The sequence below is a fragment of the Adiantum capillus-veneris genome, chromosome 4 (assembly GCF_014529385.1).
Source record: "Adiantum capillus-veneris isolate H3 chromosome 4, ASM1452938v2, whole genome shotgun sequence".
Lineage (NCBI taxonomy): Eukaryota > Viridiplantae > Streptophyta > Polypodiopsida > Polypodiales > Pteridaceae > Adiantum > Adiantum capillus-veneris.
In genome coordinates this window covers 18805413-18877501 of record NC_140934.1, presented here as the reverse complement: position 1 = coordinate 18877501, position 72089 = coordinate 18805413, and the positions used below count along the sequence as shown (strand labels likewise).

The 72089-nt window shown below is 43.9% G+C and overlaps 1 protein-coding gene across 1 annotated transcript; it reads left to right on the top strand.

The window, feature by feature from the left end:
• Positions 1–14451: 14451 nt before the first annotated feature.
• LOC147458813 (uncharacterized) lies at positions 14452–58918 on the top strand. Its single transcript, XM_086509698.1, has 4 exons — positions 14452–14792; positions 14990–15087; positions 15177–15384; positions 58595–58918. The coding sequence occupies exons 1-4, from the start codon at positions 14588–14590 to the stop codon at positions 58678–58680; spliced, it is 597 nt and encodes a 198-aa protein (XP_086365824.1). The 5' UTR covers positions 14452–14587; the 3' UTR covers positions 58681–58918.
• Positions 58919–72089: the final 13171 nt, after the last annotated feature.

Below are 72089 nucleotides of genomic sequence, written 5' to 3'. Positions count from 1 at the left end.
CTAGGAAACGGCTATTTTTGGAAGTGTTTAACCAAAATAAAAAAATCTAGGGCATGTTATATATCACTAAATAGCTCTTCAAAAGGAGGATCTAAATGTATAATGGGTGCAAAATTTAGGATCAATATTCAAAAATACTACCAGTATCCACTTTTGAAAAAATAGCTATTGAAAAATAGCTTCTGACCTATTAAAGTGTACCACATTCATGCTTTCACCGTGACTTGTACTCCGTAGTTGTTGCAACTTTTGTGGAGTTTTGGAGACAGTCAGGACAATTTGAAGAGCTTAGAATGATTTTATGTTGGCTTGAACGCACTCCCGTGGGGAGATGATCACAATTTGACCTCTGATATTGTTGTTTGATGTAGTGAATAGTCATGTATCATCTAGGCCTAAAGGAGGATCACACATTCTTGATTTGGTGTTGCAGGATGGCTCTTTATGCTAGACATTGCAAAAAAATTGGTCACATTCTAGACCCGCTTCACATGATCGGGCCCTACCCTTTAGTGTTTTGAACCATGTGAGGCATGAATGCATGTATCTAAGTTGTCTGGAGTTCAAATGTTTTTATAAATATAATATACCTAGATGAATCCAGGATATGTCCAGACTCACCTTCAATATTAGATTGATAACATGAAACTTTTATGTCCTTGAACATTGTTATGTCCTCTTAACCAAGAAATTTCCTAGAATTATCAGAAGGGATTCCAATGAGGTCTTAGAGTGTTTGATATCCACAAAGATAGCCTATGAGTTGAAAAAAACGTGAAATTTTTTTGGGCTATGGATTCTAATTGTATAATTGTCTTTCATAATCACTTTCCAACCTACACTGTGCCAGAGAATGTGTGTTGTTTTTGCACATTTTTCATAAAATTGTCCATAGACCACCCTAGAATGCATCTTAGTGAGTTCTAGGGTGCTACATAAGTAGCCTTCATCACTACAAAGTTTTCCAAATTGTTTTGATCATGGATACTTATATATTTGAAGTTATGACCTATTTATGAAAATCATGTCTCGCAAATTTACGGAGCAATTTTACACTTTGATCAATTTTATGGGAATGTATATGCAATAGGAAGGCAGTTTGATTGTGCATATAGACTCATCTCTTTGTATTGCATCTTTCTTGAGTTTTGGGACACCTAATACCCCCAATAGCTAACAACACAAAGTCGAGAGAAAAACTCCATTTTACACAAATCGAACTCGTTTTGAGTTAGAAATGTATTATGTATAGTATTGCTCAATTCCTTTAATGAACATGGTCAATTTGTAGCTTAGGTCCAAACATAAGCATACAATGTCAATTTGGCTATAAGAACATACTTTTCAAAGAAATTTAAATGGCCACAATGTGGAAGCCAGCTTTTTTTGTTTGTGCAGTGTTTGGGCTTTGTAGTTATGTCTAGAATTTGTGAATTATCAAGGTGTATTGTTATAAAGCATATATACGAGTAAAAATTGGTGTACTCATACAAACACCAATGACAGGTATGCAGAATACAAAAAATGAAACTTTTTTGTACTTAATTCTATGTATAATATAAAAAAAATGTGGGGCTATAGCTAAAGAGCGCGTGCGAGAGCGCGCGTGTGTGTGTGTGTGTGCAGCAATGGAGAAGAGAGGAGACACAGGTTTGGGTGGACTCCAAACACAATAGTGTTAGGGTTATGAGTCCTTATTCTTTTATGTAGAATGAATGGTCAGTGTTAGTTCCCGGTAGTCTTCGGCCGCCCAACACTTAGGCGCGGCACATTGGGCTTTACCACCCCAACAACCTCCCACTTAAAGGACAATGTGCCTTTAAGCTGGGGTGACAATGTGTATATATATACAATACAGTTAGACAATGTCCATGATCATCTACCCAATGCCCATGAGTGCCGGACAATGTGCAAACCGCTATGAAGGTAAGCCCTTTATTAGAAGATTCGCAGTGTTTTGAGTGGTGTGAATCTTGGCAAGCTGCAATCGCTTGTCCTCAAGCACCTCATGAATGAAGTGATACTTCACATCCACATGCTTTGTCTTTGCATGAAAACACTGGATTCTTTGCCAATTGTATAGCACTTTGGCTATCACAATGTAACACAGGCATCTCAACATTGATTCCCAAGTCTCCCACTAGCCGACCAAGCCATATAGCTTCCTTGCAAGCTTCTAAAGCTACAACATATTCAGCCTCTGTAGTAGACAAGGTAACACTATCTTGCAAACGAGATCGCCATGAAACTGCACCTCCAGTGAACTCAAAAACATAGCCTGAAGTGGACCTTCTCTTGTCCAAGTCTCCTGCATAATCTGCATCCATGTAACCAATTACACATGCTTCCTTTCTTCCAAAGCAAATGCACATGTCTTTTGTACCATTCAAATATCACATAACCCCTTTCACTGCCTCCCAATGTTTCTTGCCTGGATTTGACATATATCTGCTAACAACTCCCACTGCAAAAGCAATATCAGAACGTATAGCAATCACAGCATACATCAAACTCCCAATTGCAGATGAATAAGGCACTTGTGTCATTTCAGCCTTTTCCTCTTCAGACTTAGGGCAATCATTTTTAAAAAGTTTCACATATGGAGGCAATGGAGTACTCAATGCCTTCCCCTTCTCCATATTGAAACGCTTGAGCACTTTAGCAATGAACTCAGATTGAGACAAATAGACCAATTTCTTGCATCTATCTCGCTTAATGCGCATTCCAAGGATATGGCTTGCTTTACCCATGTCTTTCATTTCAAAGTTTGCATGTAACTCTGACTTCAAGGCTGAAATCTCATCCCTACATTTCCTGGCAATTAACATATCATCCACATAAAGGACCAAAATCAGCAAACTACCATCGTTAGCTCGCTTAATGTAAAGGCAATGGTCCATATTGCTATGTTTGTAGCCTTGAGAGAGCATGAACGAGTAGAATTTACGACACCACTCCCTTGATGACTGTTTTAGACCATAAAGAGTCTTTTCTAAATGATACACCAAGTCTTCATTGCCCTTCTCAACAAAATCTTCTGGCTACTACATATAAACTTCTTTTTGAAGATCACCATGCAAGAACGCCGTCTTGACATCCATCTGGTCAAGTTCCATGTCGTCTTTAGCAACCAACGCAAGTACACACCGTAGAGTAGTCATCTTGACAACCAGCGAAAAGATCTCATCAAAGTCAATACCCTGTTGTTGTTGCTTAAATCCTTTAGCAACAAGTCGTGCCTTGTACTTGGGTTTATTATCATGAGGTGTAATTTTTTGCTTGTACACCCATTTGCATGGTAATGCCTTTTTACCTTTAGGCAACCGAACCAACTTCCAAGTTTGATTCTTATGTAGCGAGTCCATTTCTGATTGCATAGCTTTCTCCCACTTTGCCTTGTCATCCATTGACATGGCTTCCTTATAGCAGGAAGGCTCTCCGCAATCTGTCAACATAATGTAGTCCAATGAGGGAGTAAATCTATCATCATCCATCTTCAAATCAACTAACTTTTTTAGCCAATAAACCTGTGATGCTGCACTTTGCTTCTCATACAGGTCACATAACTTCTTCCACAGCTCATAACTAGTCTTTTCCATGTTCACATTGAAGTACACATTCTTTGACAAAGTCAACATGATGGTGGACCTGGCAAGCTCATTCAACTCCTATCAATCATACTCATCCATATCCTCAGGCTTTATCCCTTTCATCTTTATCGGCCGGATCTGCTTCTTCTCTACTAAGACATTGTAAATTTGTTCCTTCCAAAATGGGAAGTTAGTGCCATCTAACTTCTCAATGTTGAACAAAGAGTTCTCTGATTATGAAGCCATCACTCGACAAGGAACAAAAGTGATAGATCCGCTCCACTAAAGAAGATGATAGAAAACTTGAAAATTTTCAGCAGTCTCCCCTGCAAAACTGACTTCTGAACCCAAAACAAATGTGTACAATGACTGAAATGCTGATCAAAGTGGCTAAACCGACAAGATAAAATCTCAAAGAACTGTCATTGTCAATGTCTCCAACTCTATAAGAGTGTCTCTGACCAGCTGACCACTGTCAAAGGCATAACATAAAGATGACAGCAATGCCAACAATGGCGGGTCAGCAGATGCACACCAATACTGCACTAACCGCATAAACATACATCATATGTTGATGCCGAAACTATGGAGATGTCGGGGGCTCGCTCCAAAACGTGTATCACCGAAAGGATCTCCACATTTGAGAATCCCCCAGCTCAATAAAACCTTACCACGACCCTCAACAATAGGCTTTGCATATTTCCATCACAATACATAAACCGCATAAGATCTTACATCAACCACAGAAACCCTTTTTTGTAACCGCTACGGCAGTTTGTCTGATATAACAGACCCTTAAGACCTTACATCAAATATGCATGTGACAGACATTGCAGAAAGAGTCTGCAACGAAAACCTGTATGCAAAAGAACCGACGAGAGTAGACCACCCAACTGTTTGAACTGAATATCTCTCAAATAGTGCAAAATTTGTAGAAACTTCCTTCTGCAAAGTTGTAGACCACGCAAAAAAGGTTGGGGCTAGAGAGAATGGATTGGAAATAAGCTGTTTTTACATATCAAAATAGATTTGTAAAAATCTGCAACTTCTACTTCACAACCTACAAGCAGTCTAAGTGACGTATCTCAAAATTGGTGAAGATTTTGAGAAAACTTTCTTCTGCAAAGTTGAAGAGGACGAAAAACCGGTCAACCTCCATGGGAATCGGCTCAGATCTACAAAAACATGCTGTAGTTTTTGCTGCTTCTCCACTTGCCTCCCCGTTGAGCTCTAATAGTTCTCCCAATCCCTGAGCTATGATACCATTTGAAGAGCGCGCGCGCGTGTGTGTGTAGTAATGGAGAAGAGAGGAGACACAGGTTTGGGTGGACTTCAAATACAATAGTGTTAGGGTTATGAGTCCTTATTCTTTTATGTAGAATGAATGGTCAGTGTTAGTTCCCGGTAGTCTTCGGCCGCCCAACACTTAGGCGCGGCACATTGGGCTTTACCACCCCAACAATAGCAACCTTATGCTTACATTAGGAACCCATTTGAAGTTAACGCAAAAAATAGATTAATTGCATAAAAATTTCTCTATGTGGTGTAGCATGGGGTTAATCGTAAAAATATTTTTTTTTTTAGTCAAATGCAGCACTACATTGGATTTTAAAGCTTGTCACGACTTAAGAATCAAGAAATATGCATGATACATATATTTCCCATGTAAAATGGGTTCTTAACATCAAGCTCATGTAAGGACACTTGAGACTTCACACATATACAAGGAGTATCAATTTTTTTTCCAAAACGGTGAAAGGACGTCCTATTACGTTACCAACTAGTGTTAAAAGAAAGGTGAAGGGTAAAAGACTCATGGTGGTCATCCACAAGACTACATAACCATCACTCCATTTTAGACATTGAAGACTAGTTTGTATTTAATAAGATTAAATGTATCTTCTTTAGCAAAATATATCTTGTACGTGTCCCATATGGAAAAAAAAAAAAAACAAGTTTTGAGAGCACTAGATGGTGATGAGTTGATGAGTACTTAGTTGCTATATTTGAAGATTCTTTTAATATGGAGTTAATTTGCATCCTTCGAAAGTTATACTTATTAATGAGTCTAAATCTATAAGTATACTTTTTGATGCATATTTTTGTATGCTCTCTTTCTTCTATGACATGAATTTTTATTTGTCATAAATGATTGGGCCCCCAAACCAAAAAAAAAAACACACACACACACACAAAATGAAGCAAAAAAGAACTTCCAAAAGTTCATTCCTTGTTCCATAGATTTATCTTTACTAATCGTTGGCACCACTATAAGTTTGTGATCCTTGATGAAACCTTGAGTTTCATTTTACCACATGCTTTGAAAGATATATTGTATGAGCTTGGCTATCTTTTGGGTTGGTGATTTTGTTTGAACTATAGAATATCGTATAATATTGACATTCTTAGTAGTTTATTTATTCTCAAAAACCAAATTTGACATGCCGACATTGCTTTTTCATCCCCATCTTGTGGTCGCAAAGTGGGTGCCATTGTTAGTTATCGTCCTTGGTTTTGTGATGACTAGTTATATTTTTTTACGAATAATGTATTTTGTCATGCTCTCTACTACTCTCACACAAAGGAGTTGTTTATAATCTTTTGTTTATATTTTAAACGCTTTGCTTTGTGCTACTTCAATCCATTCGTTAAAATCTTTTGAACTAACCACCACATGCAAAATTCATGAATTCCGATGTATGTATTATGCTAAACTACCTTCAATTTGCTTAGAGCATCCACTGGCATTATAGCGATGGCTTGTATGTTTGTAGCCATAACATTGTCATAGACTTAGTGCAACATTAGAGGGGAGGTAACAAGCTCGAATCTACAATTATACTTGGATACATATTTTTGTATGCTCTCTTTCTTTGTATGACATGAATTTTTCTTTGTCATAAATAATTGCTTATCTCCCCCCCCCCCTCTTTTACCCCACCACCAAAAAACAAAAAAAATAAAAACACAAACCAACTCACACACACAACATTTAAAAATAAATAAAAAAGTTCAAAAGTTCATTCCTTGGTCTACGTATTGGTCTTTATTGGTCATTAGCACCACCATAAGTGTGTGGTCCTTGTTGAAACCTTAAGCTTCACTTTAGCACATGCTTTGAAAGATATATTGTATGAGCTTTGCTGGTATTTAGGCTGGTACTTTTGTTTGAATTGTAAAATATCATATTATATTAACGTTATTAGTAGTGTTATTTATTATCAACAAAGTCCAATTTGATATGTCTACATTACTTTTCCATCACTATCTAGTGGTTGCAAAGTGGGTCTATTATTATATGTCTTCTTGGTTTTGTGATGATGTGGCATTTTTATTTACGAATGATATACTTTGCCATGCTCTCTACTTCTCACACGAAGGAGTTCTTTATAATACTTTGTTCATATTTTAAATGCTTTGCAGTGTGACAATTTAAATGATTTTTTAAAACTAATCACCCTATACGCTCATTTTGAAATGTTTACATGCAAAATGGGTGCAAAATTCATGAATTCTCATGTATGTATTATGGTAAATTGCCTTCATTTTTCTTAGAGCATGCATTGGCATTACAGCAATGGCTTATACTTTGCCATGCTCTCTACTTCTCACATGAAGGAGTTCTTTATAATCCTTTGTTCATATTTTAAACACTTTGCAGTGTGACAATTTAGACGGTTTTTTGAACTAATCACCCTATACGCTCATTTGAAATGCTTACATGTAAAATGGGTGCAAAATTCATGAATTCTCATGTATGTGTTATGGTAAATTGCCTTCAATTTTCTTAGAACATGCATTGGCATTATAACATGGCTTGTATGTTTATAGCCATAACATTGCCGTAGACATAGTGGCAACCTTGAAGAGAGAGAGAGAGAGAGAGAGAGAGAGAGAGTGCAGATTAGTGAATGCGCGGTGCGGATGCGTGCATGCACGGTCCGGATGCGGTGCAGGGTGTGTGCGTGCGAGAAGAGGAGAGGGAGAGAGTAGACATTGTGTGGATGGAGTAGGGCTCAGAATGAGCTACTCCTTATTGTTGTATATATGTACACACAATAAGGTGAGCTGTGGGGGCGGACGGGCGCGCAAGGCACATACGCCCTTACCCCAACAATCTCCCACTTACAGGCGAATGTACTAATAAGTGGGTCCTAATAGCTAAACTACTAGTATGTACAAAAGAATAAGTGAGAGACTCTCTCAACAGGTGAGTGCCATGTAGTGAAAAATGTGTATGCGGTGCGGTGTGTGCAGGAAGGGGAAGAAGGAGAAGGAGTGCAAGGTGTGTGGGTGGAGTCAACCTCAAAATGAGGAGCTCTTTATTCTTGGTATATATACAAAAATAAGGTCATGGTCAGTCGGCGGGCATCCATAACCTAAGTAGCTAGGCAAGGCACAGAGGCCTATACCCCAACATCTCCCATTTAAAGACGAATGTGCCAATAAGTGGGTGCTACTAGCTAAACTACTAGTATGTACAAGAAAATGGTTGGTAAACTCTCTCAACCTACACCCACTAGCTTGCTTATTCAATCTACATGCAGTCATATAAGCTCTAATGATAGGCAAGCATGTGTATCCACGAAAGAGCCTGCATGTAAATCCCGCAAAAACTCTTTATGGTCTACAGAACTCCACTATGCATCATGTTAGTGTCAGTCGTCGTATGATTGACAATCCCTATTGCAAATGCTCCCACTATAGCTGTAAGGTCGGACCTCAACACCAGTAGGTCGTACATGAAACACCCGAACATTGATGAAATCTGCGCAAGCTTGGTTGTTCGAGCCTCCCCTGTGCTATCTGCATGTACTGCATCATCAGGACTACTCATCACGTATAGATGTGTCAACGCGAGCACTGGGATGGCTACGTCTCTCTCACCCATAGGCGAAGCTGTGCGTCCTAGCACCAACTCATCAGTCTCTAACATGAGCATATCAAAGAAGGCATGTTTCATCTCTCGCTCAAAGCATGCCAGCAACAAAAATGAGCCCACGCCTTCTCAAACCTCTGATACATGCATAGGATATACCAAGCCACTACGGGCTCCTCTGGCAATCACTAATGAATCGCAATGCATTTGGAAAGACTACTCTTTAAGTAGTATCTAACACCCAAAATTTTCTAATTGTCTCACTGAGATCAAACTATGTCTCAGTTGAGGAACATAGCGCACATGTCATAGTGTATATGATGCACCAATGGGAAATGACAAGCAAACATCTCCTGCACCTATAATGTCAAATGCCAAACCATCGACTAAGTGCACACAACCGAAGCTCCCACTAGAGAAGGTGCTAAACCAATCACGACGTGGTGTGACATGATGGAAAACTACATCCTCATCTAGCAACCAACGTGGAGAAGTGTCACCGCTCAAAGACATGTAATCAGGAGGAATGCTAAAAGCAAACGTGACATCACCGTAACTAGCATATGAAGCCAACGCTCTATCATGTGTCAAAACCTCATTTGCATCACGCAAGATCTCCGCTGTTGTCTCATATGTCTGAAACAATGGTGCCTAATGTGCTCTGTGTGACCACAATGCCAACATTGCATCTACCGGCAACTATGAGACTACCATCTCTCACGATTCATCATTGTAGACTCTAAACTGTCACACATATATGCAACATAAATGAATGTCGAGAAACTATGGCGAGAAATCCTGGGAGAAAATTGGCTGAGTCTCCCATGTAAACTTAGCAAAAAGCTCAAGTACAATCTCTGCCATGAACCATGCCAACCGTCAAAGCCAAAACATTGTGGAGAGTACGCCAAAGCCGGGTCGCTCGGGATGAGGGCTAGAGGAGATCCAATGTCACTCTCGCTCATCTGTCTCTTGCCAAGTCGAAGCCAAGATTTAAAGGATGTCGGGGGAAACTGTCGAAGCCAAACCGCTCCGTGTGGGCGCGTGGGAGGGTAGTTGATGGCAAAGCTACACGAGAGGAGAGCCCAACTTCTCTCCCTCGCTCTTGCTATTTTAGAGTCAAGAAAAACTTGGTCGATGCTGCCTTTTGCCGCCGGACGAAAGCGATCACCGAAATCGTAGTAGCCGCCGATGCTCAAAGCCGAGGCCAAGCCGCCAATATGAAGCTGAGAAGAAAACCATTGAAACGCCGAGAAGAGTGTCCAAAAAAATGATGCTAGAAAGAAAATTGAAGTTGTGAGGATATGATGACAATGCCATAATCCGAAGCCGAAAGAAAAAAAATTTGTGTGTTTGTGTGTATGGGCACACACACATGGTCCACCTTCTCGTTTCATGCCAGAGAAGACAACATAGAAAATTCTCTTCTCTCTCTCTCTCTCTCTCTCTCTCTCTCTCTCTCTCTCTCTCTCTCTCTCTCCCCCCTCATCGCACGAGTGTGTGTATGCGTGAATGCACTTTAAGAAAACTTTTAAAAATTACTTTCTCTGTTGATCTGTGCTGCTGGCTGATTGTAGTGCTCACACACACAAGGCTCGAAACTAATGCTTGCAATTCCCCCCGTTCACTCAATCAACACGCAAAAAATTGGCTCTGCTGGCCGATTGCAGTGCTCAGTGCTGCTTAATTGCCAAAACCTGCAATTGCTCACCGACAATAGCGCTACCTTCAATTTGCCTATAGGTGCACTATGTGTGTGTGTGTGTGTGTGTGTGCGCGCGCGCAACAGACACAATTTACTTCACTAGATGCTTGATTTCCCAATCGTCTTCAAAATCGGTCCCAAGCTCAATTTGAACACAACGTTGCTTGATTCTAGCTCCATAAAGTGTTTTAACTTGCTCGATTCCATTTCTTGCGCGACAAGTTCAAGAAGGGAGCCGATTTGGCCGACATTAAGTGTGTGTGTGTGTGTGTGTGTGTGTGTGTGTGGCTCAATTGCAGAGTCTCTGTTTGATTTGGGCTCTACCAGCATTGCTTTGTTTCAATACACAAAGCTTCCATATCTATTTTCCCCTTCTCAAGCTTTGTCTTTGCAAAGCTATGTTGCTCAATTTTCTACAAGCCTCTTGCCCCGATTCCCTGATGTTGCACTTCTCCAAGCTCTACAAAGCTCACACGCTCCAAGGGGAGCTTTGCACATTGGTTTTGGAAGTCGAACACCGCTTGTCAAAAAAACCCTTGCAAGCTCACTATCTCTGCCCTCTACCTGCAGATCTCCATTTCTACAAAGATACTCAAAACCCTTCAAGATGTCCTCTTCTCCGAGGGGGGACTGCACACGTGGCATGTGCGGGGAGCTAAGGACTGCCGATGTCGCACCGATCCACCCCGATCTCTATAGCTTCTATAGAGACAAGCTCAAGCCAAGCTCTATAGCTTCTATGTCTTGTTGAGAAGCCGTCGCACGCGCGGATCGTCAAGCCGAGGCTCTGATACTAGTTGAAGAGTGTCGTGCAGTGTGGAATGCTTGCGTGGTGTAGTGTGTGCGGGAAGGGGAAGAAGGAGAAGAAGTGCAAGGTGTGTGGGTGGAGTCAACCTCAAAATGAGGAGCTCCTTATTCTTGGTATATGTACAAGAATAAGGTCATGGTCAGTGGGTGGGCATGCATAGCATGAGCGACTGGGCAAGGCACAGAGGAGGCCTTTACCCCAACAAACCTTAGAGAGGAGATACAAAGTTTGTGCCTCCACCCAACCCGACAAGACTAAGATTGTTCATAAATAAGTATTAAGGAGATGACTGTCAAATGGGTTACAACATGGTTCACTCATTCGTAGAGCACATGATCACCACCTAGTAATAAAGGGCTAGAATGCTAGCAAAGCATTGAATGATGAATCATCTCTATGTAGTAGTGGCGTCATGCTTGCCACATTGGTGTGGCATTGCATCCAAGTGTCACCCTCAAAACCAATCATGCTCATCGCACATGATTTGATGTGTAGTGCCATACCATTCCTGGTCTACCATTGAGTGTGGAGATAGGCATATACACCATTATGAACCATGTCTTAGCCTTTTCTTTGAAACGAGTTTGATATCAAGAGGATCCACTAAGGTATACTTCTGAAGTAGATCTAGGGGGTCATTAAATACCTACCTAGTGTTGCCAAGTAGGAAGCCCTCAACTTAATGTTACAACTATTTGAAGTAGATCTAAGGCGGTATTAAATACCTACCTAGGGTTGCTAAGTAGGAAGCCCTCGGCTTAATGTTACACCTATTTGGAGGGCACCTACATCTTTGAGCATATTTGGAGGTTTTACTTCAAAAAATTACTACCCTTTGGGATGACAATGTCATCCTTGCTCCTTTACAAATGAACACTACAATGCATGTGTTGGTATCTTTGTGAACATGTTTAGAAATTTCCCTTTAAACGAATTCAACCCTTTGGGGGTGGAAATGTCGTCCATGCTCCTTCACAATGAAAGACTACAATGCATGTGTATTTTCATTTAGTACTTTGGGTTTGTTACTTCTCGTAATGATATCTTACTCAACCCCAGAGAGAGAGAGAGAGAGAGAGAGAGAGAGAGAGAGAGAGAGAGAGAGAGAGAGAGAGAGAGAGAGAGAGAGAGAGAATTTTGGGGAGAATTGATGCCTAGTTCCTGGTTCTTTATCTACTATTAGGCATGAATGGTTGACTTTATTCAGTTGTCCTTGTGGATGACTGCAATATTGTGCATGAGAGAGTCAAATGTCATATTGGCTTGTGAATGGCTACTGTGTATATAGATTGCACCTTTCTATTTCCTGCATTCATTTGTGTTGGTTTCATCTGAATTGATAATCCCTTTTCTCTTGTGAATTTTTTTTGGAGGTACAACAATGCTTTGACCCCAATGAAAAGGAGATAGTAGCTTTGCAGGCAGCTACAAAAATCCGGCCATACTAGGGACATCTAGTTCAGGCTTTGAGAGCATTGATTTTTTTGGTGGCTTTCAGGTGATAAACTTCAATGGTAGGAGAGCTTTTCTTTAAATAAAGGCTTGGTTTTGCATCTGAAGATGTATCTATTGTTATTTCCCTTATTCCATAGACATGAATGTTTGGGTCTTTGAACTGTATATCAAATCACCTTTTTTTCTTCGTGGTTCTCACCACAATCATGCATCACATAACAACCGTGCAAGCCTTAACATTAGCAAATGTAGCTAGATGTTTAGGATCCTCAACACAGGAATTTGGGTGAAACTTAACTAATGTTCAAGTAAACAAGAGATTTGTGAGGAATTTCTCTATTGGAACAATTGAAATTATCTCTTCAATTCCTCATGCCATGAATGTGGAATCTTTGCAAAAATGTTTTCTTTTTCTTTCTTGAGTCTGCAAGAAAGCTTGTGGATAGTGTATTTCCACAAATTTTTTACTTTGAAGATGTTTGGAATAATATAATATACCTAGATGAAGTCAGCATAAGCCCAAATTCACCTTTAAAGGAAAGTGCAAGGTAAAGACTCATGGCAGTCATCCACAAGACTAGATAACCCCAGTTTCATTTTAGATATTGAAGACTAGCTTGTATTTAATCGATGAGATTAAATATATCTTCTTTAGTGAAATATTTCTTGTGTGTGTCTCATATGCACAAAGATGTAATCAAGTTTATAGAGCACTAGTTGGTAATGAGTTGATGAGAACTTGTTTGCTATATTTGAGTTCGTGTTAATATGGAGTTAATTTGGATCCTTCGAAAGTTATAATGACAATTTTTGATGAGCTTGAATCTACAAGTATTTTTGGATGCTCTCTTTCTTTGTATGACATGGATTTTTCCCCCCCCCCCCCCCCCCCCCCCCCCCCCCCCCCCCCCCAACACACACACACACACACACACACAAAACGTAAAAAATAAAGCAAAATAGAACTTCCAAAAGTTCATTCCTTCGGCTAAGGATTGGTCTTTACTAATCATTGGTACCACCATAAGTGTGTGGTCCTTATTGAAACCTTAAGCTTCATTTTCACACATGCTTCAAAAGATATATTGTATGAGCTTTGCTATTATTTGGCTTTGGTGCTTTTGTTCAAACTGTAGAATATCATATAATACTGACATTGTTAGTAGTATTATTTTTTCTCATCAAAGTTCAATTTTGATATGGCGACGTTGCTTTTCCATCCCCATCTCGTGGTCACAAAGTGGGTCATGTTAACAGATGACATGATTTTATTTTATAGAGAGAGAGAGGGAGTAACAAGATTGAGTAGGATATATACACAGATATCTTGAGGATTTTCTAAGGGATGCCTTTTTTGGTGTCCTGAAGCTGACACTAGGGCAACTCTCACTCATATACACCCATAGAAATCTGTATTCTCTTTATCATGCTTTGGTATCAACATGAGTATCCAAAGCTGATAGGATGAATAAACACTTCTTTACACATTTAAGAGAATGACCCATTGGGAGCTCGGTTTGGGCTTTGTGGGACACAACATACCCAGATGTAGTTCTTAATATTGCATCCGATTACGTTGATGCACCTGTCAAGGTGTTGGGCTAATGCTATTTCACGACTAGAGAGGAGGTTTTGGCCTATGGTTACTTTGGGTATGTAGTGGATGTTGAAAACTCTATTCTCTATGAAGGAGATGGAGTGTCTAATTTTGAATCAAACGTGAAGTATATATTTTAGCGGACCCTTTCGGTGCTCGCTTTCTAAACTAGAATCTACAACGAGATATACATTCTTAACATCACAAGGAGGTAGACATAAGAGAGCTATTTTTAGGTTAGGTTTCTTGACCTTGGATTAGTTAGACCTTGGATTCTGTAACTATGTGACTTCCCCCCTCTTTTAATTCGTTCACCAACATTGCCACCACAGCAGAGGTGGCAGAACTCTCAAAATTCTAGCAGATGTAGCGGGGTTCGATCATGAAGCCTCGAACGATCATTTCACTGTTTCACACCCCCGCACCTCTCCTCCCAGTCCAACTCTCCTCTCTACGCGCGCGTACACAGCAGGCGTAGTGGAGAAACGTGTCAGAGCAGCAGAGTACTGTGGAATTGAGCCCTTTTGCAGGTATAAAGAAAAGTAAGCAAGAGATGAGGAAGAAAAGCAAGCAAGAGATGAAGAAGAAAAGCAAGCAGGAGCTGCATACGGATAGCAAGCAAGAACTGAAGAAGAAAAACAAGCGAGAGGTCAAAAGACCGGAGTTTTTAAGAGACAGTGAACCTGCAGTGCTCGCAGAAGCAAAAGATGTGATAGAGATTGAAATAACAGAGAATGACCCTGTGGTTGGAATGAGAAGTAAGGATTGCTTGCTATGTCTTTCCTTTAGCAAGAATTTCAGAATCCTACTTTAGATTGTCCTGTTTAGTGAAAGTTCTTTGTACTGGCATGGGACGACATTCACCTAGAATGAGTCATTATGTTGCAGCGCATGCTGATGATAATGTCGAATGTGGATCATTTTCACTATTTCACGCTCCCTTTTGTTGATGCAGAGTGGCTTTCTGATTATCACAATAAAAGACCAGGATTTCATGTGCTGCAGCAGCAGACTGACAATTTCATAGCAGATTTTGAGGCTCGTGAAGAAAAGGTTTTCTTCCCTGCTAGAAAGATGTTACTCCATTGTTTTGTTCACCAAGGTCATTAAGTAAACAAATTGTCCTTATTAAATTGGTGCAGGCAAGACAAGAAAGGGAGGCTGCTGCAGCTGAGGAGGGATGGACTGTTGTTGCTCATCATAAGGGAAGGAAAAAGACAACTGACCCTGAAAGTGGAATTAGTGTTGGCAGTGTCGCAGCGGCGGTAGTTGAGAGAAAGAGAAAAAAGCAGAATAATGAGTCGGACTTGAATTTTTATCGCTTTCAGAGGCGCGAAGCCCGCAGAAATGGTATAGTTCCTAAAACTCCATGCTCTAATTTACTACCTAGACATACAGTGACAAAGACGGCTAGAGGAGATACACTGAGTTTTTGAGGGAAATGTTTTTATTGTTAGCACAAAGGAAAGGAAGTTCAAGTGCTAGGATCTAGGAATGTCTAGTTGGAGGATATTTTAAAATTTGCCTAGTGCCTTTCTGCTGCGTTACCCTTCCCAATATCTTTGCCCTTTGAGAACTGCCCATGAATTTATCCTTGGTTTGCTTTTGAAAGATGAGAAGAACCAGCCATTTCTGGCTACAAAGAATTATTGTCACCAAACCAAGATACACATGCTCTATAGACTATGATAGACGTGGAGTCAAATATGAGAAAGAGATCGATCATGCATGAGCCTTTAGAGTATGGTTGCAAAAGTAGCACACCTGAATTTGAGACACCTCCTATCGAGCCACCTATTCTCTCTCACCTTCCCATGAAGGTTATTTGACCAACTTCCTTGGGCAGCCTTTACGCTTTGTGTCCTCTCGAGCAGTATCCATAAGTTGGTCGGGTTAGAGTTTTTGAACTATAACCGCTTGATCCTCGCGGCCATATCTTTTTCATCAAGCGGGTAATTCTTCATATGACTCACATATTTTGGGTCTTTAGAGTACTTGATCAATCTTTTCACACACATGTCAACCTACAATTGACGTTTGTACTCCGCTCTGTCGAGATTGCTTACGAGAAATTTACCCAAATCTCCGTTGGAACTGAGCTTTTCATCTCCCCGGCGATGGACAGTCCAAGGGGTGTCGCCTCTATCAGATTCTCTGCAAGAATTTATGTGCGCAACAAAAAGGATTGGATCCTTCTTAGAAGAAGAATTGGTTTGGGCCCGGATACCACCGATATAAGCTTGGACACTCCAAGCGAGAAATCAATTGCAATACACGAACAAAATCTGCAAATAATTGAACTTGACTAGAGAGGGAGAGAAGAGGAGAGTCAACATTGCACGGCAAAGTTTTTGAGCCAAGACGCACTTGCCCTAAAGATTGGCACCCCTTTTGGTATTTTCCCGGAGGGTCCTCTTCTTTGAGACTCGGCATCCAGATGCTCTCCAAAAATGAGGCCCCTTATAAACTTATTGGGATGCTTTGACAGCGCAAAATGCGGAAATATGTACAGCCTGCCATGTCATCACTGTCAAGACAATTTACGAAAATCAGCCCAGAGTTCAAGCTTTTGATATTTTTGGGTTTAGGCCCCACAGCCAGTGCCGATAAGTTCTTTCAAGTTGGTAGGGTTAGGTTTTCATTAAATATCCTAACCCCTTTCTGCTTTAGGCCCCTCAGCCACACTTTCTGAGTTCGGTTGAGTTCTTGTCCTCTTGGCCAATTCTTCCCAATTGGGCATGCCATGTCATCAACTTGTAACAGAGAGAAGAAGATTAACAGCGGATGGGGTCTTAAGCCCCCCTCCAATGGTCCCCCTCTCCATTGCTAGAGAGATATTTACACAAATGCTGATACAATGGTCCTAAATGCTAAGATTTTGATGTGATTTTGTAGTAGATGCTTGGATCTAAGAGGCTAAGGCCTGAAATAGAAAAACGCTAGTGATGCTAACGGAGATCTGCAAACTCACTAGTGATGCTGACATAGATTTGCAAACGCTAGCAAAACGCTAGTGATGCTCACGAAAATCTGTTGGGTACTTGTATTGCATTGTATTGACTTGACTTAAAGAGGTGATCCTAGGGGTCACTTATATAGCTCAAAGAAGTTGGGTTGAGCTAATGAAGAAAATCCCATGACTTTGAATTTGCTTGCTATTATGTCAATTATTAATAAGTTAGAGCCTATTAATAAGAGGTGCTTCGTGTGCGAAACTGCCTAGGCTTGCCTGCTTGGTACTAATGCAACTGTATGGGAACACTCCCTAGTGCCTACACAGACATTGGCTGTGCTCATGAGCAATTAGAGGGTATTCAGCTACTCTAAAGTGTGTGGACATGCACGTCCTGCGTACAAGCTCACAAGGGTGCCAAAACACTTTCTAGGCTTGTCCATGTGTACTTGACAGTCTCACAATCCCTTAGCTTTTGTGAGCTGCTGCAGGAGGTTTTTACAACGGATGCATTATGTGATATATAGCATTGGAGGTTGTGGTTTTCACTACATCGCCCGAGGCGGATAGAGCTTTTGTAAGGTGCAGCAGAAGTGAATGTTGACTTTGCTCAAGATGAGTGCTCCGAACTGTGCTCACGGGTTCCTTTTACTTACGGAAGGGAGAGCCTTCCGTTCCTTTAGTGAGAGAGTGCAATGATCACAATCAAATTGAATGACGTTGTGAATGAAGGTGCTGAGACTGAGAGAGAGAGAGAGAGAAGAATATGACACCAAACAGTTGTCGAACCCTCCTCCAAGGGCCCCCCTCTCTATGGCGAGAGGTCTATGCTTTTGATTGCACAAATCTGGTACAATGGTCTAGATGCAATGGACTTGCCGACGATGTCGACGACAATGATGACGGCGACGAGACGTGCTGAAATCTGAAAACGCTAGGGGCTGAAATTTGCAAATCTGCTAACTGCTGAATTCTGACATTGTGTCGGTGAGGACGCCGATGGCGACGACGCGACGACAATGCGCTGAAAACGCAGATGCTGAAATCTGCGGACAGCGGGCTGAAACTGAAAACGCTGGCTGATCTGATCGTGCGGCGATGATCTACTATGGGTAGGTGAGATCTGCGAGGCTAGGGGCGGGATCTGCTGTGTTTTAAGTGCTGAAAACTGAAAATGCTGATGCTAGGGGCTGATCTGACGCTGGGAATCTGCAAAACGCTGATGTTGATCTGCAACCAAAAATGCCAGGGGATCTATGTAGCAAAACGCTGTTCTTGATCTGCATCTGCAAAACGCCAGGGCTGGGATTTTATAGAACTTAGCAAATTTGTCCTACCCAGTTTCCCAACAAAGTCACTTATTAATAATAAGTGAAAAATGGATAAAATAGGGAAAATGGGTTCTGTGCACTGAAGAATGCTCATGATGGGTATTGACTGTCATGCTGATGATCATGTTGTGTGCAACTAGAGGATATGCAACTACTCTAAGTGCCTGGACATGCACGGCTTGCAAACAGGCTCACAAAGATGCCAGAACACTTCTTAAGCTGACCTGAACCTTGGACGTGAAGTAGCTTGTCCACATGCACATAGGGTCAGATGTGCACGTGACATCCCCTCCTTTGTAAAGTGAGGTACTAGTATCAAGTTGCATGGCTTCCTTGTAGTCTGCCAACAACTCTGGGTAATCTTTGAAAAACTCTTCATAGACCCACACTGCCTCGTGGGTTCCTCGATCCTTGAACTTCAAAAGGTTCTGTCTGATGTGCTTCTTTGAGCCATGGCGAAACCGATGCAACAACACTTGCTCCAGCTCCATGACTTCAGCTTTATCGATGATCTCTAGCTCTTCTTCTTCGGAAATGTCCTTCGGAGGTGTTCCCTTCAACCAATTAACATGAAAAACATTGTGCATTGACTATGAGTTAGGCAACTGCAATTTCATAGAAATCTCATTTATCTTTTTAATGACAAGAAATGGACCATACATTCTAAAAGACAACTGAGGACATTTCTTTCCTGCTTGATTAAGACATTGCTTGATGATTCTTAAATAAACCCAATCCCCTTCCTTGATAGAAACATCTTGATGATGCTTGTTAGCCTGTTGTGAGTAAGACTCCCGAGCCTTGCTTAGCCGAAGCTTCACTCTCAGAAATCTCATCCAATGACTGACTTTCAGCATTCCATCAGGCATTTGACTGACTGAGCGAGTCAAAAGTGATTGGAACGGACGGCCAAAAGCTGCTTCATACGGAGTTCGACCAATGGTAGAGGAATAAGAGTCATTCAAAATAGCCTGAATTAATGGGAGATAGAGCTCCCAATGAGACTGCTGATCATGCACATATGACTTTAAGCCAACTGATTGTAAATCTCTTATGACTGTGGATGAAAAGCTGATGAAAAATTCAACTTAGTGCCAAAATTTTCTGTAATGGAAATGGCCTATCAACTTTGAGAGTAGCAGAATTAGGAAATTAGGTGAAGCACTCTTAAGAGATTACTTTGTGAGCATAGCGGGTGAACTTAATTGATGGTAGCAACATAAACATGGTACTTAGCTAACTTGGCATGAACAATACTTTTGCAAGAGAGAGAGTTTAGAGAACATAACAATAGTTGAGGACCGAATTCATATGGAGCCGGTCCCCCCTCCAATAGGCATTTGTATTATAATTTCTCCCATCAAGAGAGACTTGGTACAATACAATCTTTGTGTTCCTTGTGACCTTGGTGATGCAATGAAGATGGAAAGCTTCATGCATCACAAACATAACATAAGATAAACTTGAAGAAAGCATTAACTATCCCAAGCCTCAATCCCAAGGCCTCAAACACCTTCGAAGGTGGAGAGAGCTAGCGGGGAATGAGGATTGGGAAGAGGAAGAAGAAACATTCCATAGGAGAAAGAATAGTTCCTCACTTATCATTACTCTTCTCGCTAGCATACATAATATCATAGTAATGGAGATGGAGAAGATGGAAAGCTTAAGCATTGAAGCATGACTCTTGGTTGGATTTGCATTCCATAGCCAAGAGTGTTGGTATAGGCTTTCACTCTCACAAGCTTCGAGAAGGAGATGGTGTTCCTCAACTTTCACCAAGTGAGAATGGCTTTCCAAATATGGAGTATATCCCCCGAGCACCCCCCTTCCTTGCTTTGGGCGAAAATTCTACATGCTACAAGCTCATTGAACCCCTCTTCCCTTAGCTAATCACATGCAGCATGCAGTCAAGCATATGGGTAGTCTTTTGACAAGTGTCCTCCTTACCCCTTAGAGAGAGAGAGCTTGAAAATATCTAGATATTTGTTAGATGGAAGTAGAATCTCATTGGATCCCTCTTTAGCCCAACCAATAGCATTCAAGCATACCATGTGGTTTAAGCTGAGTGAGAGTCTGACATGTGTCCCATGTGCTCTTTTAGAATTCCCCTAACTTTGAGATTTTTATGCATAGGAAGTTTCTCAAGCAACTTCCTCATTAAGTGTGTAGGTTCTCTTTTTGACTCAAGCATCTTACCCCCCATGCATAGGAAGCTTCTCAAGCAACTTCCTGATTAAATGTGACAAGTACCTTAGTCATCAAGCATGACAAGCACCTTAGGTGGAGTTCCCACCTCAAGCACAGCCCTAGCTTGCTTAAGTTTACGTCGGGTTTCCACCTCAAGCACATCCCTAGCTTGCCCAAGTTTAGGTCAGGTTCCCACCTCAAGCATAGCCCTAGCTTGCTTAAGGTTCCCATTTGAAGCACAGCCCTAGCTTGCTGAAGTTTAGATCGGGTTCCCACCTCAAGCTCAGCCCTAGCTTGCTTTAGGTTTCCACCTCAAGCACAGTCCTAGCTTGCTTAAGTTTAGGTCGGGTTCCCACCTCAAGCTCAACCCTAATTTGCTTAAGGTCAAAGGACTTTAACACTAACCATTGGAGGTCTTTAATGAAGCTAACCCTAAGGTCTTTTAAGCTTTATTAGTTTCACATTGCTCTTTGATAGACTACCTCCTTTTGGACCCCTATTGAGATGTAACCATCTCTCCTCTTGGTCCCCTGCTGAGGTAAGTATAGAAGCACTTATTGCACATTGCTCTTTGATAGACCATCTCCTATTGGACCCCTATTGAGATGCAACCATCTCTCCTTTTGGTCCCGTGTTGAGATAGGTTTAGAAGCACATGTTTCTATTCTAACTCTTGTTCCCGTTTATTCTCCCACATTAAATGATCAGTTTAATATGAGAAAATCCTTTGGTAAAGTTAGATATTATATTTTATGACATTACCTCTCTTTTGAAATCATAGTCGTCCTTGACTATGAGGTAGAGAAGATAAAGCCTAGTCATTAGTCCATGTTTCTTAGCGGGTAGAGGATCCCTTTTTACCCTACGACATCATTCCAAGATGGATGACTAGTCCATTTGGTGCTTGGGAGACTTAGCTGTCGCAAGCATGTCTGCTCTTTAGTCCATATCATACTTCCAAAGTAGAGTGACAAGTTCTACTCGGTGTTTGGGAGACGTCGTCACCACAAACATGATTCTAAGCATGCATACTTTTAAATTTGTGCACAAAAAAAAGAAAACTAGTCTTATAAGACAAAAACATTTTCCATTTAAAATGCATTTTCATATGCTTACTCTAGTGGAACATTGTAAGCATTGACAAGGTTCATATTATCCTTAAGCTAGGTTCTTTGCATTCATCTAGCATCTTTAAAAGAATAATTCTTAAACTTAATAAGATATTGTCAGATAATCTTACCGTTTCTTAATACCTTGTCTTCATGTCATAGGATGGACTTAGGTTGAAGTACTTCTTCTTGATCTTTGATTTTTGGAGGGTCTGCAACAACTATTGCTTCTTTTGATGGCGCTCCTTTGTAAGGCTTATGTAGGTTCTCATGGAAAACATGGTGCATGAGCCAATGGTTGGGCAACTTCAATTGATAAGCCATATCATTGACTGGCTTAAGAATTTTAAGAACCATAGTATCTTTTTGCTAGTTTAGCATCATACTCTTGGTGGTCTGTAGGACTCTTGCCCGTAGTATGCCTCATATGAGCCTTGAGAAACTTTAGCAAGACCCAGTTATTTTCCTTAAAGGCTAAGGCTCTTTTGTGCTTATTAGCAGCAGCCCTTTTTGCCTTTCCTGTGAGATGGATATAACCCCTTTAATCTTTGGAAAAGATTCTTGTAGGTCTCAGCTATATTCATCAGCAGCGAAGATCTTCCCCTGTAATTGACGTAGTAAGGGACTTTTGGATCTTCCCTCTTTAACCTCGAAAGGTGCTTTCCCCATAGAAGTGTGTACAATGTCATTGTACGCATACTCTATAAGAGGTAGGTACTTCTATCATTGAGAACATTGATCTACTTCCATAGGCTTTTAGTAGATTCAAGGATCGTTAGATTAGTTATTTCACTTTAGTCATCCGTTTGTGGATGATAGGCCGAAAGAGAAATTTAATCTACTTCTTAGATTTCAAAAGAGACTCTTCTAGAAATTATTGGTCATTCTAGGATCTTTGTCCGACACTATAGATGTTGGAAATCCATGATTCTTGAAAATTTGAGATCTGAAGAGGGTTGCAATTTGATGTGCCTTAATAGTCTTTTTGACAAGCATAGAGTGTGTTTTCTTGTTAAGGCTGTCAACTGAAACAATCCAAGTTGCTTCCCTCGATCAATTTTCAACTTTTGGTATACCACGCATTTTGAAGCATACTCTTGTATGTTTACTTTTCATGGTAGACCAACAAAAATTCATTTCTACTCCTCGAAGAGTAGACTATGGAATCCCTCTTTGCCCCGCATAAGGAGAAGTATGGGATTCATACATGGCTTTCGTATTATATGGGTGATTAACACATAGCCTATTGCCGTTTGGAAGTTAACCATACTTCAAGGTGAATGGTTCTTGTTTCTTTCCTATTGCAAAGGCTGTAATTACATACTTAAAGTCTTGGTCAGTAGCTTACTCATCTATCATAAAAGATAGATTATTGTGAGTTGCTATAGACACCACATTTATCCTTGGTCGTTGTGAAAGTGCATTGACCACTTGATTGTGCTTACCAACAATGTGAGCAATATGAAATTTAAATTACAAAAGAAAATTTTTCCACCTCATTTGTTTGTCGGAGAGCTTGGTTTGCGTCATGAAGTTCTTGAGGTTTTGTGATCCATTCGTAGGATGAATAGAGTCCCCAAGAGATAGTGTTTCCATGTATTCAGGGCATATAGAATAGCTAGTAGCTCTTTTTCGTATTTGCCCAATACTCACTTATTGAAGTTGAGTCTTTGACTCTCATATGCTATGGCATGCCCTTCTTGAAGCAAAATAGCTCGAAGGCAATCACCACAAGCATCACATTGGACCTCAAATGGCTTTCAGAGATCTAGTAGTGTGAGCACACGTTGAGAGATAAGGTTCTCCTTAAGCTTCTTCAAAAGCTTCTTGCACTTTTGCAGTCCATGAATACTTAACGTTCTTTTTATGTTAAGTCATGTAATAGACCTGCTATTAGTGAGATTTTGTTTTTTTGAAGCATCTATAGTATGCACACATACCTATAAAGCTTTGTACCTCCTGTAGATTCCTTGGATTAGGCCTTCCTCTTATTATCTCTAACTTTGTTGGATCCATATGGATGCCATCCTTAGAGATAATGTGACCTAACTATTGAATCTCTTATAGGAAAAATAAATTTTTTTTTTTTATTAGTTAAAAGCTTATTGTCTCTCACAACTTGAAAGATTACCTTGAGGTGTCGCTTGTACTCCTCAAGAGAATTTGAGTGGCCTCAAGATTTTTGTCCATCATGAGTTTGAACGCGTCTGGAGTATTTGTCAGGCCAAAACTTTGTAAATTATCAAATAGATCTTCTATGCATGGCACGGGTAATCTATTTTTCATAGTAATCTTATTTAGTGCTCTATAGTCGACACACATGTGTTATGTGTCGTCTTTCTTTTGCACTAAAAGCAATGGTGAACAAAATGGAGAGGAGCTAGATCTCACCATCCCTTTTTCCACCAATTCATGCACTTGCCTCATGATCTCCTCTTGTTGAGCTTGTGAAACTCGATAAGGAGGCTTGTTAGGCAGTGAGCTTCCTGGTAGGAGCTCAATTGCATGGTCATCATCCCTCATTTTAGAGATAGCTCACTAGGGATGTCATCAATGAAAACATCTTGGGATCCATTTAGAAATTAGACAACTCTAATTCCTCTTGATTCCCTTTATTGCAAGGATATGGTGTTTCCCGACTCATTAGCATCTATCTACATGCTCTTTTCCCAGTAGGTGAAGTAGATTCTCCTTTCAGGAAACTTCATGTTGGAAGTCATGTGGTTAAACCATGGTGCCCCAACGATAACATTCTCATGTTTGAGAGGGAAGATGAAGAAATCCTTTTTGTCCACAGCTTTGGACATGAAGCCTTAATTTTCCAATTAAGGAAGTAACTGAGACGTCTTGTCCCTTGATCTAGCTCCATTGGCTTTCAATGTATCTCCCATCTCGTGGGCTTGTATGCTGAGCGTAGTGGTCAACTCCGTGGATATAAAGTTGTGAGTTGAACCAGGGTCAAACAAAATAAAGGAATCATACTCTTGCATCTTTCCCCAAGCATAGGAAAGGAGAAATCCTTGGCAATGAGCATCCTCTTTTGGAACTCCAAACATAGAGGCTCTAGGAGTCTTATTGCGGGTAATTCTCTTGGGGCAAGGACGATAACCATGCCCTTGCTCCCCACACTTAAAACATTTGTGGTCCTTACAAGAAGCTTCTAGCTCTTTAGGAGAGAGTTTATATTTACCTTTGTAAACTTCCTTCTCCTTGGACCGATTGTTTTTGTTGTTGTTGGAATGGCCTTGGGAAGAATTTTGGGCATTGGATTTCCCCTTGGCATCACTTTTGTCTTTATTTTCCATGGTTTTGACATTCCATCTAGACCCTCGTTGGAAATTGATGCGCGGAGCAAACATGGTGTGGTGGATTGTCTTGGTGATAGAACCAGGCCGTTGAGAGTTGACATACTCGGCCATCTCTTTGGGTAATCCCACACATAATTGTTTCTTTTGCACGACAAAGTTTTGAAAGATAGTAGTCTTGAGATGTAAATCCCAAAACTTGTCCACATATTTGTGGATAAACTCATGAGAGAGAAGCTTTAAACTTCACCATTTGGTAAGCACTTTGTCATTTGCATCACTTGCAAGGAATTGCTTCATGATGGAAACTCGTAGAGTTTTCCATGTCTTTGGGGCTTTGTCGATGCCACGAAGGCTAGCCCACCATTGATGAGCCGATTTTTGGAAGTGCATAGCTACATGGTGTAGCTTGGAGGACTCCGTGAAGCCCTCATCTCCAAAGGCCGCATCAAATTGTTGGATGAAGGCCAATACTTTGTCGGTAGCACCAAAGGTGCCATCATAGGTGAGAAAAGAGATACTCTTTCCTCCCTCTTTGAACTTCTTTAACTTTTGTGACCTTCGCCATGCAGGGTAAGATTTGCGATGTTCTACCCTCTTGTATTCTATAAGAGAATAGCCATAGCCTTCATCGGTAGAGGAGGAAGGTGAAGAAGAAAGAGAAGAGGGTGACCTCTTTCTTGCCCTTTTCTTCCTTTGTTTCCTCTCTTCCCTTTCGGAGTGACGAGGAGGACTATGGGTTAACCATTTCCTCTTGGGAGGAGTTTGCGATTGTCTAAACCGCCATACTCTTTCCTCCCTCTTTGAACTTCTTTAACTTTTGTGACCTTCGCCATGCAGGGTAAGATTTGCGATGTTCTACCCTCTTGTATTCTATAAGAGAATAGCCATAGCCTTCATCGGTAGAGGAGGAAGGTGAAGAAGAAAGAGAAGAGGGTGACCTCTTTCTTGCCCTTTTCTTCCTTTGTTTCCTCTCTTCCCTTTCAGAGTGACGAGGAGGACTATGGGTTAACCATTTCCTCTTGGGAGGAGTTTGCGATTGTCTAAACCGCCATCTTCATGGAGTCACATCTTTTGAGGAACCTAGGGAGTCATTACTTTCTCGTTCTTTGGATTCCTCCTCTCGTATGGGAGAGAGTCTTCTTTTGGGGGTCTCACCAAGAGGCCTCTTAAGCTCTCTCCCCTCTTTGAGAGGAAAGAAAATCCCATAAGCACGAAGTTGTTGAGTAACTTCGGCTTGCAAAGAGGGGTTGCCCATAGCTTGTTGCAACCTAGTAACAAGATAATTAACAAACATGGGGGCATCATCATTAAAACTTTCATGTGCAAAATCAAAGCTATCAATGTTCATTCTACTCTCTTGGTTATTGTCAGCCATCTTAGTTAAACTTAGGTGTTTACTTAGTGTATGCTGTCACAAAACGGGAGCGTACACGAGCACTTAGAAATCTGAAAAATAAAATACTTTGCAAATGTGAGAGAAGGGAGAAGATCGACACAGTATTGGGGACCAGAAGATGGGTTGGTCCCCCCCCCCGTCAAGAGTATTCTTTATTCAGGGAGAATTCATATACAAGCACGAGAACCCGAGGAAACCCCTCTGTTCTGTAATCTTAGACCCGAAGGTCGTTCTTTCCCGAAAAAGGGCTTGGGCACAAGGCTGTTCTTTCCCGTAAGGGACTTAGACGCGAAGTTGTACTTTCCCGTAACGGACTTAGACGCAAAGGTCGTACTTCCCGTGAGGGAGGATTCTTGCAAAACAACCACACAAAGCAATACTCGCGATGTGTAAACGACAAATTGGAACGCTTGCTGCCTTTTTATAAGCCCGGGCACCCTGCGGAAATAGGGCACAAAAAGCAAAAGCTCTGGCGCTTCTAGAGAGAGGAGAGAGAGAGCTCGCTGTTTTCAGCCCTGCGTAGCTTAGCGCTGGGTTTATAACGTAGGCTTTTTTAGAAGAGCCTTGCTTGATTTTATTATAAGAGGGCTGGTCACTTAAAAGTGACCGGCCACTTTATAAAATAAAGTGTGAACCTGTTCAAACTTTAAAAACCACTCAGTGAGTTAGAAACAATGCGACACAAACACATTCCAGGCGTCCCTGGGTGTAGAACACGGGCACAGACGCAATGCAGACACAGACTCCTCGCGGGAAAGCATCTGCCCTCCCGCAAATGTTCCTGCTTTTCGTAAAAAGCTTCATTGAACCCATCTTTATTCTTGTGCTTGCGTTCTTATGCGTATTCTCCTACTCAGTTCGGATTTCCTCCTTAGCCTACGGAATGCCCCCTTTTTGATGCACCCATCACCCATCATGTGACGCATCAGGGGCACTTGTAACTCGGCTCTTTCCACCGAACTTACGGAAACTCCTTCGCGATGTTTACCGTCACCCATCAAATGACACATCAGAGTTGTCCGTTCTTGATGGCACTTCCTGTAGCTACAATCGTTTAACAGTTCTTAGTGTACACAATAAAATATCCTAGAAAAAGAGATTAATCATTAAAAAAATTAAGAAAATAGTCCAATTAGCAACATCCCTCTGGCTTCTAAACAGTTGACCTCAACTGTAGTGCTTGGACATATACCTCGAGTATCTCAGGATAAGCTGCTAATTCCTCCTGCGTCATCCACTGAGCATCTAAATTCGAATAGTTCTTAAACTTAACCAAATACTTCTGTGTTATCTTTCCGGACTTGAGGGGCCGCTCTTGATGAGTTACTATCTGCTCCGGTTGGAGTATTTCTTCCGTTTCCTCAACCTCAGGAGGTTCCTCAGCACTTGGCTGACTCGGAGGCGGTCCCACATATGGCGGGAGTAAACTGGCATGGAAGGCATTATGGATCCTCCAATTAGGCGGTAGCGCTAATCGGAAGGTGACATCATTCACTTGCTCAGTGATCTTAAACGGCCCATAATGACGGGTAGAAAGTTTTACCACCTTCCCCTTATGAGACGCTTGTTTCTTAAGTCTTGCCTTCTCAAACTTGAGTAAGACTAACTGTCCGACTGTTAAGTCTAGATTCCTCTTGTGCTTGTTTGCAGCTTTCTTATGCTTTTCCTGAGAGCGTAGAATAGCTCTCCTATCTTGCCCGTAGGCTGTGTCCAAGTCCTGGACAAATTCATTTGCTGCAAAGATCTTATCCTTAGTTAAAAGGATCGGTGGAAGCAAAGGCTTACCATAGAGAATCTCAAAAGGTGCTTTCCCCGTCGATGAGTGTATGGTATTGCTATACGCATACTCGACAAGAGGCAAATATTTCTCCCAGTCAGATTGCCGGTCTGACACATAAGCTTTTAACATATCCAATACTGTTGAATTGGCTATCTCACTTTGCCCGCCCGTTTGAGGATGGTAGGCAGATGAAAAATTCAACTTCGTACCAAGATTATCCATCAAGGCACGCCAAAAATTTCTTGTCATGCGAGGATCTCGATCACTCACAATAGACTTAGGCATTCCATGATGCTTAAAGATTTGTGCCAGAAAACCCTAGCCATATGATCTGCTTTGATCGTTTTCTTGATTGGTATAAAGTGTGCTTGCTTGCTAAACTTGTCCACAATGGTCCAGATCACGTCATTTCCAGTCTGAGTTCTAGGGAGGTCCATGATGAAGTCCATGGCAATACTTTCCTAAGGTTCATTAGGCACAGGCAATGGTTGTAGCAACCCAGGCGTCTTATGCCGATCATACTTCACTTTTTGGCAAACCAAGCATTCCCGGACATACTCGTCAATGTTTGCTGTAAGGCTAGGCCAAAAGAAGTATCTTTCCATTGCTAAGGTCGTAGGGAGAATACCCCGATGACCCGCATAAGGCGAAGCGTGTGCTTCAACCATGTTCTTCTTTCTTAATGGCTCCACCACACATATGGCTTGATGGTGGTAGAGATAACCGTCCCGAATGGAATAGGGAAACTCATTCTCTCCACGATGTAGCTTTCCCCAAACGGTGGAGAAGTCTGGATCATTCGGATACAAATCCGGTAGTGCTTCTAATTCTTGATGATACACCGAAGTGATAGCGTTCACCCTTGGCCGCCTAGACAATGCGTTCGCGACCACATTCTTACTCCCAACCGTGTGAAGGATCTGGAAGTGAAACATAGACAAAAAGTTTGCCCATCTCATCTGCTTCTCAGATAGTTTCCTTTGCGTAAGAAAATACCGCAAACTCTGGTGATCAATCTTGATCACAAAATCCGCTCCTAGAAGATAGTGCTTCCAGTTGGATAAGGCATGAATCACAGCCGTGAGTTCCTTTTCGTAGATTGATGCATGCAACTCCGCATCCTTAAGCCGTCTGCTTTCGTAGGCCACTGCATGGCCTTCTTGGTGTAGCACTGCTCCGATGCAATCGCCTGAAGCATCGCAGTGAACCTCAAATGGTTTCTTTAAGTCAGGCACTATCAGAATAGGTCCATGGCTTAGCAAGTACTTGAGCCGATCAAAAGCTCCTTGTTGTCTCGATCCCCATCTGAAAGGAATCTTCTTCTTTGTCAAATCATGAAGTGGTCCTGCTACATGACCAAATCCTCGGACAAACCTTCGATAATACGAACATAATCCTAGGAAGCTACGTACATCATGTACCGTAGTGGGAATAGGCCAATCTTCTACCACTCGGATCTTGGCAGGATCCATACTCACTTGATTGTGAGAGACTATATGGCCGAGATAGTGTATCTCTGAGAGAAAGAACTCGCTCTTCTTTGCATTCACATGCAACTCATGCTTTTGCAATTCTTGAAACACTAGGTCCAAGTGCTTCCGGTGTTCCTCTTCTGACTTAGAGAAGAAGAGTATGTTGTCAAAGAATACTCCCGTAAAAGATCGATACGGGCTGAAAATGCGGTCCATCATGCGATTGAACGTTGCAGGAGCATTGGTCAAGCCGAAAGGCATTACCAAAAATTCATACAGTCCAAAGGTTGTGCGGAAAGCAGTCTTATGGACATCCTCAGAGGCGATCCGTATCTGATGATACCCACTCTTTAAGTCTATGCGACTAAAGACACTTGCACCCTGCAACTTATCAAGTATATCATCAATCCGAGGGATTGGAAAGCGATTCTTGACCGTGATCTTGTTTAAAGACCTATAGTCTATGAACATTCGAAACGTGCCATCCTTCTTCTGCACCAATAGAACTGGAGAGCAGTAGGGTGAAGCACTTGGCCGTACTAACCCTTTCTCTAGAAGCTCGTTGACTTGCTTCAAAATTTCCTCTTGCTGAGCAAGACTCACCCGATAAGGGGGTTGATTGGGAGGCGAGCTACCCGGTATGAGATCTATGCGGTGATCTTTCGGGCGTACCGGAGGTAGTTCATCAGGGAGTGTTTCCGTGAAACAATCTTTGTACTTTTCAATAAATTGAAAACGCTTAATTTCCAGACTAGAGACTGGATCCCCACTAGTTTTATCCTTCTCACGTGCAAAAATCAAGTAAGCAGAAACACACTTCATTTCTTTCTTAATGGAGATATGACTTACAATTGGGAACTGCCAATCTCCTACATCAGCATGAATCTTTATTTTCTTACCCCCATGATAAAAAGTGAGGGTCTTTTCCACATAATCGGGGATAGGTGTCATGTGGAAGTGCCATGGCTTACCCAAGATGATATCACATCCCTCGATGGGTGCCATCAAAAATGATTCGCGGTCCTTGTACTCGCCAATCCGAAGATTGAGCTGTCCTTGCACGGGAGTTGCATTGGTTGTCAACCCCTCGAATGCTGATCCGGATGTAACCGGTGTGCCAAGCTGAGCCGGTGTGAGGCACAAACGTTCCGCAGTATCCAGGGAGATAAAGTTATCCGTGGATCCTGGATCATAAAGAATCAATACTCGCTGGTTGTTGAGAGACCCCCAGCCCTTCAGAAGCTGACGCTTCCCCTTCTCCGTTGCTATGTTTCCTTGAACATCTGGAATTGAGTTCGAGCTTGGTGGAGCGTGTTCCTTCCTTGCTTTATCTTGCCTCATAGAGGCTTGTTCTTGCCGTTGCTGCTTTAGAGGGCAGTTCGGCTTCATATGTCCTTTCTCTCCACAGTAGAAGCATCTTCCTTCCTCTCTGAAGGTTTGGAGTTGAGTAGGAGAGAGATACTTAGTTCGCTTGCCATTGCCCTCTGGCTTCTTAGAATGATCATGGTCCCTAGATGGAGGACGTTTTCTTCCTTGGCCCCCTTGGTCATCGTAGACCCCTCTTTGTCTTGCACGGTAAGTGCTATGCTCCATTTTTCTGGGTGTCCCAGTTGAGTGCAAATCCTCAGCAATGATTGCTGACTCCATCATCCTCTGAAGAGTGTCATGCGGATACACTTTCATACTCTTTCGAAGCCGCGGTTGGAGACCCGCTTCGAACTTTCGTTTCTTTTCCTCGTCGGCAATCTTCATGAAGGGAGTGACCTTCAGAAGAACCGACCAATACTTGTCTACATAGGTAGTGACTCTCTCATGTTCCTTCTGGGCGAGCCAGTCCCATTCCTTCCGTATGTCCTGTTCGAAGTCAGGCGGAAGAAACTGTTCATAAAATTCAGATTTGAATCTCTCCCAAGTTTTGGCCTGGGAACCTTCCAGAATCTTGGCTAACCACCAATTACTTGCCGTTTCCTTGAGGTGTATCCCCACATGGCGCAATTTGGATCTTTCTGTGAAGTGCCCATTGGTAAAGGCGACTTCAAACTGTCTGATGAAGGACAGTGCTTTGGAGATATCTCTCCGTCCGTTGTAGGTTTCGAACTTGATGTCCTTGTCGCCTGATTTGAAGACTCTCATGCGATGTTGAGACTTGCGACCATGCTTCTTGAATCGAGGCTTATCTTTGGGTTGACGTAGGGTAGTAGTAGTAGCGGCTTCCTTCTTCTGACGAGACGATCGAGACGTAGAAGTATAATCAGGAGAGTAAGATGGAGATGAGATAGAGATGTCCTTGCTCTTGTCTAGCAAAGAGAGCGCTTTTCCCTCGCTTTTTCTTGGAGTAGGCTGTTCATTCCGATCCGAAGATCCGTTGTGCACCTCGGCACGTTCTTCTTCTCTTTCCTCCTGTGGTCTCACGCCAACAGTGTGGTCTGGATGCCCGGCTGCATCGGTTCCATTCGTTCTCTTCATTCCGCCCAAGAGCTTTTGGACATCTGGCAATAGTAAGATTTGTTGCAAATCCGTAAGCTGAGCTCGCACTTGTTGAAGCTACTCTTCAACGCTTCTCCCTTGGCTCGACATGGTTCTTCCCGTTCTTCCCGGAATCGTCCTTCTTTGCAGAGAAAGAGAGGAGTCCGAGCTCTGATACCACTGTCACAAAACGGGAGCGTACACGAGCACTTAGAAATCTGAAAAATAAAGTACTTTGCAAATGTGAGAGAAGGGAGAATTGGGGACCAGAAGATGGGATGGTCCCCCCCCCCCCCCCCCCCCCGTCAAGAGTATTCTTTATTCAGGGAGAATTCATGCCAGAGAATGAGCCCTTCGCTCATATTTAAAATACTTTGCAAATCCTACCAAAATATTGGTAGAAAAGTGTCCATAGATTTATTTCTCTCTTCTTCTTTCACCATCTCTAAGATACTCTCTCTCTCTCAAATCAATCATGGTCACTAGACCTAAGAAAATATGGATACCCAAGGTAACAACTCAAAGAGTGACAACCAAAACAAAATGGGAGAGTACCCCTACAAAATCTCGACAACCTCAAAGCAACTATGCATGGCAATGGCAATCAAAACGACAGTCAAAACCTATAGAAAGCCCACCCAAGCATCAATGGATTCCAAAGAAGATACAAACTCACAAACCACAACTTGGAAATGGAGACCAAAACTACCGACTTGATCATCCTCATCCCAATTGTCTCCACCAATCACAACAACAAAAAACAAGTGGGTACCTAAGCTGCCAACGACAAATGAAACCATGACATAGGTACTTCCAAAATCCACAATCAAAGAAAGAGTGTGACATTTCAAGCACTTTTGTTTGAAAAACATAGAATAGATGAAACCTCTACAACGAACAACACTAAACAAATAGTTCAGTATCCAGATCTTGCATAACATAGTGTTTCCCCATGCATTTCTTCCATTGGCATGATAGGGACACATTATAGGGCCTTGCATAGACACAATGTTACCACCCATTCACAATGCACAACCTTTCATTCGAGACAACTCAAAATAGGAAGGGGGGAGTAGCAGCATATGGCTACTGCAACATGATGAGAATTCATGTGTACAATGTATAAAGTGTGTTTCTTTTGCTTAATTTGTTGCTTTTTAGTTGGTTTTTACCTCTTATAAGATCGACACAGTATTGGGGACCAGAAGATGGGATGGTCCCCCCCCGTCAAGAGTATTCTTTATTCAGGGAGAATTCATATACAAGCACGGGAACCCGAGGAAACCCCTCTGTTCTGTAATCTTAGACCCGAAGGTCGTGCTTTCCCGAAAAAGGGCTTGGGCACAAGGCCGTTCTTCCCGTAAGGGACTTAGGCGCGAAGCCGTACTTTCCCGTAAGGGACTTAGACGCAAAGGTCGTACTTCGCGTGAGGGAGGATTCCTGCAAAACAACCACACAAAGAAATACTCGCGATGTGTAAACGACAAATTATACCTGTTGCTCCTCGCTCGAGAAAGCGACTACTGCACTCCGTCGACACACGAACTCTCGCAGATTTCCGTCGCCGGCGCTTGCTCCAGAATCCTCGGCGCTAACTCCTTCTGCTGCTCCTGGCATGTACAAAACTGGAACGCTTGCTGCCTTTTTATAGGCCCGGGCACCCGGCGGAAATAGGGCACAAAAAGCAAAAGCTCTGGCGCTTCTAGAGAGAGGAGAGAGAGCTGTTTTCAGCCCTCCGTAGCTTATTAGCGCTGGGTTTTTAACGTAGGCTTTTTTAGAAGAGCCTTGCTTTATTTTATTATAAGAGGGCTGGTCACTTAAAAGTGACCGGCCACTTTATAAAATAAAGTGTGAACCTGTTCAAACTTTGAAAACCACTCAGTGAGTTAGAAACAATGCGACACAAACACATTCCAGGCGTCCCCGGGTGCAGAACACGGGCACATATGCAATGTAGACACAGACTCCTCGCGGGAAAGCATCTGCCCTCCCGCGAATGTTCCTGCTTTTCGTAAAAAGCTTCATTGAACCCATCTTTATTCTTGTGCTTGCGTTCTTACGCGTATTCTCTTACTCAGTTCGGATTTCCTCCTTAGCCTACGGAATGCCCCCTTTCTGATGCACCCGTCACCCATCATGTGACGCATCAGGGGCACTCGTAACCTGGCTCTTTCCACCGAACTTACGGAAACTCCTTCGCGATGTTTACCGTCACCCATCAAATGACACATCAGAGTTGTCCGTTCTTGATGGCACTTCCTGTAGCTATAATCTTTTAACAGTTCTTAGTGTACACAATAAAATATCCTAGAAAAAGAGATTAATCTTAAAAAAAATTAAGAAAATAGTCCAATTAGCAACATATGCTTCGGCAATTCAAAACCTTAGTTGCTACTCCTCTTAGCCTATGAAAATAGGCACTTACGTATCTACACCCACGGTTCGAATTAGTTAATTATAGAGAGTAGTGGAGTGAGTAACATAGAGAAGTTGCCGAGGGATAGCCCTTTTCAGACTTCTTATGGCTCAATAATGGTAAAGCCGTAGACAAGTCTAAAAAGACTCCATTATTAAAACCAAAGCTCCCGAGGTGTGCACCATTTCCCACATAGTGGGCTCAACAAAACCGATAATAGATCCCAGTCCCACTTACCTTAATATAATTAACAAAATCAACCATTTTTTTTTTCCGAGAAAAAGATCCTTCTATTAGTTAATGAAAACTGCCCATAGGGCTACATCCACCTCTGCTAGAGAGGGCTACAACAAGCATGATGGGGAGACTCTCCCAATGAAAAAACAGCATATATACAATGGGGATTAATCAAGAGATGAGAGGAGGGAAGAGCCACACAGGTGGACAGTAGTGCCATCTGAGCACCCCCTGGACCATGGTGTAGAAAGGCCCAGGGCGCCAGAGTTGAAGGAAAGCCTCGCGGCGCTCTCGCATGTGGTCGGAGCTGCCCTGTAGTCCCTCAAGTTGTCCTCTGAGAGTATGGATCAGTTCTAGCCAAAAGTCACGAACAGTCTCTGCTGGTGGCATAGGGCGAGCCTCAAAGATGCGGAAACAACGGGCCCGCCAGATGAACCAGAGAGCTAGGCCGTTGATGAGCTCCGAGCACTCCTCTCTCTCACTGCACCACTCCTGTGGAGTAAGGTATGTAGCAGGCTGGAGTGTAGGTCGCCCCCCCTGTATCACTATCATCCTGCTGGTGGAAGATAGCTCAAACTGTAGTGCCGGGCCCGTGAGGGTGGACCAAGCCGCTGCCCCCCAAGTGTACTGTCGAGCCGTGGAGAGGGCAGGCATCAGCCGAAGAACTCGTAGCCACACCTGCTGGGCCGAGGGACAGTCCCAAAGACAGTGTCGCTGACTCTCCACCAACTGGTCACAGGCTGTACATGCGGCCGAGAGACCACTATGCACAAGCCAGCTCCCTACTGCTGTGGCTCTGTGTGCAACCAACCACTGGAACAAAGTGACGCGCCTCGGCTGTCTGGAGTCCCACAGCCTCTGCCAAAAAGCTGCCAAGAACTCAACTGTGAGACCCTCCTCCTGCCAATGCCGTACTGCAGCGGGGCGGGCCTCTCTCTGCGCTGCAAGTATATGACGTCCAAGCCGAACAGTGTACTGAAAGAAAGGGACTCATGGGCGGTCTGCAGAAGAGAAGGGGTCCCTCCAAAGCCACTCACCAGGATCCCACTGTACTCGTGCCAGTGGACAACACTCCCAAGCCCATAGCCTCCAGTGTCCTGTCTCAAGAGCTGCTGGGTCAGGGTCTATGACGCAAGTCCTCCCACAGATGCCCACAACTCGGATCCTCTGGAAACAGCACTCTGCTACCTGCGGGGCCTCTACTGTAACTCGCTGTAATCGTCCCCCACCCTGAAGCTCGAAGAATAGGGCTGGGACAGTCTTTGAACAAGCCTTGACTGAGATGAGAACCTCCAGTCGTGTGAAGGCTCCCATCCATCGGGGTGCTACTGGCTTGAGAGGCGTGAGCCACTCAGCTGGAACTGACTCTGAGATGTCCTGACACATGCTCTGAACCCGTCTCATGCCCTGTAGCTGGACACCCTGCACCTCCTCTGACAAACCTGTGAACTCTAGCCAGTCACCTAGAGAGCGCGTTGGACTTGCTGCCATGGGACCCCAAGAAACATGAGGCCTACTCCCAACCAAGTGGCCTCTCTGAGTGCTAACCATGGGGTTCCAGACGAGGGGCTGTCGTAGGCGCTCCTCCGTGCATGTCGGCTGTCTCTGCTCTAGGCCACGTCGTAAGAGCTCCCAAGAGCGAAGCAAACTCACAGCGAATCGGTCCTCCAGTCTCCTGCTCAAACCAACTCGGCGCAACTCTGTAAAGATCCATCTGGTCGAAGGTTGCCAAGGGCCTCCTGACTGAGGCACCCTGGCACGAAGCCTCTGCAGCAAGAACTCTTTCCAGGGCTCCTCGCCTGGAAGAAGTCCTCTGACGGCGAACTTCCCAAGAAGGGCTCTGCTCTACTGTGCTGGATCAATGATCCCAAGCCCTCCCTGAGAACAAGGGAGTGTGATGACAGACCAAGCCACCTTGGCTCGGGCAACCTGAGTGTCGCGACCTGACCAAAGGAAGTTCCTGATCAGCCTCTCTACCTGGCTGATACAAGAACTCGAGAAGATCCAGCAAGAAGTGATGTACCACATAGTTGCCAACAACACCTAGTTGGCAACTACTACTCTACCAGCCAGTGAAAGTCGTGCTGAGCTCCAGTGTAACAGCTTTCTCCTGATGGACAGGAGAAGAGGAGCAATCTGCTGCTCGGGGGACAAATCCAAACCAACCTGACAACCCAAGTATCGAACTGCAGTCCCTGGAGGAATCCACCTGAAACCCTCTCCTAGCATCCACTCTGGCACAGGAGCACTGCCAACCGAGAAAGCCACTGTCTTTCTCTAGTTGATCAGTGCGCCCGATGCACAACAGAAGGTCTCTAGAGCCTGCCCACACCTGTGTAAATTGGCCTCCTGGCCCTCTAAGTACAAGGCTGAGTCGTCGGCAAACTCAGCGTCCAGAAGCTCATCTCCCCGTATAGGGAGTGCTAAGCCCCTCAAACCAACGTGCTGTGACACCAAAAATTTGCTCATCGCCTCCGCATAGAACAGAAAGAGAAAGGGGGCAAGAGGACAACCCTGTCTGACCGATTGTGTGAGCATGAAGCGCTCACCTCTACCTCCTGCCAAAAGCACCTGACTGTGAGCCTGTCTGTACAAAGCTGACACCCCTCTGATCCAAGCATCTGAAAAGCCCATCCTGCGAAGCGTGCCCTCTAGAAAGTCCCAGTCAACTCTGTCGTATGCCTTCTCAAAATCGAGAAGAAGAATCACAAGGTCCTCCCCATGGAGACGTGCCAGGGCAGAAGCCTCCCAGAAAGTGAAGATGTTGTCAAGGATACTGCGCTCCTTGACAAAACCTGTCTGAGTCCCATGTATAAGGCTCTCTAAAAGTGGCTGAATCCTCAAACTCAGAGCCTTGGCAAGAATTTTGTAGGCTGAGTTGAGGATGGTGATGGGGCGCCACTGTCGAATCTCATCCAAGGAGCCACCCTCCTTTGGAATGAGGTAAATCAGGCCCTCACTCATGCTATCCGGCATCACTCCTGTGTGCAGAATGTACTGAAAGGCACTACAAAGATCTGAGCCAAGCAAGTCCCAGTACTCCAAGAAGAAGCTGGGAGTCAGCCCATCCTCACCTGGACAGCTACCACGAGGAAGGGCCCTAAGAGCCGTGTGCAGCTCCTCAAGCTGAAGAGGTATCTCCAGCCTCTGGCGCATCTCCTCAGTCACAAGACAAGGCATCTGCTCCCAAACCTGCTCCCTGCATGCATCCTGTCTCTCTGACTGGGGCTCAACCGACAGTAGCTCACGGTAAAAGTCAGTAGCAACTGCACGCATATCCTCAGGCTCACAAGCAACTGACCCATCGGGTATCCTCAGCTGATTGACCTTGGCATGCGAGTGCCGAGGTCCTACTGTCTCAAAAAAAGCACCTGTCACTCTGTCACCTACCTGAGTCCACTGAGATGCCTGTCGGTGAAAGGCAAACTCATGGCGCCTCTCCTCTGTGCAAGCAAGCTCCTGTCGAGGCTGCTGTAACTGCTCCTCCAACCATGGACTGTCTGGATGCTGCTCCTGCATCCTCTGTAGTGAAGCAATGCCTCGTCTGAGACGTTGCTCCACCTCTCTCGCTGCAGCCCGTCGAGCCAAAGACTCCTGGAGAAAAAAGTGGCTAAGCTGAGCTAGGCCTAAGGCCACTCTGTCTGCCGGTAGAGCCTGGCTGTCCATGCCCTCTGTCCAAAGAGCCTCTACCCTCTCTCTGAGTGCTGTGTCCAACAAGACTCGCTCTGGGATGCGAAGCATCGTGCTCCCACTCCTCTGCTTGTCTGCCACTGTGAGGATCACTGGTGCATGGTCCGAGAAGGATGTCCCTGCCAGGATGCCCACTGATCCCCCCAAGTCACTGAAGTGGTCACTAGTGTAGAAGCGATCTATCCGCGATAGATTCACTCCTCCCACTCTGCGGTCTGATCTAGAGAAGGCAAGACTCTCTGAAGGCCTCACAAAGCCAGAATGCTACCATGTATCCGAGACCCTCAAAGTCATACACAACCTCTCCCAAGCTGTTAACTCGACTCCATGCACAGTAGCATGGCTGCCTCCGATCCTGTCAGAGGGGTCCTCCAACATGTTGAAGTCCCCTCCTACACACCAATGGTCAACCTGTGGCAAAGACTCAACAATCTGTGACCAAAACTCTGCACGAGCACTCGCCACATTGGGCGCATAGATGTTCAGGAAGCCCACAAGGCCACCCTGAACCTGCACAGTAATCCACTGAGCCCTGCCTGGCACAATAATCCCTCTGCCCACAATGGCCTGCTGCAATGAGTCCGCAATAGTCATACATACCCCACCCTGGATGCCTCCAGGTCCAAAAGCAGCTGACCAAAAGGTATCATAACGTCCACGCAAAATCTGACCACATCGCCGAATGCGGCTCTCAGACAAATGGTGCTCCTGAAGCATAAGGAGATCAATCTCTCCTCCCACAAGGCAGCGCTGAAGCTCCTGACGCAATCGGCCCCGCTGTCGCTGAAACTGGGGCCCACCTAATCCTTGCACGTTCCACGAGACGATCCTCATGGGGAGCGAGAGAGAACAGATGCTGCCGCAGCAGCAAGACGGTCTATCTTCGAGGCAGGCTTGGATGGGGAGTAATCCGCATCCGAGCGTCCTCTAGATAGGCGAGCCTGTAGGGAGTGCCTGGCCCAAGCCCAAGCAGAGCGAGCCGTGCGTAAAGCAACCTCCTCTGTCCAGGAGTCCTCATGTATGTATACATAGCAAGGCAAACACTGTGTATCGGCAAAAAAGTACACCGCAATGTGTCTACATCCTGCTGAGTCTGGGGCTGTCACCGCAAACTTGGCCAGTGGCCACAAAGTCTGCAGCAAATCTGTAACTCCAAGTTCTCCCATGTGGTGAGAGAACTCGAGAACCTGTGTATGCAACCATCCCACCACTATGTCGAGGGACCACTCTGTCTCGGTCCTACCACAGAGGGGAAAGGAGAAACTAACTGTTGAGTCCAAGGCCTCTGTCCCCCTAGCGGCGAGGAACAGAGCGTGGACCCTGAAGCAGGCTGCCTCGTGGTCTGTTGCGGAATCGCCGAGAAAGCGAGTGAATCCGTAATCGAAGAAGTCCCAACGGCGTCGGAGGTCAATGCTCGTCAGACCACGAGGGATAGCTGCAAGGGAAGATGTTTGATTCTGCAAAGGGGGCCGCAAGAAGGGCTGGCCCTCTCTCGCTAGGCGACTCGTGGCAAAAGCGCTGCCAAGAGATCTCCTAGCCGCCGGCGAAGGACCAGTCTCCTGAGTCGACTGTGGTACTGAAGCAGGAGGAGGGGGAGAAGGAGCTGGGGGGGGGGGGGGGGGGGCGGAGGAGAAGAGAAGCGGGGCGGGGCGACAGAGACAGGGGGGCGAGGTGAGGAGTGGGGGGGGGCGGGGCGGAGGAGAAGAGAAGCGGGGCGGGGCGACAGAGACAGGGGGGCGAGGTGAGGAGTGGGCGGGAGCAAAGGGCGGGGGAGGGGATGAGGAGGAAGAGGGGAAATCTGAAGGTGGGGGGGCTAGCGAGGGTGAAGCGGAAGAGGAGGCTGGCGTAGGGGGCTCCTCCTGCTCAAGAGGACCAAAGCGGTTCCTCGTGGGAACCCACTGCTGCTGAGTAGGCACCTGAGGGCCACTCTGAGTGCCAGGCTGTCGCTGTGGCGCCTGGCGTCGACGGCCACGGGCTTGCTGTCACCCCCCCTCCGCTGGAGCCCCAGGCTCGGAGGGTGGCTCAGAATCTGTGTGCTGTGTCGCTGGCTGAGGCTACGGCCCAGCCTTGGCAGGCTGGGGCTGAGGCTGAGGTGCAGGTCGAGGCCTCCTCCGTGGACAGGGCTTCGCTAGGTGGCCCATCTGTCTGCAAATGAAGCACTGGTTCGGGAGACCCGAGTACTCCACACTCTGCCTAAACCAACCCCCACTCACCCGAGGCAGAAGGATGACCTTCGGGAGCGTGTGGGTATCTCTGACCAAAACTCGAACTGAAGGGATGCCGGCCGCCTTGGCAGCTACTGATGCTGCCGTACGAGGTGTCTCCAGAACAGTCTCGATGGCGGAGGCAATCCTGGAGAGCAGTGGAAGGTACTCCCTCCGTAAACCCGGAAAGCAGACTGAGATGGGGATGTCTGCCTCCTCTACTAGCACATCCGAAGTCGGGTCAAAACCGTGTCGCCACTGTCGAAAGTGGGCGCGTGATGCTCGGATAGCCAGTGGACTCATAGCTATGACCTTGGAGGCCATCTCGGAAGTCTCGAACTCGATCTGGTAGTACCCCCGTCCGAGGATCTGGACATCCAAAATCTTGCCCACCTCTGCGAGAAGGCGGGCCTGGAGAAGGTCTCGCAGCTCTCCTCTGCTAGGACGGGTGCCGAGAACCTTGCAGATGACAGAAGTCGCCTGCAAGCGATCTACCTCTGCGGCAAGGCTCGCTTGCTCTGTCGGCGAAAGAGCAAGTCGAATGGTGGGCTCAGCAGGGTCGGGTGAGGGGGCTTCAGGCGAGTTCCTCTGTGGCGGAGCTGGAGCCTCCATCTGTGTCTACTGCTGAGTCGAAGAAGCGGACGGAGAAGAACAATCTGCAGCCGAGAACGCCGAACACTTGTCCGAAGAAAAGGTGTTGCAGAGCCAGGCGCAGAAAACCCTTCGGAGATAATGCGGACAAAAAAAGGGGGGGGATGGAGGGAAGGAAAAGGAGGCGAGCACGGGTACAGAAGGCTACCGGGGGGGGGGGGGGGGGGGGCGGGAGAAAACAGCCAAGGAGTGGGGGGGGGGCAGCGGGAGGGCTAGGGGGGGAGGGCGGCGGGCAGCAGGGGGCAGGAGGAGGCGGGCTGGGCAGGGTGGGGGAAAAAGCGCGAAGGCGGGAGGAGGGAGGGGGTGCAGCACGAGGGCGAGGGGGGGGGGGCAGCGCGGGGGTGGCTGAGGGCAGCGCGAGGGCTAGAAGGAGAAGGGGGGTGAGGGGGAGCGATGGCGCAAGGGGAGGGGGGGGGGGGAGCGTGCAGCAGCAACGAGCTCTCTAGAGTTGGGATTTCTCAAACGTTAACAAAATCAACCATTAATAGGCTACTTAAGGACCTCTCTTCTTAAGCAAGAAAAGAGAAACCAAATGCTCTGATACCAATGTAATGGAAATGGCCTATCAACTTTGAGAGTAGCGGAATTAGGAAATTAGGTGAAGCACTTTTAAGAGATTACTTTGTGAGCATAGCGGGTGAACTTAATTGATGGTAGCAACATAAACATGGTACTTAGTTAACTTGGCATGAACAATACTTTTGCAAGAGAGAGAGTTTAGAGAACATAACAATAGTTGAAGACCGAATTCATATGGAGCCGGCCCCCCCTCCAATAGGCATTTGTATTATAGTTTCTCCCATCAAGAGAGACTTGGTACAATACAATCTTTGTGTTCCTTGTGACCTTGGTGATGCAATGAAGATGGAAAGCTTCATGCATCTCAAACATAACATAACATAAACTTGAAGAAAGCATTAACTATCCCAAGCCTCAGTCCCAAGGCCTCAAACACCTTCGAAGGTGGAGAGAGCTAGCGGGGAATGAGGATAGGGAAGAGGAAGAAGAAACATTCCATAGGAGAAAGAATTAGTTCCTCACTTATCATTACTCTTCTCGCTAGCATACATAATATCATAGTAATGGAGATGGAGAAGATGGAAAGCTTAAGCATTGAAGCATGACTCTTGGTTGGATTTGCATTCCATAGCCAAGAGTGTTGGTGTAGGCTTTCAGTCTCACACGCTTGGAGAAGGAGATGGTGTTCCTCAACTTTCACCAAGTGAGAATGGCTTTCCAAATGAGTGTGTGTGTGGAGTATATCCCCCTAGTACCCCCCTTCCTTGCTTTGGGCGAAAATTCTACATGCTACAAGCTCATTGGACCCCCCTCCCCTTAGCCAATCACATGCAGCATGCAGTCAAGCATATGGGTAGTCTTTTGACAAGTGTCCTCCTTACCCCTTAGAGAGAGAGAGATTGAAAATACCTAGATATTTGTTAGATGGAAGTAGAATCGCATTGGACCCCTCTATAGCCCAACCAATAGCATTCAAGCATACCATGTGGTTAAGCTGAGTGAGATTCTGACACGTGTCCCATGTGCTCTTTTAGAATTCCCCTAACTTTGAGGTTTTTATGCATAGGAAGTTTCTGAAGCAGCTTCCTCATTAAGTATGTAGGTTCTCTTTTTGACTCAAGCATCTTACCCCCCATGCATAGGAAGTTTCTCAAGCAACTTCCTGATTAAATGTGACAAGTACCTTAGTCATCAAGCATGACAAGCACCTTAGGTGGAGTTCCCACCTCAAGCACAGCCCTAGCTTGCTTAAGTTTACGTCGGGTTTCCACCTCAAGCACATCCCTAGCTTGCCCAAGTTTAGGTCAGGCTCCCACCTCAAGCATAGCCCTAGCTTGCTTAAGGTTCCCATTTGAAGCACAGCCCTAGCTTGCTGAAGTTTAGATCGGGTTCCCACCTCAAGCTCAGCCCTAGCTTGCTTTAGGTTCCCACCTCAAGCACAGTCCTAGCTTGCTTAAGTTTAGGTCGGGTTCCCACCTCAAGCTCAACCCTAATTTGCTTAAGGTCAAAGGACTTTAACACTAACCATTGGAGGTCTTTAATGAAGCTAACCCTAAGGTCTTTTAAGTTTTATTAGTTTCACATTGCTCTTTGATAGACTACCTCCTTTTGGACCCCTATTGAGATGTAACCATCTCTCCTCTTGGTCCCCTGCTGAGGTAAGTATAGAAGCACTTATTGCACATTGCTCTTTGATAGACCATCTCCTATTGGACCCCTATTGAGATGCAACCATCTCTCCTTTTGATCCCGTGTTGAGACATGTCTAGAAGCACTTGTCTCTATTCTAACTCTTGTTCGCGTTTATTCTCCCACATTAAATGATCAGTTTAATATGAGAAAATCATTTGGTAAAGTTAGATATTATATTTTATGACTTTTTCAAAGAGTACGCGCCAAAAATTGGATGTAAACTCAATGAAACAATCGATTTTGGCAAACCTTAGAGGGGGTACCAATGCTTAATGAACAATCGTGCTACATCTTGTGCGGTGGTACTGTGGCCTTACAAGGAATCAACATGCAAAACTTGTTAAAACGGTCAACAATCGTCAAGTATTGAGTGCTTCTTGAAGGCAAACTAGGAAGGTTAATCACAAAATCCATGGAAATATCTTGAAAAGGTCCATTGGGAATAGGGAGCGGAAGCAAGAGGCCTTGCTGCTTACCCCGAGGAGCTTTTACCTTTTGACAAATAGTGTACTTGTGACATAACGAAACACATGCTTTCGCATTTTAGGCCAATAAAAGAATCTTTCTATTTTTTCAAGAGTGGCGTTCATTCCCCTGTGCCCACCCATGAGAGTCGTGTGCATCGTGCAATATGGTTGTCCTAAGAGAGGGCAACACACATAGAGAGTGACGAAAATGCAACAAACCATTACGGATGAGATAGTTGCTAGGCCCCTGGGAAGCAAGAGCGTACAAGCATTGCTTACCAAACTCGGAATCTGCGTACTGTTTTTTCATGTTGTCGAAAGACACACCTTGAAGAGAAACTGTGGATCTTGACTCAAGAGCCAGAATCCGTCCTTTGCCACTTTAATGTATCTGCAACAAGGTTAGCTTTTCCAGGCACATACTCAATCAAACCTCCAAATTGCTCAAAAAATTGTGACCACCGTGCTTTGCGATCACTCCAATGTGCACTAGGCATAGACTGGAGCCACTTGAGGGCTTGGTGATCTGTGCGACTGTGAACTCACTACCATACAAAAAATGCTTCCAATGCTTAAGAGAGTGAATGACAGAAAAAGTTCTTTATCATAAACTGAATAGTTCTTTTATGTACTATTGAGCTTCTGACTAAGAAATGCAACTGGACGGCCATGCTGCTGAAGCACAACGCCTATGGCGACATTGCTCACATCTGTACATACCTCAAGAGTCAAAGGGGTCATCCCAAGAGGCAAGGATAAGACATAGCGCTTCTGTCACCGCAACCTTGAGAGCTACGAAAACCTAAATGGTTGCCTTGGGCAAATCCACGCGCTGTCGGCGAGTCTTTACTTCTTTCAAAACATCTGTCATGGTGCGGCAATGCGTGCAAACTTCTCTATGTGCGAACTATATGCTTGACATAAACCAAGAAAAGAACGCACATCATATGTAATTTTGGGCAATTCCTAATTACGTACCTGTTCCACCTTCGCGGGATCTAGCTTGACTCCTTCTGCAGAAATGATATAACCCAGATAAGTAACTTCAGTGAGAAAAAACTCGGATTTCTTAGTTTCAATGTACAATTGACACTCATCCAAACGGGTTAATACCCTTTCTACATCCTTTTCATGTTGTTCCCACGATGCAGAAAAAATGAGAATATCATCAAGAAAGATGAACACACATACACCAACCATATCGTCAAAACGGCCTACCATGAGACGGTTAAATGTATTCACGGCACCTGTCAATCCAAAAGGCATAACCACATACTCCCATTGCCCTCGCTCTGTGCGAAAAGCAGTCTTGTAGATGTCGCCTTTGAATACCCTTACCTGATGGTATCCACTTTTGAGGTCGACCTTATTGAAAACCTTTGCCCCATTGAGCCTATCGAGGATATACTCAATGCGAGGGATCGGAAACTTGTTCTTGACGGTCATCTTGTTCAATGCCCTGTAATCAACACACAAACGAGACGAACCATCCTTCTTGTGGGTAAACAAAATAGTAGCAGCAAAAGGACTTACACCAGGACGTATGAATCTTCTGGCTACCAACTCCGTGAGTTGCCGCTCTAACTCTTCTTCGTGAGTCTTGTTCAAACGGTAGGGAGCCTTACAGACTGGCTGTGCCCCCTCTGTGAGTTCAATGCGATGGTCCTCTGGCCGCTCGAGAGGGAGACAGGGTGGAAGATCATCTTGCAAAAAGAGATGCTTAAACTTGGCAAACAAAGCTTAATACCTGTCTGGAGCTTGAATGCTCTGGGTAAGTAGAGAGGCATAGATGAATGCCGCTTGTGCTCCTCTTCGTAATTCACACTTTGCTTGCACATGAGAAATGAGAGGCAAAGAATGTAGACCCTCCTCATCACGAATGATCATGGGAGAGTTACTTTTGGCATTTAGAGTGAGTATTGTCCTCCCAATCAATGAGAGGGTTATGCTCACGAAACCATCTAATGCCCAAAAGCATATCACATCTTGAGAGAGGAGACACGACAAATTTTCTACAGAAGGTAGCCTGTTGAACTGTAAACAACATATCAAGGCACTCTTGCGTAATGAGAGAGTCCATACTGGGAGCGAAGCCCGACACTTCGAGAGATGTCTGACTAACCTCTAGACGGGCTCTCTCTACAAGAGGTACCAATCACATCATGCATACTGGCTGAATCAAACAATATGACAAAACGCTTGTGGGGGAGCAGGAGAGAGAGCCCACTTGCTATCCTATGCAATGAGAGTGAAGGAGAAGAGGAGAGTGGCGCAGAAGAAGCACACGCAGAGAAGAACGTGAGAGAGAGAGAGAGAACGCTCGTTGAAATCTAGGAGAAGTCACGCTATTTTCTTTTGGGCTTTACATTTGAGTATATGAGTAAGTGACTAGGGGGCCATTCACACTTGGGCCCCCTCACTTATAAGTCTTTTAACTTATAAGTCTTTTAACTTATAAGTTAATAAGTACAAGGCACTTAGGCCTTTATTCTCTAACAACCTCCCACCTAAAGGCAATGTACCTTGGGAGATCAAAGAATCAACTAACTATGATACATCAGCTGATCATGCACTTACTCATCCAACACCCATCATCTGTCGGCAATATGCAAACCGCTCTGCTGGAAGACTCTTGGTCAAAAGATCTGCAGGATTGTCATCTGTGTGCACCTTGACAAGTGTAATGCACTTGTCATCAAGCACACTCCTGATAAAATGATACTTCACCTCTATGTGCTTTGTCTTGGCATGAAAAACAGGATTCCTTGCAAGCATAATAGCACTCTGACTATCACAGTGTAGCACAAGAACCGGTGACTTAATGCCAAGCTCTTCTACCAAACGCATGAGCCACAAAGCTTCTTTGCATGCCTCAGTGGCAGCCACATACTCAGCCTCAATGGTAGACAAAGCAACACATTTTTGCAGTCTAGAAATCCAAGAAACTGCACCTCCTGTGAATGTAAACACATATCCAGAGGTAGACTTCCTGCAATTTGGATGTCCAGCAAAATCTGCATCTGTAAAGCCATGCACAGATGTCTCACTCTTCCCAAAACAAATGCACAAGTCTTTAGTGCCTTTCAAGTATCTCAAGATACACTTCACTGCTTCCCAATGCTTTTTGCCAGGATTGCTCATGTACCTGCTTACCACTCCCACCGCAAATGCAATGTCCGGACGTGTAGCAACCATAGCATACATCAAACTGCCAACGGCTGATGCATAAGGAATCTTGGCCATTTCAGCCCGCATATCATCTGTGTTTGGGCAGTCATGTGCAGTCAGTTTTACATATGGAGGCAGCGGAGTACCAAGTGCCTTTCCCCCATCCATATGAAAACGATGTAGCACCTTATTAACATAATCTCGTTGAGATAGATACAGACGCCTGTTGGGTCTATCTCGAGAGATACGCATGCCCAAAATATGATTAGCATCACCAAGATCCTTCATGTCAAAGCGAGTCTTTAAGCTTTGCTGTAATGCATCCAACTCCGTGACATTTTTACCCGCAATAAGCATGTCATCAACATACAAAATCAGCAATAGAAGAGATCCATCACTTGCCGTTTTGATATACAAACAGTGATCAGAAGTACTTCTTTTGTATCCTTGAGACCTCATGAATGTATCAAACTTGTGATACCATGCACGGGGAGACTGTTTCAAACCATACAAGCTCTTCAAGAGTCTACATACTTTCTTCTCTTGCCCCTTTGACACAAAACCTTCTGGCCGCATCATACAGATCATCTCAAGCAAATCGCCATGCAAAAACGCTGTTTTGACATCCATTTGCTTTAACTCCATATCTTCAGAAGCAACCAGGCCTAAAACAAGACGTAATGTGGCAAGCTTTACAACAGGAGAAAAAATCTCATCAAAATCCACACCATGCTTTTGCTTGTACCCTTTAGCAACCAAACGTGCCTTGTACTTAGAAGAAGCATCAGATGTGACCTTGGTCTTGTAAACCCATGTACATGGCAGAGCCTTATGCCCTTTAGGCAAATCAACCAAGTCCCATGTATGGTTTTTCTCCAAACACTGCATTTCCGAAACCATTGCTTTGAACCATTTCTTACTGTCTTCCCGTTGCATAGCCTCTTTATAGCAAGACGGCTCACCACAATCAGTAAGCATGACATAGTCCAAAGACGGTTCATATCTATCGGGGGGCCTTGTCACCCGAGTAGACCTACGCACCCAATGATCCATAACAGGTGGATTTTCAGCCTGTAAACCATCAAAAACAGCAGGCTGTTCAGCCGGTTGCATCGCAACAACGGGCAGTCTAGGAGCATCAACCTGTTCCCCTACCTGTGGTGCATCAATGGCAACTTGTTGGGGCTGATTTTCAGCAACTAATGGCTGATTTTCAGCACCATTTTCAGCATGTAAAGGCTGCTGAACATTGGGCCTTCTTGGCTGTCCATATGTAACATCTTCACGAAAAACAACCCGGCGCACTTCCTCGACCTTTGTGGGCTGTTTGTGCATGCAATCCTCATTGAAGATGACATCATTGCTGCGTATGATTTTCCGTAATGCAGGATCCCATAATCTATACCCCATTTCACCATCCTCACCATATCTTAGGAAAATGCATTTATGAGACTTTGGTTCTAGTTTGGTGCGCAGTTCACTCCGGATGTGAACATAGGCCTCACAACCAAACACTCTTAAATGTGCATATGAGGGTGGCTTGCCAGACCACACCTCCTCAGGCACCTTTCCACCCAAAGCCTTGCTAGGTGAGCGATTAATCAAGTGAATAGCTGTTTGCACAGCTTCTGCCCAAAAACCATGAGGTAATGCAGCATGTGACAGCATACTCCGAACTTTCTCTTGGATAGTCCGGTTCAACCTCTCTGCAACTCTATTCTGAGAGGGATTAAAAGGAGCCGTGAGCTCTCTTTTAATACCTTTAGTAGCACAAAAGTCAATAAATGCTTTTGATACATACTCCCCCCCATTGTCTGAGCGCAAAGACCTAAGCTTCTTGTCAGTTTGATTCTCAACAAACGCAAGAAACTTCTTGAAAGTATCCAAAACATCGCTTTTAGCACGTATTGGATACACCCACACCTTACGTGTAGCATCATCGATAAACGAGACAAAATATTTCTTTCCCCCTAAGGACAACTGTGGCATTTCACATACATCGGAATGCACTAAGTCTAACTTGTCAGACTTCAAAGAAAGAAACCTTTTGTGCGGTGTTTGACTGTGCTTACCATAAATACAGTGCTCACAATGAGAAAAATCAGCATACCTCAAACACGGCAAATAACCACAACGAGACAGAGTTTCCATTCCTCTTTTACTCATGTGTCCCAACCGGCCATGCCACAAAGAAACACTTGGCTGCTCGGTTACGGCGACAACATGGTCACGCACACTAGATACATGCAAAGGATACAAAGTGTCCGATTTACAACCCTTGGCTACAATCCGGGCCCCTTTACAAATTTTCCACTTGCTATCACCAAAAGTGGTGTGATAGCCTGCATCATCTAGCTGCCCTGTACTAATCAAACTCTTCTTGAGTTGTGGCACATGACGCACTTTGTGCAAAACAAAAGTCATACCATCAACAAAGGAAAATTGGACACTGCCAATACCTGCAATGTCACATGCATAGTTATCTCCCAAATAAACAGTGCCTTGCACCTCACCTGAGTACTGTGTAAACCAATCCCTATGAGGTGTTACATGAAAGGAGGCACCTGAATCAAGAATCCAAGTATGCATGTCCACATCAGAACCCATAGCAAGGGTATGTGCATCCACAGAAGAGGCATTGAGTACATCAGTGCTGCTGTCACTGTCACAACTACTAGCAACATTGATTTCCTCAATCAACACAGTGCTCTTCTTGGCATTTCCCTTGTCCTTTGCATCAGTTTCAGCACCCTTGTTCTTCTCTTTCTTCCACTCATAGCATTCCCGTTTATAATACCCTTTCTTTCCACAATGATGACACACAACATCTTTCCTACGAGATTTGCTGCGTGCCCTGTCCTTACTGTCAGATTTCTCCCTCTGTTGAGACCTGCCTCTCAAGTGCAATGCATTAGAAGACCCACCTGTGGTGTTCTTCCTGTTCATCTCTTCCATCAAGAGAGAACTCTCTACATCTGCATACTTAAGTGATGCACTTGAGTTACTAAGAGCTGTCCGGAATACATCCCAACTCTCGGGCAATGTGCATAGCAGAAAAGTAGCTTTGAACTCCTCATCAATCGTGAATTTCAGCTCTGTCAGTTGGCTGAAAATAGAATTGAATTCATTGAGGTGCACTGACATGTGTGTGCCCTCCTTCATGCGGAGATCCATAAGCTTCTTAAGCCAATACACTTTACTGGCAGCACTCTGCTGTGCATACAACTCGTCTAAACGCTTCCACATGCCCCATGCTGTCTGCTCATTCTCTACATTGAAGAGTAAATTGTCAGACACCGAAAGCATGATCGTGGAGCGAGCCAACTCGTCCACTTCTTCCCATTCTTCAACCTCCATATCAACCGGTTTCACACCCTGTAACTTAATAGGTTTCGCCTGTTTCTTCTGCAACATCACATTATAACATTGCTTCTTCCATATAGCAAAGTTATGGGCACCTTCAAGCTTGCGAATGTGCAACAAATTGCCACTTTCACTGCTAGAATCCATTCTGAGTGATTGCAAACACTGAAACCCTGTTTTGCCGACCTAAACACGCCCAAATGTGCGCAATCGGACAAAAAACAGCTTGCTGTTACAGAAAAACAGCGAGCAAATTTCACGCGAAATCACCCCAAAACGGCGTACATTCACTGCCAAACCCTTACCAAAGGTTTCCACAAGGTGTATACATCATTTGCTTGTTGAAATTCCCTGTTTTAGGGGAAAAATCAGACCTGTAAACACCTGTTTTGCTGAATTTTCAGAACCTCGTTGGTGGAAACACCTGTAAGATTGACCTGTGAGACTTGCCCTAATGAAATTGCATCAAATTGACCCCGAAATTGGTCAATTTCAGCAGAAATAGGCTGCTGTTCGCCAGTTTTTGAAACCCTAATTTTGGGGAAACTGTCACCGGAGGTCGATTCTACACGGTGAGAGGATCCCTTCGCGACAGAGTTGATCGAAAACGGTTGAATATCCTTCCCGCAGCGAGCAAGAACAGAATTTTGATCTGTGTTGCGAGAATGGCTCTCTTGGAAACCCTAAAGCTCTGATACCATGTGTGGGGGAGCAGGAGAGAGAGCCCACTTGCTATCCTATGCAATGAGAGTGAAGGAGAAGAGGAGAGTGGCGTAGAAGAAGCACACGCAGAGAAGAACGTGAGAGAGAGAGAGAGAACGCTCGTTGAAATCTGGGAGAAGTCACGCTATTTTCTTTTGGGCTTTACATTTGAGTATATGAGTAAGTGACTAGGGGGCCATTCACACTTGGGCCCCCTCACTTATAAGTCTTTTAACTTATAAGTTAATAAGTACAAGGCACTTAGGCCTTTATTCCCTAACAACGCTGACCCTTCACATGACCATAACATTTAAAGAGAGACTCATCAATGTGTGTCAGAAACATTTGAAGTCTCAGATTGGTTCATTAAAGTGCTTGTGGTAGTTGTTGGTGCTTTGGGTGCCTTAGGTGGGGTTGTCTTAGGACAAGCCGCTTTAATGTGACCCTTGACGTAACATTGATAACAACGACCTTCCTTAGCATAAATGACTTGTTCTTCTGCCGTTATGTATCCTCCTATAATTCCTTTTGCGGCTTTTTCATCCAGGGTTAGCTTAGGTTTAGCAAGTGTTTTAGCTTGACCCTTAGATTCATTTTGAGAGTTCTTTTCCGAAGGATTAAAGGAAGATTGGCTAGAAGAGTTACCATTCTTACTATTCTTACCGTTCTGTGGGTTCTGAGGAGTCTGAGAGGTACTGTGAGAAGACGTTCTCTTTAGGCTTTCCTTTGTTGTGCTTCATCTCTTGGGAGAGAGCAATTGCTACCGCCTTGTTGAGATCCACGGGGTCGAAGACTTCTACATCAAACTTGATATATTCGTCTATCCGATTCTCTGCTTGTGCTACCTGATGAACTACCAACATTTTTGACCGGCTCGGGCTTTGAGTTGAGTACCTGTAGGACCAACTCTTGCATCTGTTGGTCTCCTTGCGCCTCACGCTCTAACTCCAAGGCCGCTCATCTATCTTCTGCCGCTATGCGTTGGGCTTCGCGTGCTTGCTCACGCTCAAGCTCTACAGCTGTCTTTCTTTCTTCGGCTGCCTAGCACGCTTGCTCACGTTCATGCTCCAAGGTTGCCTTTCTTTCTTCGATCGCCAAGCGCACTTGCTCACGCTCACGCTCCAAGGCTGCCTTTCTTTCTTTGGTCGCCAAGCGCGCTTGCTCACGCTCATGCTCTAGGGCTGCCTTTCTTTCTTCGCGCTCGCGATCCAAGGGGGCGCGTTGCGCTTCTTGTTGTAGCATCATGTCCATCATCGTCTTAACCAAAGCCTCCATAGGATTTGGTGCAACCCTTGGCGTAGATGGGGAAGGGGGAGGGTCGAAAAAACCTCCTGGTGGGGAAAATTCTTCTTTGCCGCCTCCATGCTCATCACCTCCACGCAAAGTATCCATTCCGCTTCGGGTGATGACCATACACTGAGATCTTGGGTACTAGTCCACGAGGAACTTGGGTTCTTGAGGTTCTCGAGTTCTTTCTTTAGCTTGCAATCTGTTTTAGAGAAGGCTTTTCTCTTAACCGAGCTCGACTCTTCCCTGCAAGCGCACCCCTTGGCGGCCTTGCGCTCACACGAAGGTTGCTTTTTCCCACCTCACGTCGATTGGCCGGCCGCTAAGTGCACGGTCCGCTCTCAATGAGTGAAAAGAGGACCGAGGGGAGGCCAGACAAGCCCTTCTTTCTTGGGTTACTTGTCACGCTTCACACGATCAGGAATCGACACATCCAAGTGGACTTGGGTTACGTGCGACTGCAACAAGCAAAAAACTTCTTGTGGTTCTTTCCTTGAGTGATACAGAACACTGTCAAAGCTCTGATACCAATGTAAGGTGCAACGGAAGTGAATGTTTACTTTGCTCAAGATGAGTGCTCCGAACTGTGCTCAAGGGTTCCTTTTACTTACGGAAGGAAGAGCCTTCCATTCCTTTAGTGAGAGAGTGCAATGATCACAAACAAAGTGAATGACATTGTGAATGAAGGTGCTGAAACTGAGAGAGAGAGAGAGAGAGAGAGAGAGAGAGAGAGAGAGAGAGAGAGAGAGAGAGAAATACGAGAGAGAGAGAGAGAGGCTGCCTGCGCACGAAACAACTCTGCCCTGCCGCGACCTGATTCTGCCCTGCCTACGCGCGAAACAGCCTCTGCCCTCTGCTGCGCGATTCTGCCCTGCTGCCATGCGCGACCCAGCAGTTGCCTGCCTGCGTGAACCTGCCTTGATTGTGGAAACCCTAAATGTCGCCTGCAGCCTGCGCGTACCTGTTGCTGCCTACGCGAAACCCTAACAGCCCGAAAACTGAGCACTGCGAAACCCTAACTGCCCGAAACCCTAACTGTGCGAAACCCTAACTGTGCTCTACGCGTATCTATCTACTGTCTGCACGACACACACACATAGAGAGAGAGAGAGAGAGAGAGAGAGAGAGAGAGAGAGAGTCCAAGCTTCATTTCGGGTCTTGCTTTTACCGTTTGCCAGTCTCGCCCATTCTTCATGGCGGCTTTGCCGATCTCGAGTGCTACACACGGCGCTCCATCACCACTTGCCTGTCGCGTGGACTACACTGGCGACGTGTTGACACGCATTGACTCCAAAGTACAACACTTGGCTCAGCATGCCTTGGTTGGCCGGATGATTGGACAGTCTCCACCTCGATCTTCTATACGTGATTGGTGTCAGACTGCATTGGGCACTACTCAGGGACGGATCTCGGAGCTTACATTCCTTGGCAGGGGCATCTTCATGGTACGTCTTTCAAATCCCGCCACTGCCTCAGCTCTCCTGGCTCGCTCTCCGATACTCTCTGATCGCAGGATGATATACTTGACTAGGTGGTATCCCGAGTTTTCCACTGAGGAGTTTGACAGTCGACACCTTATTCACAGATTCCCTCTGACGCTCTCCTTCCCGGATATGCCTCTCCATTTTATTGATGAGCATCTCCTTCAGATGATTGCTGCTCATTTTGGCACGGTAGTTCCAGGATCCTGCATCTTCTCATCTGGCCCACCTCGCATTCAGGTCTTGGTGTTTGGGGATACTTCATTACCAGGTACAGTTACTGTGGCTGTGCGCGATCGAGACTACTCTCTCCGAATGGTAGTCACTGGCCGCCCAGGACAGTGCTTACGCTATCACGAGATGGGACACTTGGCGCGAGATTGCCCCACCCTGCCACGCCATCGGCGGCAACAACAGCCGGCTCGTGGCTGCTAGACAGACAGAGCTCACAGAAGAGATTCGTCGCGTACAGAGGCTAGGTCTGAGTTCACTCATCATGCTTCAGTATCTCATTGGATAGCTAAAGCTGATCGAATGAATAAAAACTTCTTCGTTGCGCAGAAAGAGCGCCCTCCTGGCACCACCCTTCGGACTTTGTGCGATGCTCAGGGGACACTACATATGCATCCTGATGTTATTCTTGATATGTCTGCAGATTATTTTGAGACATTGTTCACTGCTGATGTATGCACTACTGAGGTTTTACTTGCCCGTGAGAAGATTTGGCAGCACACTCGACACCGTTGTACAAACACTATGGCAGAGATCTTGTTGGCACCCTTCACACTTGCAGAGCTCCATGTTGCTATAGAGAGTCTTGATCCATCCTCCTGTCCAGGAGAGGATGGCCTCACTAGAGCTTTCTTTTTGACATATTGGGATGTATTGCATATACCATATCCTATGGGTTACTGGTTGGCAGTGATGACATACCTACTTGGGGGATAGCTGATGGTTTCACATGGCTGCAGCCGGGTCAGACATGCATATATTTGGGCTTTCAGGTTGGATTTGATGTTTCCTCACAGCAGTAGTTTGCACCCGTACTACAGTCTATTCGCAGGAAGCTATGCCATTAGTCTTCACGTCATCTGTCGTTGGCTGGCCGTGCATTGGTCGCCAACCAGGTCATTCTGGCTACAGTATGGTATACGGCCTCTTGTTGGATGTTACATTCTGGTGTGATAGCTCAACTCCGCCGACTAGTGCGGAATTTTTTATGGAGTGGCACAAATGGGACTACTTGATACTCGTGCTCGAGTTCGCTGGTCCACGATTATTCGTCCTAGGTCAAAGGGAGGCCTTGGCATTATTGATCCAGAGTTACAGAGCCGCGCCCTTCTTACCAAGCTTATTGTTCGGGGTCTTTTTCCTGGCCAAGAACCTTGGAAGATGCTTCTTCAGGCCGCTCTTTGCATAGTGACTCCACGACTCGGCACTAGAGACGGTCATACTTGGCATATAGGGTATCGTTTTCTCTTTTCGGATGCCCCCTTGTCCACCACCACCCTCTCACCCTTCATCCGATCGCTCCTTCAGATTTGGGTTTCCATGCGACGGGCTATCATACGCTCACCTCCCTCATGTCGTGAGGAGATTGAGCGCCAGCCTCTCATTTGGAATGCTGCAGTTCTTGATTCTTCAGTTAATCCACCCCGTCAGCTTGGAGAGAGGACTCACATTGATTGGGCTGCTTGGGACACTGGCCCTGCTGCCTCTATGCGGTTGTTTCATGAGACACGTATGCTGGATGCAGATTTTGTGGCAGAACATTATTACATTGGTCGCGGGGTGACAGACAGACTGCTTGAGATTGATTCTGCCGTTTCTTCACAGTGGGATGCAGTCATGCGAGGCACGGTTCAGATGCCTCCCCATTGTGGTTGGGAAGGCCTCTTTGCTCAGAGCACTCTCTTATTAGTTCGTTTAGACACCATGCTGTTCACAGTTGATACTGACTACTCTCAGGGGATTCATGCTAGATTGACATATGATGCCACCACTCCACAACTTGTCTCCCCCGACGCTCGATGGGAGGCCATACGAGTAGTTGGCTCACGCGGGAAGCGTCGTTGTGTGACCCTCGTTTCGCTTCCGCTGATGCTGCACTTTGGAGGCTTTGGGTGTGGGAGGGTCGTGCCCTATCTCAGCTTTATTGGGACCCAGGAGAGTGGCATTGGCCTCACTCTGACCCCACCGGTGCACCTGTATCATTCTTTGAGTACACTGTCAGGATTGGAAGGTTAGCATTGATAAGACAGCAACCAGAGCAGCCCACTCGTATGCGTTTCTGGTTACATTCAGGCCTCTCCCATGCCTATCTGCAACAGTTTTGGTCCGCCATCTGGGATTTACATGCGGCTCGTCGTATTTCTTTTTTCATGTGGATGATTGCACATGCGGGACTTCCAGTTGGGACTTGGCTAGCTACTATGGGTCATGATCCGTTATGTACTCGCTGTCCTTTGCGACTACTTGAGTCACTTGCACACTGTCTTTGGTCATGCTCAGCTTCCCATGTAGTGTGGCTTGCAGTTTGCTTTCTACTCAGCAGAGCAGGTGTTCAACATGGATTTCTCACTTGGGGATCTGTCTCATGGTTGATGCCGATGCCCGGCCCGCATCTTTTCTACGAGGGCTCAGACATAGATCCAGCCTTAATGCTTACCTCGACTGGTTATCGGCGAGGGACTTTGGCTATGATACCACAGATTGCTTGGCAGGGGGATTCTCAGACACGTGATGAAGTTTTTTCAGTCATCACTAGTATTACACTATGGAATGTTTGGAGAGCTCGTTGTCTTCACATTCTAAGTGTGGCTCCACAGCTCCTTCAGGATACCCTCACTGCCATTTGGCTGGACATCATTCACACCCTGATTTGGCAGTGGGTTTCTTCCTTAGGTACATCTCGAGCAGCCAAGGCTCGCCGATTTGCCTTCCTTCGGCGTTGGGCTCGATCCCACTCTTCTTCACACTGACAGGTAGCCAGATTACGTGGCATTATGCCCCTCCTCGGTGGTTTCTCCTCCACTCATCACATCGACCACCATGAGATTGTTCTAGTCGAGTAGTCACTATAGGTGGCTCTCCTCCTTACATTCAGCTTGTACACCCCACGTGATAGGCTATTTTGGCATCCGTTGGGGATTATATTGTACTCTGTAATATACAGCCCTGACTTTTTCCAAAAAAAAAAAAAAAGAGAGAGAGAAATACGACACCAGACGGTTGTCAAACCCTCCTCCAAGGGGGCCCCTCTCTATGGTGGGAGAGGTCTATGCTTTTGATTGCACAAATCCACAAATCTGGTACAATGGTCTAGATGCAATGGACTTGTCGATGACAATGATGATGGCGACGAGACGGGCTGAAATCTAAAGACGCTAGGGGCTGAAATCTGCAAATCTGCTAATTGCTGAATTTGACATTGTGTCGGCGAGGACAATGATGCGATGACGATGCGCTGAAAACGCAGGTGCTGAAATCTGCGGACAGCGGGCTGAAACTGAAAACACTGGCTGATCTGACCGTGCGGCGAGGATCTACTGTGGGTAGGTGAGATCTGCGAGGCTAGGGGCGGGATTTGCTGTGACTAAGTGCTGAAAACTGAAAACACTGATGCTAGGGGCTGATCTGACGCCGGGAATCTGCAAAACGCTGATGCTGATTTGCAACCAGAAATGCCAGGGGATCTGTGTAGCAAACGCTGGTTCTGATCTGCAATCTGCAAAACGCCAGGGCTGGGATCTGGAAAACGTTGGCTGATCTGGGAAGTACCAAAACGGCAGGTTGTCTTGTGGCTGGAAACGCCGAGTCTCCTGCCGGTTCTTGGTGAGAAGGTGCACTGCCAGTTACTGGAACTCTGCTGCCTGTTATGCCAAAAAGTGCTAGCGCTAGGTTTCTTTTATAGAACTTAGCAAATTTGCCCTACCCAATTTCCCAACAAAGTCACTTATTAATAATAAGTGAAAATAGATAAAATAGGGAAAATGGGTTCTGTGCACTGAAAAATGCTCATGATGGGTACTGGCTGTCATGCTGATGATCATGTTATGTGCAACCAGAGGATATGCAACTACTCAAGTGCTTGGACCTGCACGGCCTGCGAACAGGCTCACAAAGGTGCCAAAACACTTCCTAAGCTGACCTGAACCCTGGACTTGAAGTAGCTTGTCCACATGCACATAGGGTTAGATGTGCACGTGACAGCTTTGGGCAGGTTTGTGCTCATTTCTTGATTAGAATATCTTTAGCCTTATGTGTATCATGTGGTTTGGTTCAGCATTTTTCCCCACGATCTTGTTGTATATGTTTCAATGTTTTTCCCATATCTCTTGTATATGGACCTATGGTCAATTTTCTGTAATGCGAAGGGTTAAAATCCCCAACTTTTCACACACACACACACACACACACACACACACACACACACACACACAGCATGTGGGGGGATGCTTAGCGCCTTTTTCTTTATCTACTATCAGGCATGCACTGATGACTTTATTGGTCATCATTGTGCATTGCCTTGTCGACGACTACAATATTGTGCATGAGGGAGTTAAATGTCATATTGGCTTGTGAATGGCTACCATGTATATAGCTTGCACCTTTCTGTTTCCTGCATTCATTTGTCACAGGTTCATCTGATCAGCTTTACTGTCTCTTTTCTCTTGTGAAGAAATTTTGGAGTTACAGCAGCGCTTTGAGGAAGATAAAAAGAAGATAGCAGCTTTGCGGGCAGCTCGAAAATTCAGACCATACTAGGGACATCCAGTTCAGGCTTTGAGAGCATGAATTTTTTGGTGGCTAAACTGCAACCGCGGGAGAGTTTTTTTTTTTATAAATCAAAGCTTGGTTTTGCATCTGAAGAGGTATCTATTGTCAATTCCCTTATTCTGTAAACATGAATATTTGGGTCTTTGAACTGTATATCAGATAAACTTTTTTCTTCGTGGTTCTCACCACAATTGTGCACCACCAATCAATCATACAAATTTTAGCATCAGCAGATGTACTAGCTGTTTAGTATTCTAAGCAGGTGAATTTGGGTGAAAATTAACTAATGTTAAAGTAGACAAGAAAGTTGAGGAATTTCTCTATCGGAACAGTTGACATTATCTCTTCAATTCCTCATGCCATGGATATGGAATCTTTGCAGTAACGATTTTTCTTCTTTTATGTACTGCATGGGGAGAGACCTCACATCTTTTGTTTCTTACTTTTGCTTGCTTTTCAAAATTTAGAAAGAATGGGAATAAGGGGAGAGAGAGAGAGAGAGAGAGAGAGAGAGAGAGAGAGCGAGAGCATGTGGGGGAGATGCTTAGTGCCTTGTGGGCCATGATATTTTGAAGAGCTCAATAAATAATACCCACAACAACCCGACTCTACAATAAAGCTTGTGGAGAGAGTATTTCCACAACTTTTTCAATATGGAGTCCAAATGTTTGTATAATATAATATACCTAGATGAATGCAGGATGAGCTCAGATTCACCTTCAAAAGAAAGTGCAAGGTGAAGACTCATGGTAGTCATCGACAAGACTACATAACCATCAACTGCATTTAGGTATTGAAGACTACCTTGTATTTAATTGATAAGGTTAAATATATCTTCTTTGGTGAAATATATATCGTGATACGATAAAAAAGTAAACAAGTTTCAAAGCACTAGTTGGTAATGAATTGATGAGAACTTAATTGCTACACTTGAATATGATTTTAATATGGAGTTAATTTGCATCCTTCAGAAGTTATATCTACAAGTATACTATACTTGGATGCATATTTTTGTATGTTTTCATTTTTTTGTATGGCATGAATTATTTTTTTGTCATAAATGATTGTGGACCCCCCCCCCCCCCCCCCCCTCTAAACACACACACACAAAACTAAAAAGATAAAGCAAAAAGAATTTCCAAATGTTCATTTCTCTTTACTAATCAACGACACCACTGCAATTGTGTGTTCCTTGTTGAAACATTAAGCTTCATTTTAGCACATGCTTCGAAATATATATTATATGAGCTTTGTTGTTATTTGGGTTGGTGCTTATTGACATTATTAATAGTGTTATTTATTCTCATCGTCTAATTTTGATATGCCGACGTTGCTTTTCCATCCCTATCTCGTAGTCGCAATCTGGATGCGATTATTACCCAACCCTACCCCTACCGGACTACAATTGTTCATTAAATAAGCATCAAGGATATGACCCTCAAACGGGTTACAAAATTTGTAGACCACATGATTACCACCTAGGCATAAAGGGCCATAATTCTAGCAAAGCATTGAATGAGGAATAATCTCTATGTAGTGGTGGTGTCATGCTTACCATATTGGTGTGACCAATAACATTGCGTGCGGGTGCCTTGAATCACCCTTGAAACCTATCCTCCTCACCGCACATGCTTTGATGTGCAGTCTCAATGCTAGTCAAGGTCTACCATGTAGTGTGGAGATAGGCATATACACCATTATGAACCGTGCAACTTTGCCTTTTCTTTGAGACGGGTTTGTTATCAAGAGGATCCAGTAAGGTATACTTTGGAGTAGATCTGGGGGGTATTACTTACCTGCCTAGGGTTGCCCAATAAGGAAACCCTCGACTTAATGCTACACCTATTTGGTTGGCATCTATAGCTTTGAGCATATTCGAAGATTTTCCTTCAAAAAAATTACTATCCTTTGGAGGTGGCAGTGTTATCCTTGCTCCTTTACAAATGGAGACTACAATGCATGTGTCGTTATCTTTTTGAACATTTTTGGAAAGTTCCCTTAAAACAAATCCCACCCTTTGGTGGTGACAATGTCGTTCGTGCTCTTTCATAGCTAGAGGCTACAATGCATGTGTATTTTTAATTTAGTACCGTGAATTTGTAACGTCGTAGGAAACTATCCTGAGAGAGAGAGAGAGAGAGAGAGAGAGAGAGAGAGAGAGAGAGAGAGAGAGAACATGTGGGGAAGAATTAATGCCTAGTTTCTTGTTCTTTATCTACTATCAAACTTAAACATGAATTGATGACTTCATTTGTGGCTACCGTGCATATAGCTTGCACCTTTATTTTTTTACATTCATTTGTGTTGGGTTCATCTAACTTATGTACCTTTCCTCTTGTGAAGAAATTTTGGAGTTCCAGGAACCATTTGAGGAAGATAAAAAGAAGATAGCAGCTTTGTGGGTAGTTCAAAAATTTCAGCCATGCTAGGAACATGTAGATCAGGCTTTGAGAGCATTGCAAGTTTGGAAAATTTTAGGTGATAAACTACAATAGTACGAGAGCTGTTCTTTAAACCAAAGCTTGGTTTTGCATGTGACTACATGGAGCGAGCTCTCACATCTTTTGTTTCTCACCTTTTCTTGCTTTTCATGATTTATAAAAAATGGGAGTAAGAGGATTTCCTAAAATAATTCAAATCAAAATATAATGGCCCACAACCACTTGACTCTGCAAGGAAGCTTGTGGATAGAGTATTTCCGCAACTTTTTGAACATGGAGTCCAAATGTTTGTATAAATATAATATATCTAGATCAATCCAAGATTCACCTTGAAGGAAAGTGCAAGGCAAAGACTCATGGTAGTCATCCATAAGACTAGTTAACCATCAGCTCCATTTTAGGTATTGAAGACTAGCTTGTACTTAATCGATAAGATTAAATATATCTTCATTAGCGAAATATATATCGTCTATGTCTCATACATAGAAAGAAATAAACAAGTTTTCAGAGCGCTAGTTGGTAATGAGTTGATGAGAGCTTAATTGTTATATTTGAAGATGCTTTTAATATGGAGTAACTTTGCATCCTTCAGAAGTTATAATGACTGTCTTTGTTAATGGCTTCAATCCACAAGTCTACTTGGATGCAGATTTTTGTATGCTCTCTTTCTTTGTATGACATGAATTTTTTCTTTGTTATAAAAGATTGAACCCCCGCCCCCCAAAACCCCCCAACACACACACACACACACACACTCACACACACAACCTTAAAAAATAAATCAAAAAAGAACTTCCAAAATTCCATTCCTTGGTCCAAGGATTGGTCTTTACTAATCGTTGGCACCACCACAAGCATGTGGTCCTTGTTGAAACCTTAGCTTCGTTTTAGCACATGCTTTGAAAGATATATTAACTGACCTTGTTATTTGTGTCGGTACTTTTGTTCGAACCGTAGAATATCATATAATATCGACATTATTAGTAGTGTTATTTACTTTTATCAAAGTCCAATTTTGATATGCCGACATTGCTTTTCCATCCTTGTCTCGTGGTCACTAAGTGGGTGCCGTTATTAGTTGGTCATCCTTGGTTTTGTGATGACTTGGCATTAGTTTTTAGGAATGATATACTTTTCCATGCTCTATACTAACAAATGATAAACTTTCTCATTCTCTCTACTTCTCTCACATGAAGGAGTTGTTTATAATCTTTTGCTTATATTTTAAGCACTTTGCTTTGTGATAATTTAATCAATTCTGAAAATATGTTGAACAAATCACTTCATATGCTCTTTTTTTTATTGTTCACAGGCAAAAATCATGAATTCCCATTTACATATTATGAGAAACTGCCTTCAATTTTCTTAGCGCATGCATTGGCATTACAGGTAAGAAGCTTGTTCCTTCACACAATCCTAAAGGAGTAAGATTCTATGTAAGATAAGCATTAAGAATATTACCCTTAAATGGATTACAAAATGGTTATCACTCATTTGTAGAGCTCATGATCACCAGCTAGTCATAAAGGGCTAGAGTGCTAGCAAAGCGTTGAATGGGGAATGATCTCCTTGTAGTGGTGGCATCATGCTTGCCAGATTGATGTGAACAATAGCATTGTGTCCAGGTTCCTTGAGTCACCCTTGATTAAAATCATGCTCACCGCACATCCTTTGATTTGCAATCTCAATGCTAGTTGAGATTTGCCATTGAGTGTGGAGATAGACATATACACCATTATGAACCATGTTACTTTGCGAATTCACATGTAAACAAGAAAGTTGTGAGGAATTTCTCCATTGGAACAGTTGACATTATCTTGTCAATTTCTTATGCCATGGGGATATGGAATCTTTCTAGAAATGATGTTTTTTTTTTGTACTACATGGAGAGAGTTCTCACATCTTTTGCAATTCATAATAGATGGGAATAATAAGATTTCCTAAAATAAGTCAACAACTCGACTCTACAAGGAAGCTTGTGGATAGCGGATTTCCACAACTTTTTGAATCTTAAGTTCAAATGTTTGTATAAACATAATATACCTAGATGAATCTAGGATAAGCCCACATTCACCTTCAAAGGAAAGTGCAAGGTAAAGACTCATGGTAGTCATCCACAAGACTACATAACCATTAGCTCCATTTTAGACATTGAAGACTAGCTTGTCTTTAATCGCTAAGATTAAATATATCTCCTGTAGAGCGAATATCTTGTGTGTTTCTCATACACACAAAGAAGTAAAGGAGACCACTAGATGGCAATGAGTTGATGAGAACTTAATTGCTATATTTGAAATTGCTTTTAACATGGAGTTAATTTGGATCTGTTAGAAGGTGTAATCACTCTGTTTTTTAATGAGATTCAATATACAAGTATACTTGGGTGCAATTTTTTGTATGCTCTCTTTCTTCTATGGCATGAATTTTTCTTTACCATAAATGATCCCCCCCCCCCCCTCCCCCCCCTTCTCCACACACACAAAACCAAACACACACACACACACACACACACAACCCAAAAAATGAAGAAAAAAAGAACTTCCAAAAGTTCATTCCTTGCCCAGGGATTGATCTTTACTAATCATTGGCACCACCATATGTGTGTGGTCCTTGTGGAAACTTTAATCTACATTTTAGCACATTCTTCGAAAGATATATTGTATGAAATTTGTTATTTGTTGAAACCTTGAGCTACATTTAAGCACATGCTTCGAAAGATATATTGTATGAGCTTTGTTATTTGTTGAAACCTTAAGCTACATTTTAGCACATGCTTCGAAAGATACCACCTAGTCATAAAGGGTCAAATTGCCACCAAAGCATTGAGTGAGGAATCATCTTTATGCAGTGGTGGTGTCATGCTTGTCACATTGGTGTGATCGCTACATTGCATCCAGGTGCCTTAAGCTACCCTTGAAACTAATCATGCTCACTGGACATGCTTTGTTGTGCAATCTCACTGCCAGTTGAGGTCTACCATTGAGTGTGGAGATAGACATATACGCCATTATGAACCATGTAAGTTTGCATTTCTTTGAAGCGGGTTTGATATCAAGAGGATCCACTAAGGTATACTTTGGAGTAGATCTAGGGGGTATTAATTACTTACCTAGGGATGCCAAGGAGGAATCCTCGACTTAACGTTACACCTATTTGGAGGTCACCTATAGCTTTGAGCATATTTGGAGAATTTCCTTTAAAAAAATACTACCCTTTGGGGTGAAAGTGTCATTCTTGCTCCTTCACAAATGGAGACTACAATGTTAAGTACGGAGCCTCATTCACCCCTTGTAATTTTTAGTCTCAAAACTGCACATCTGTAAGGCCCCTATTATCAGGAGAAGCCATCGTGTATGAGAAAAATCAATCGTCAAAAAACCAAAAATTCACACTTGATCGAGAGTGGAATATTCCATTCTTTGTCGAAACATTCCGGCCGGTTGGCCTAGTGGTCGAAAGTCTATGGCAGGTGGCTGAATTCAATTGCCGATGGCCAGTCGATCGGAAGTCAATGGGGCCGGTGGCCAACGTTCAACATTCAATCGTCGGCGTTCAACGATCGGTGGCCGAGTTTCAGGCGAACTTGTCAACCTAAGGACGTCACATGGGCACATGGGAGAGTTCTACTTGAACTTGTCTACACAAGGGCGGCTACACACGCGTGTCTCTCATGAGAGAGGGTAGCCCATTTTGGCCTATAAAAGGAGGCCTCTTTTACACACAAAACCCATTGTGGCTTGTTGGTGGTAGAGTGTGTGTGAGGTGGTGTAAGAGAGTGAAGCAAGGCAGGAGTTCCATGAAGGGTTGCTAATCCCTTGTAACCTACTTCTAGTTTGAAGTGCAAAGACATTGAGTGGCTGCTTTCCCATGGACGTAGCCCACACTTGGGTGAACCACATATATTGTGTTCTCTCTCTCTCTCTCTCTCTCTCTCTCTCTCTCATTCTTATGTGTGAAAATTCTCTCTCTCCATTAAGTAAACCACTCTAATCTCTATTTAGCTACGCCTTTATTCCTAACATACAATGCATGTGTCTGCATATCTTTGAATAAGTTTGAAAAATTCCCTTTAACAAATCCTACCCTTTGGGAGAAGCAATGTCATATGTGCTACTTCGCATCCAGAGACTATAATGCATGTGTACTTTCATTTAGTACCTTGGGTTTCTTACTTCTCATAATGGTAACTTACTTATCCTTAGAGAGAGAGAGAGAGAGAGAGAGAGAGAGAGAGAGAGAGCATGTGGGGGAGAATTGATGCCTAGTTCTTCGTTCTTTATCTACTCTCAGCATGAACTAATGACTTTATTTGGTTGTCATCGTGCATTGCCTTGTGAAAGACTACACTATGTGCATGGGGGAGTTAAATGTCAAATTGGCTTGTGGATGGCTACCGGCCATATATCCCTATCTTGTGGTAGCAAAGTGGGTGTCGTTATTAGTCTTCATCCTTAATTTTGTGATGACCAAAGATTATTTTTTATGAATGATATACTTTGCCATGCTCTCTACTTCTCTCACATGAAGGAGATGCTTATAATATTTTGTTTATAGTTTAGACACTTTTGTAAATATCTTTTGAACTCCACCTTATATGCTCATTTTTAAATGTTCGCATGAAAAATTGATGAATTTCCATGTATGTATTATGCTAAACTACCTTCAAATTGCTTAGAGCATGAATTGGCATTACACCAATGGCTTGTATGTTTATAGCCATAACATTGCCATTGACTTAGTGGCAATGTACACCAGCTAGTAATTTGTTATTGTGAACATGTGAATTTGGGTGACAATTAACTGATGTTCAAGTAAACAAAAAAGGTTGACAATTGGAACAGTTGACATTATCTCGTCAAATCCTCATGCCATAGATATATAATCTTTCTAAAAATCCTCTTTTTTTCAAAGTACATAGAGAGAGCTCTCACATATTTTTTTTCTTACTTTTTCTTGTTTTTAAAAATTTATAAAAAATGGGAATAAGAGGATTTTGTAAAATAATTCAAACTCAATATATCATGCCCCACAACAACTCGACTCTACAAGGAAGCTTGTGGATAGTGTATTTCCACAAGTTTTTGAACCTAGAGTCCAAATGTTTTATATAAACATTATATACCTAGATCAATCCACCATAAGCCCAGATTCACTTCAAAGGAAAGTCGGTCTTTAAAAACTCATGGTAGTCATCAACAAGACTCCATAACCATCGGCTGGATTTTACATATTGAAGACTAGCTTGTTTTCCATCGATAAGATTAAATATATCTTCTTTAGCAAAAGATAGCTGATGTGTGTCTCATAAACAAAAAGGAATAACATAGTTTCTAGAGCACTAGTTGTGGTAATGAGTTGACGAGAACTGAATTGCTATATTTGAAGATGCATTTAAGAGAGTTAATTTGCATCCTTTGAAAGTTATAATGACTTTGTTTTTGAATGACCTTGAAATCTAGATTCTATTAATCATTGGCACACCATAAGTGTGTGGTCCATATCTTCAATACTTTGCTTTGTGATAATTTAATAATTTTTTTGAACTAATCACCTTAAATGTTCATTTTGAATGTTCACATCCAAAATTCATAAATTCCCATGTATGTATTATGCTATTTGCCTTCAGTTTTCTTAGAGCATTATGTTTATAGCCATAACATTGCCGTAGGCTACGTTAGAGAGGACGTAAGAAGCTTGTGCCTCCGCACAACCCTACATGAGTAAGATTGTTCATAAAATAATCATTAAGGATATAACCCTCAAATGGGTTACAAAATGGTTATCACTCATTTGTAGAGCACATGATTACCACCTAGTCATAAAGGGCAGGAACGCTAGAAAAGCATTGAACTCTATGTAGTGGTGGTGTCATTATTTCCACATTGTTATGACTAATAGCATTGCATCCAAGTGCCTTGAATCACCCTTGAAATCAATCATGCTCACATTAGGAAATTTCAGAGGTCATTTGGAGGGCCATATGAAGAGAGAGAATAATAGAGCGCGTCCAATGAGCACGAAGGCTACGTTACGTAGGAAAGTACGTGGAAAGACTCAAAAAATAGAAAAATAGCATAAAACTTTCACGAATCTAGGATTGTAGCATCGTAATTTCCTTCCTTTTACCGAGCTTTGAGGTGCTTGCATGTGGTCCCACTTCTGATATTCTCTTATGGTCATTAACGTACTGGAGGGTGACCATTAAGCCCGCACAATATATTGGAATTCTAAAACACTTTCCCTCCATTAGAATGCTTTCAAAGTGAATCTCCCTCCACTAAAGCTTTTCTCTGAGAGCTATGGCGTCCACGTCTTCTCGCCCAAGAGGCTCCAGGTGTTTACTGTCTCTCACACCAACAATCAACAACTGCACTTTGCCTAGAAGGCCAAGTAGTAGCATATCCTCAATTACAATACCAGCTTCAATAAGTGCAGAGAACCAATGGGTTGGACAAAGGATAAACAAAGGTTCATGGGTCCTCATGCAACCAAGAAGACCCAAGAGGTCTAGTGGTATCAATGTTTACCGCTCAGCATGGAAGGCCAGAGTGTTGGATTTCAAAGTTGAAATCGGCAAAAGATCTGTAAAGGAAGTTCTTGTTCAGCATGTGTTTACCCATCCAGAGGTGATAGCAAACGGTGGAAATGTATTAGATATACATCAACCACGTTGCAATTGTAAGTACTCTTGACATGTGAACTTACTGATACTCTCATTATAACTTTTCTTATATATTTTGCAATGTTTCTCCCGCTTGTTATGAGCAATGTCTCCATTCTTCACAGCTCAATTACATTAGATTTGTCATTTGTACTTATTGATACTCTTAGTTTAACTCTTCTTATATATATTGCAGATGTTTATCCCTCTTCTTATGAGCAATGGGAACCTGTAGAGTGCATAATAGGCCTCTTCCATGTTGTTCATGCCCACATTGGTTCTCTACAGTATTCAGGGAGGAGCAGCAAAAGACTGGCTGATGAGGGAATCTTTTTTTATGACCACTTTTACCAACTCAGCTCAGGGAATAAGAATAGCATGTTGGTGAAAGTGCCTCTACCAATCGATTGGAACACTGTGGACTGGCCAGTTCCCGAGGAAACAATGGTGGAGGCAATGCGAAGTAAGCTCTACAAGGATATACAAAGGTCTCTACGTAGCTCTATTCCCACCAGACTCGTTAGAATTGCAAACTTCTGTCCTGTTGCACTCTTCATAGAGCTGTTTCATAGCTACAACATCCGAGTTACGAAAACTATGTTCATATGCAAGTCATTTCAGCAGTCATCCTGTGACAAACTTCTTGACAAAGGATGGTATGCAAAGGAAGAGATTGGTTTACGGTGCGAGGTCGCGCTTGATACTCTAGTTGTCAAGTACATGATTGCAAGCCAATCACTGTTACTCTCGTTTTGGTATATGCGATCACAAATGCTCAACGGTAAGTACATTCCTATGGACCAGGTTTCTGCAGGTTTGGAAGATAATCCTGCTGTGGATGTGGAAGTGATTGATAAAGAGCATGGCCTACTGTTGGTGGTTACAATAAGGGAGCTATGCAGTCTTCAGCATTTGCGGCATGACATAATTGAAGAGTCAATGAACAAGGACCTATCAGATTTTTCCTTTTTCCTAGCTGGCCGTAAGGTGATGCGGCAAAGGGAAAAAGATATTTTGTGCAAAGAGTTGGATGGTCGGGTTGAAGTAGTGTCAATGTAACAGATATTCTTGTGAACCCAAGTGTATACAAATGACTTTCAAGACATGAAGTTTATTGAGCTCATTTTTCAATTGTGCCCTGTGAAAAAGTGTGCTTGAAATACATTTCTTTACCATGTCAAATCTCTCTCTCTCTCTCTCTCTCTCTCTCTCTCTCTCTCAATGTTAGACAAGACAAAGACATGATAGAAGAGTCATCTTAATTCATTAGAAAGTACAAAATCGTCCGTGAACAATGGACTGAGATACAATTTCTGTAAGTATGGAATCAGAATGTCTTCAAGGTAAAAATCGAAGGAATGCCCCTCGAAAGAAGGTGGTGAGACAGTTGTTCCCGGCGGATTTAGTTCTCCCTTTTCAGGAGTATCATCAATTAGTAGTGTATTAGTTGCATCAAAGGGTACACCGATTTGGCTAAACAGTTTGTACAAAAGAGGTAAGCGTGGTTTTTTAGGGTGGTAGTGGCCCTCAACGGTAACGCATTTTCTTTGATCATACAAAAAGGCAAAATCTGACGTGTGAGCGTGGCATACACTGCAAACTATTGCAACTAGTGGCGACAAGTTTTGCCTTTGCATTGAAGACCATATGGCAACTCTGAAGCGTGGAAGAAGAAACTGAATAAATTCCTTGGTTCCTGGACGAACCACGACTCGACAAGTTCCCATCCGAAACGTTTGCAAATCCTCAAAGGGTCCTCTGTCACCGAGAGGCACCCGCATCAGCAGCAATCCATTGACGTCCAAGATAATCAACCTCTGTAAAAGTTGACAAGTACATATAAGTAGTTAGAAGCTGAACATAGTTTGCCATACTTGAATAGACATTACCGGAACAACCGTATCTACAGGTAGCAAGGGTCCATACTGGGTCTCTGTATTGTTCATGTCGTTGTTGCTCTCCTCTGCTTTATCTTCATAATCATCATTCACATCTTCATCAGGGGTCTCCCCCATGGCTCTTTCTGCCTCATTCAAGGTTTCCTCCAAGGTCTTTTCCTCTCCCTCGGTTGATCGGCTTGCCTCATACATCCTTGCCTGATCTATATCATTTTGCTCATCCCTAGGCCTGCTTTCCTCATCCATATACTTTTGCTCATCTATAGGCCTGCTTTCCTCATCTTGGGTTTCAGCCATAGGCTCTTTTGGCTCCTCCACTAGCTGACTTGGCTCTTTCATTGTTTCCTCTGGTTGTACACTAGCACCTTCCATATGCTCATTTGACCTTTCCTCATCCTCGGCTCTTTCATCTTCTGTTGATATGACCCCCTCGGCCCGTTGTGATTCCACTGTATCGGATGTAGGGTTTGTCGTGGTGGCATGTCATGTTTTGTTAGATCAATAGTGCGGTCATCCAAGCCGCTATCTTCAAGCTCTCTGGGGCTAGACATAGTAAGAAGGTGTTGTATTAAACTTACTCGGTATCTTTGCAAATAATCATATGTGTAGTTTTTTAAAGCACTCTGCAAAATTGAAAGACCACATGGTGAGAATTCTTTTATAGACTAAACCAAAACTAACTGAATGCATTGCCAAATGGGTACCTTAGTCATGAAAGGTTTTAATGCAAAGTAGCTTTGCAAGACATATTCTGCATGGAGAAGACATCTCCAGCCGCAAGAATTTCCATCGGTTTGATTTGGGACAGGTACATCTTTGATTGGGGCCTTGTATCGTTCATACCTTCCACATAGCTTGCCATAGGCAAGCAACAACCTCTTTATACAACTGCACAAAGCAATGTCAAGATGTTGGCATGAGGCTTCAAATTTACATGGATATCTATAAGAAACACTTTCTGATACAAAACACTTACAGCCTAATTTCAGGGTGGGTTCCTTTTATTGAATTGAACACCCACACTGCTGGTTGGTCAACATCAAGGCATATGAGACTCCAGTGATGGTTGTTCTCATATGGAAAGATGATGACAGTAACTTCCAGCATAGCAGAGTGGAGAAACCAACTCTCAAAGGTCCCAGATGGACTGTTCTTTTGTCTAATAATCACTGACATTTGTGGATCAAGAAGAAACACCTCTGTGTGGGTGTGCAGTGGGAGTTGACTTTTGATCAGGCTGCAAAGACTCTACCTGAGTTAGCAAACCTATTATCTGAGTTTTCAAAGCTAGCAAGATAGTAACACTTACTTAAGACAAGCATAGATAATTGTGTCTGAAATCTGAGCATCTGGATTCTGCAATAAATTAATGTCCACTTTTTCCAGAGCTAGCTTTCTGGCTCCATCTACAAATGGTATCTCTGCAAGCAAACCATCCTTCATTGAAAGTAGGGTTTTTTGATTGCTTGCCTCTATGGACAGGGTCACATTGCATTCTGTTTGCCTCTGGGACTCCACTGCTACTTTTGCTTTCTCCTTAAGCTCTGCTTCCCTCATGTCCTCTGTTTGGCGAGCAATAGTCTCTGCCCTTGCCCTTGTATTCACATCATGTGTGACATCTACAACTGTGAGTTGTGGCACTAGCTCCGGGGGGTATAACAAAATTTCCCTCATTTTCTTATCCTTGCAGACATTGGGGACCAGTAGTTTGTCATACCTCCACCTTATTCTTTTCAGTGTCTCACTATCTTTGTCCATTATAGTAACCCTGTGGGCATGGGCTGCAACAATGGTCATGTCACTGAAGTACTCCAGTAGGAAGTCCTCTGCTGCTTCCTGTAGAGCCATTAATGCCACCACCTTCCACCTTTTGGTGCCCCAGGTAGCTTCATCACATATGGACCTCACCATCCTCTGGAAGGGCAGCTTTGGTATGCATAAATCTACACATTTCTGTGCCTTTCTGATTTCTCTGAATAGTCCCATGCAGGTTTGCAACTTCTTCATCCTTGGCCCTTTCAGAATTCTCTATTTAAATATGCTAAGCTATAGAAAGGAGAGAGAGAGAGAGAGAGAGAGAGAGAGAGAGAGAGCCCATTACTAAAGGCGTGCGTGGAGCACGTTTTTACCTCAACAAACACCTCCGCGTGCCGTTAGTATAGGGTAAAAGAAATACACACACTATCTCTCTCTCTCTATAACACTCAGACATACACTGGTCAATGCACTGTACTAACGGCGCGCATAGAGACATGCACACCGGTTATGCCTCTCTACACGCGCCTTTGGTAGAGAGAGAGAGAGAGAGAGAGAGAGAGAGAGAGAGAGAGAGAGAGAGAGAGAGAGAGAGAGAGAGAGAGAGTATGCGTGTGTGTGTGTGTGTGCGTGCCTGTATTT

Coding starts and splice junctions, on each gene's coding strand:
- LOC147458813 (XM_086509698.1), top strand. CDS start 14,588: ATGAGGAAGAAAAGCAAGCAAGAGATGAAGAAGAAAAGCAAGCAGGAG. Junction 15,088..15,176: donor TTGAGGCTCGTGAAGAAAAG/GTTTTCTTCCCT, acceptor AAATTGGTGCAG/GCAAGACAAGAAAGGGAGGC. Junction 15,385..58,594: donor GCGCGAAGCCCGCAGAAATG/GTATAGTTCCTA, acceptor TCTCTTGTGAAG/AAATTTTGGAGTTACAGCAG.